The sequence below is a fragment of the Glycine max genome, chromosome 16 (assembly GCF_000004515.6).
Source record: "Glycine max cultivar Williams 82 chromosome 16, Glycine_max_v4.0, whole genome shotgun sequence".
Lineage (NCBI taxonomy): Eukaryota > Viridiplantae > Streptophyta > Magnoliopsida > Fabales > Fabaceae > Glycine > Glycine max.
The window spans coordinates 1774019-1846107 of record NC_038252.2 but is presented as its reverse complement, the minus strand read 5'-3'; the positions used below and the strand labels follow the sequence as shown (position 1 = coordinate 1846107).

The window sequence follows — 72089 nt, the reverse complement described above, 5'->3', positions numbered from 1 at the left end:
TTTGTCCTTTGGTCGACCTATTAAAGGTCATCAGATCACACTAGTCCTACCTTTAAAGAAAAACCTACTATCAACAGTCATATGTATCTCATGAAAAGCACATAAAAAAATGTCACTTTGCCTCTTCACCATCTCCACTGTTATGAGCAGCTGCAGAGCTGCCTTGGCCATCTCCACCAGCTGTTCCAGCCTCAGAAGCATCTTGCTTGCTTCCACCACGTGCGTCGTTCGGACCGGTAGCCGAGGGTGGACCACCGCTGTTGCCGCCCTCATTGTGCATTGGATGCATGCCATTATTTATTCCTCCAGGTCTCAGTCCCATTTGACCTTGGATGGCTTGCTGGTGTAGCTGCTGCTGTTGTTCCTGCATTTGATGTGGATTGCCAAATTGCAATGGCATTTTCTGGGGGAACATTCCTTGCTGCTGCTGCTGAGCCATTGCTGCTGCTGCAGCCTGAGGATGTTGCATATAGAATCCTGGTTGCATGGCAGGGTGTGGTGCCATCTGCGAGGCAGTCAAATCAATGTTAAGGGAAACAGATAAGACTTCCAAGGGACCGACCAGCAATGCTCTACTTTTACCTGTGGAGGCATGGCTGGTGTTTGAGGCTGGGCATCAGCAATTGCAGCTAAATACATCAAATTCTTTTGAAGCTGAGCTTGGTACCTAAGGCAACAAACCATCATCAACTATTACATAAAACTAGTGCCAAGTACGCGAAAATACCTCAGAGAAATTGCTAACAAATAGGTAAGGACTGGGATACATCATTATTCAGAAATAAAGACCATAAAAAATCATATAACTGTAAATTGCCAAGCAATTGAAGTTAGTGAAAAAGTGAATGAGCAATTGTTAATAGCCTCATCCATTATACACATGTAAAAATGTTAGGGATCACTGGATCAGGGGGAAAAGAGATAATCAACTAATATATTAAATCAGACCAACCATCAATACTAACAATAGCATGCATACAGAATTTAGAGGTCACTTACTGGGCACATTCTGCAAGTTTTCCAAGATTTTGATTGTCCAATATTGCCAGAATCAGCTTCTTGTTCTCATCAAGGTACTGCAACATGACAAGGTTTCATATCATTTAAATTGTGTGAAGTGATAATTATGAAGGGGACAAAAAAAATGTGTATCAATATTCTATTCTGAAAATGGCCTAATACATACAGGATAAATGAACAATTTCATTTCATGACTATAGATTTCTTCATGGATCAAGGATACTATAGAAGAAGTCCAATGTGCATCAATACCATTACTTAAGTTTGGTGCTGATACCCAACTTCTAAATCTTGAAAGAATCCTGTATCATGAAGGATTCCTGGGATCCCAGATTCTGTCGTTTAGCCATCTGATTGTTGTGACAGCTTTTTGGACTATGATAAATAAAAATTGATTCACCCAACATAAAAAAATTATGTGCATTGCTATAGACCTATAGTCCAATCAACAGCCTACTTGTTTCTGGTTGTTTAATTAAGACCCAAATCATACTATGGTAAATCAACAGGTATGTGCAAACTCAATTATTTGCTGCCACCAAACTATAAGTTAACTAGTTAAAGGATTCATGGGTTATATTGACCACTCTAGGATTGATGTTTGACTTGTAATATTTTTTAAAACATCCTGACCCTAGGATATCCAAAAAAACTGAAAGATAAAAGAGTATAAAGACTGAAAGAAAACTTTCTGCGAAATAATTAAATGGAGAAATGGGCATTACTCTATACATGACTTTTATATCCATGCAGCCAACTCACTTTAAGATGAGCTTTTCAATTTATGAACTTGAATTTCCTAGCCTTTTAAAGGCTAGAGTAAAATAAAGAGCCTATGCTGCAAACTAAAACTCCACTATTTTGTAATAACTAATGGACCTTTTCCAAAGAGGAAAAGAAAGGGGGAAAAAAGAGCCTATGCAACAAATCAAATAGGCGATCTAAGCATTACTGGCAAAGTGAAAAAAAAAGAAAGTTCTACCATCATCTCCTTTGCTAGCTGGAATCTAAACATGTTCCGTGTAGAAAAACAAAGTAGAGCGCTTTCCAAAGGTTTGCTGCTCAGGTGTCTATGGAAGATGTCTGTCTTTATTAAATTAGACACATTGCAGAGGACTCCAATTTATAGTAGGTTCTCAAGATAGGGGTCTTATCACACAATCAGCCCATCTAAATATTTGAATAAGGTTGCCACTTCTTAATACCCATACAAACTATGATGCAGCTAGTTCAATAAGTTCAGGACAAATTGTCAATGAGTGGTATAAATTTATTAAGATATGCCTTTAGGCCACTGAAAAATAATCAGCATACTCCACTAGACATCAGGAAAACCTAAATCATAACTTGAAATAAACAACACAAGATAAACAAATATGGTTCTCAGAGATACAAGATGCTAATCCAGTTATTAATGATACCAGACAATACACTTGTAGTTCTAGGTGGTACTCAAACATTGAGTAAACCAACAGCTTAAAGAACAAACGGATTAAAATCGCAATGTCAGATGCAACTTTTATGCCTACTTGGCTTGTTCTGCAGTTTTTGGTGTGCAAGGAATTATCCGAGACAATTGTCACTCCTTTGTCTTTATATTCATTAGTTGTGATTTTGAGCTTTGTATTTGAAATGACCTAAGTGCTAGAACTTGGCTCTTATCGTGGATAGTATAAGCAAAAGATAAATAATGAATTAAACCAAAAGTGATATCATTTATCGCGGATTATCATAAATCCCAATTCATTCTCACTTCATATAGAACAAGTGTCACCTCCCAACTCCCAGAACAACAACAAAATAATAATAAGAGATATGCTAATAACACACTAACAAACTTTTTGCTATTAGCAAAAACTTAATGAAAATCACAATAATAATAATGAACCCAGAACAAACCATGAAAACCTTAAACTAATTTCAGAAATCTATGAGGAAAACAGTGAATTAAAACAGCAAAAGGCATACTTTTTGAATCTGCTCGGTGGTTATGTTCGTAGGTGGGAACGAAGGCATCATAGGAATCATAGGCGGTGTCTGCTGCATCTTCTCAGCCTAGTCAATCTAACAGAAAGTAATTAAAAAAAGAAAAAGAAAAAACCCTAATTCCCCCAAAATCACCACAATCATCAACAGTTCTCAAACCCCAAACCCCAGATGAAAAAATGTTACACAAACCCTCAATAAAAAGGGGAAAAGACAAAAACTTGGTAGAAAGAGAGAGAAAGAGGACCTGGGTATGGTCTGAAAGTAGGTGAGAGGTAAAGAAACACAGTTGAGAACAGAGGTTTGTCTTCGTGGAGATCCTTGTTCGATCTTCTGGGGTACTGTGCACACGATGTTTCTGGAATTTGAAGACAAAGCAAACAACATAAAAAACAAAGGAATAGATTAAGGTTAGTTTAGTACTTGGCAGTGTCAAATAAAAAAAAAAAATACCAACCAAAGAAAACAAAACTCAATAGTTGCTAGATTTGGCGTTTGTGTTTAAGGTTCGGCTTTCGGTAGTTCCAATTCCAAACTAACAAAGACAAGGCTCAAGTGTTCGCTATTTATAGGTCTTCGCATTCCCACTGTTTTGAGTTTGACTGTTGTTGCTGCTCGTGCTGCGTTTCGAACCCGGTTCGGACCATTGTATTGTATTGTACTGTTGTGTTGCACCACAACATGAATATGGGATAAGCACAAGATGTTTATTGATTGTGTTTAGTTTTTTTTGGGGCAAAGTGGGTCCTTGATGAATTCAAGTACCACTCTATTCAAAGCCCAATTTTAATTTTGCAGGGATTTAAAGCTGGGGCTCACACACTTTAGTTTGAATTCCAATGTGTTAATTAGGGAAGAGTTGTTTTATTTTTTTGTCATGGAATATTATATAGTAGTAATACGTTATTATCCAAATGTGTAGCTTCGTACAAGTTAGTAATGTAAAAAATAGAGCTATTAATCTTTGATGGAAGGATGAATGAGTGGCACTTCATTGCCTTTGTTGCACTTTTGCAAATGGTTGTATGATTATAATAATAGAGAAGAAAGAGGGCATGGTTAATGAATTAAGTTTCGTTTTTGCTAGAGCATTCACTAGAGGAAAATTGAAATTTTATTAGGAGCTCATTTAAGAATAAGGAACACAAGAAATATAAAAAAAAATATCAAATTATATCGATATAACTTACATAAATTATTACACAATTTATTAATTGTTAATTGGATAATTTTTTTTTTCTAAATCAACTTTAGATTGAAATTTTTCTTCAATTAGATCATATAAATAAAAATATAAAAGGAGGGGGAGGGAGTAGGAGAATGGGTGGGGGTAGATATGTAAGTCTACTTAATTGGGAGTGTGAATAACAAAAGTGGAGGTGTCAATAGTAGGCTCCTAATGATTGGGTTGTTGGGCTACACAAATTGAACGGGCTGAAGAGTCGAATTAAACCCAGTCGCATGCAGGCTAGTTTGATGTTCACTTGTTTTTATGTTGAACTCGTGGTTTGATCATTGGACAAAAACTTTTATTATTTTTGACAGAAGCTGCCTCATACAATTGTTGTTTAGAATTAGTGTGTTAGGAGGTAGCAAGTAAACTTCACCCAAAAAAAAGGAGGTAGCAAGTAAACGAAGAAGTAACAACATAGGGAAATCGTGTCTCAACCGTACAAGCAAGTAATGTTAAGGCTTCATTTGGAATCATAATGAATCAATGATTGCTTACTTCCTCTTTTTTCGGCATTTAGTTAATTAATTTTATTCAACACACTGTTGGTGCCGATGAGTATTGCAATTCTTTTCGTCCAAAAATGTCATTTATGCAAAATGGAAATATTTGAGCAAAATCTCCTCTGATTCACACAAGTTAAAGTTTGGTAATGTACTAAAAAAGACTCTGACATAGTGTCAGTATTTACATAAAGAAGCCAAAGGTGTAAAAGTTTGAGAAAATACTTGAGACTACCATAGTGATCCTTATGTAATTAAACTTGAAAAACAAAAAAAAAATGTTATTCAAGAGTATTTTAAAAAAATGTTTGATACATCAGTCAATAATTATTTTATTGTTTTATAATAAATATGAGAATCATATCAATAATCCCGAAAAAAAAATCTCTGAAACAAACATCCACAAATGAATCTCATGAATTTTGCTGAGGTTGCTGATGGAGTACTATGTATTAATATATCTTATGCTTCAGATCGAGCTATAGGAGAGTTACTATAAGGTCAAAAAATTCTCAAACCCTATATCGTTTTGAGTGCTACAAACCTATAATTAAGTTTAGTTGTATTACACCAACATATTGATTTTATTCTCTATTATTTCCCACATCTTCTGGATGAGGTTCAGAATATATAGTACTTATTCATCTTATGCAACAATCTGGATTCTATTTGCAGCTCATAAGATTAACCTGGTCCTACTAATTATTATAAACATTATTATTCCAAGATGATGGTTCTGTACCTGAATATTGAATTGAAGGACTTTGTCAGATGCAACGAGAATTTAATTTATAAGCTATTACCGATTGCAAATTCAGAAAATAAGTACAGGAGGGGTAGAAAACAACAAACTTTTACGTACATAATTATATTAATTAACAAATTATACGATTACATATTTATTATAGTATGAGATCAATTACCATTACATATTGGGGGTTAAATATTATAAAACTACTCTTTCAAAAAAAAAAATACAACAAATAAATCTTTCCAATCCAATTGTTAATTTTTTTATAAAGTAAATTAATTTTAGAATCTTTTTCTATAATTTAAAAATAATCAATACTATATTACATGATTAATATGCTATTTAAAATATAAGTAAATATCTTTTATTAGCTTGAATGCTTAAATTATCTAATATTTTATATTCATAAATCATAATCATCAAGACGTTATCATATATGCTTTAAAAAAAAGATGGTATCATATAATTTAACCATTAGATTGAAGAAAAAAACTTTTGTAAACTATTACTACTAAAAGCATAATTTTTTATAGTCTCACCTAATTATCAATTGATCTTATCCCATTTTTATATAAAAACAAACTTGATGTATAATAGCCATTTTAATTCTTTAACTTTTCCATTGATTTTGAATTAGCCACTTTTAAAAAACTCTCTTTCCATCCTAAAACGATCCAAAGTTGTTTACATTATTCTCCCAAAAAAGAATAATATGACCGACCTTTTTATAGTTTAAGGACTGACTACGTGACAAATTTTTTATAGTTCAAAGACTTGAAGAGAGATTTTTTGAATACGATGGTGAAAAACTTAAAAAGAACTAAAATAATTATTTATCTGTAAATATATTTTTTTAAATGATGGGAGGCCATTGTTCCCTTTAGATCCGTCCATAGCTATTACCTGTATGATAGTTGCTGCTACTGTTGCCCTGTTTGTAAACAGGGTTGGAGTTACTTGTTAGTTGAAGAAAGCTATGGGCACCCCAATTTTTTTTTCTCTTTTCTTTACATAATTTTTTTAAAATATTATTTCATAAGTCAACCACTTAATTTGTTAACACTACTCTTCTCTTTGATTAACCCAATTAAAATGATTAACTCCATCCTTGTTTCCAAGTGATCTCAATACCTTCAAAATTGATATCCAACATCACCCTGGAGACTTTGCCATCTATTTTCTTAAAGAAAAAAGTTGTACCTACTGAAACAAAATTAAGTTTTATTTTTCTATAACTTGAGAATTTAAAAGTTCTTTTCAAATACTAAAGAAATAAGTTAAAGATTTATGACAAATTAATTAATTAATAAACTTATCTATTTAAATCTAAAAACTAGATTTAATATTTAGAGTGTCACAAACATCCAATCTGATGCTCTATGGTTTTGTGTATGTGCCATAGGTTAGTAGAATAGAACTTTCACTTCTTTATTTATCATATTTTAACTTGTACTAAGAAAAGTTCATCAAAACATTAGACCTGCCATGACATCAGATTTTAACTATGTGCTGATTAATTGATTTGGTATTCACTCCACTAAGAAAAGAAAAGTTCATCAAAACATTAGGCCTGCCATAACATTGTCATTCCTTTCACTATAGTTTCCTTTTTACTCTCTCCACCACCCAATATAACTTGACTTCATCAGTCAAAAAACTCATTCTATTGTTTAATGCTTAATTAAATTTGATAGAGACCTTAGACTCTCACGACTTTTCATAAGCTACACAAAATGAAAAGGAAGATTAATTCATTTACTTTAATTATATATATGGTGACAAGCTTTAACATTGATTCTTAAAATTGATGTTAGAAACTATTTTTTACATCTGTTTTGAATTCAACTGTTGTAAAAATTTACAACATCGATTTTCATTAGAACTGATGTTGTAAAAGTTATTTCTACGACAATTAATGCTACAATGGATGTAGTTTTTGTATTATTTAAAAAAAATATATATTTTGTTTCACAAGAACCATTTTCTTCTTTATATATTTTTAAAAAAACATAATCTTGTGATCACGAAGAACAAAACTAGTACACTATAATATTAATATAATAAATGCAACATGAAACACTAATGAATTTCAAAATAACTTAGGGTGAACCAATGATTTGATGTTCCAACAACAACTTGGACCCTTGGAATGCCTATATTGCTCAAAGCAGCCTAAAAGAATAATAGTTATTAGTTCCATTGGGTGTTTTCTAGTTAACTCTAAAAACAAATTTGCATTCTCAACATCACGGAAAGGAAATCAATGCAGAAAACCTCCATGAAACTGATTACAAATTAGTATGGGAAATTATAAAGATTAAAGAAAACATGTAAAAGGATATTTTGAATTTTAGCTTAATGAAACAACTAGAAAAAAACTATGTTTTGGTTAACTACTAACCATTTCCTATATGTCTTTGATCACATCTTTCAAATAGCCTATAACATCAATGACTACGCTATGGTAAATGAACAAGAAAAGCAATAGAATATGTGGCTCTATAGTTGAACTGCAATCAATATATATATTGAGAGCTTTCTTTGCATCAGCACACTTTTAATGTGTAATCAATTTTATGTGAATCTAAAATTCACATTTCCATCATCAGTAAAACAATGATATTAATAATTATATTGATGTCAAACAAGCAATAGAGTTTTCCCCATAACAGTTGTATGAAGTAAAGTAACACATGGGAGACATAATTATGTGAGTCCTAAACTACATGCTAAACAAATTTCCATTTGTTACAAAAAAGTTGTTCTAACACGTTGAGTTTCATTTCAACCACGTGAAGTATACTTTTCCTTCATGTCTCTTCCAACTCCACGACCGCTTTGTGAATTACTCACACAAGTGATGCATGAAAACATTGCGAGGGACAAAAAAGGAAAATACAAAACGGATTTCCATATTGTCCTCTTAAGTCTTAACTACATCTCTTTGGCACTTCTGCATGTGGGGGCAAATTATAAGACTCAAACTTAAAAGTTAAAACTGTACTTATTTAGAAGAGAAACTTGAAATCATGATAGATAATTGTGTATTTTAAATATATTAAAACTTTGATCTCAGTTTTATGAATATAAATAACATCTAGTTAACTCTTAGATAAATTTCAATACTTTAAAACATTAGCCTACTTTCAATTGGGAGATACTGGGGTCACCCAAAAAAAAAACATGCAATAAAGTTGAAGAAAAAAATTAAAAACAAATCACAACTGTCCCAATAAATTAGACTTGAGGAAACGTGTTGAAGAAAAAGTCTTATATTAGTGAGTTAGACATAAATCAAGAAATAAATAAGACGATAATAAGTACAAAGTATTGAGATATTCTTGGATAAATAGACCACCTAAAAAGTAAAGCTTGCTAACTCTCTTTCCTTCACTATTCAAGAGGTCCTATTCTAATGTAAATGGCTGCGCCTACTTCCACCGCCAACTTGAAATGGCATTGATCAATGATCACTCCCTAACCAATTTGAGTAGTTGAAAAAGACTTGAGTTAGTGGGCATAGCCACTTTGCCTCTGCAATATGCTCATCCATTTGACTTATGAAATGGGATGGCTTTGAAACACATAACGTGTTATCATGGAATGATTTGCAGAAAGTTTTAATTATTCCACGAAATTCGCCTTGGTTTTGCTTTTTATTTGGTTTACGGAAACCTTGGGTGGGGTGTGATTGGTATTTTTTTTTTTTTTTTTGCGACGGTAGCGAAGGTGCCATGGATGGAGCCATCAACCATGATCCCCCTTTTTTTAAAATTTTATTTTAAAATTTTTATTTTTTTTATCATATTATGGGTACAAACTACAAAGGATTTTCAAACACATATATTAATTAATGTATGATTGTTTTAACCTAATCAATAATCTCAAATTTTGAATATACTTAAATAATTTAAGAGAATTTTATCTTTTATAATAATTTTAAATAGTTTGAATAAAATTATTTCTCGTGAAAAATACTTATAAATTTAGACAAATATAAAATATTTATTAATTTTGTTGATAATTAATTTATACCAAAAAATTAGGTTAATAGCATTTAATGAACCCTTTTCTCAAGCTCATTTTTACTATTTACAAAACTCAAATTCAAAAGATCCGAATCTAATGTTACTCGCACGAATATAACTTTGGCATTTTAGAAATTGCATTTGGTATTAACTCCATGAAAATAAAATAAAATTGGTCCTTGTATTGGACCAGTAAAATTCTTGTTCTGCCCTTTTTTGCACATATGCTTTTTCCTGGAATATGATTGTTTGAAAGCGGCATCATCTCTTCTTGGAAATAAATAGGGAAATCAGTGGACGGTAGGATGAGTACTTCAGCAGTATCTTGAAAGCTACTACTATTTAGAAGTGGACTTAATATATAAAACGTCCCTAGTCAATTCCAATTGGATTACATATAATCCGGGGATTGTGACTTGCCTAACCTGGCTTTCTTTCTTGTGCTTTTAAGGAATTAACTTCTTTTACATGAGGGATTTTGTAAAATGATAAAAGGAGGAACTATAACAAAATCCTTTAATTTTCAAAATTTTCACTTTCTTACTTTAGAAATATATGGATATTCCCTTAAACTAAATTCCCACGTCACATGCTACCTAGATTCTCATAGTTTTTTTTCCCGTTTTCATTTTTTTAATAACAAACGACGTCACATTAATACTGAAGATATCAACTAGTCATGTTGTGACTTGGGACATGTATAGTTAATATTTTGAATTATAGTTGAATAAATAAAAGTATTTTGAATTTTGAATAATAGACAAGTAAAGGAATAAAGTGAATGAGTAGTGAAAAAATAAAGAGATGGATCTGCCTTTTCGCTTATCCAAAGAAACTTTATCGGTTTGATTAAAATCGTGCAAACCTGAACTAGAAAAGTACAAAAGAACATGAGAGTTGAAGCCTGCAGAATCAAGTATAAAGCAACCACCATGAACATTTTGAATGGTTTAAAACAAAATGCCAAAAGTGAGTGATTAATTTTGCTAGCAATGAACTATTTCCAACATTGAACAAGTCAAAATCAGAAAATATGGATGCAATTAATTTCAACGCGCACATAACAACATCTCTTGTGCATCAAAGGATCATCTCTTTGGGGGCACAAAGAGATTCATCAAGTGGATGAATGCGTTGTTGATTCGTCTTAAGAACATCCTCTTCCTCTTTTTTGGAAATACACAGGTCAGAAATGATGAGGGATAGCCAAACAAGGACAGGGGTAAGCAAAAGAATGAGGCCAAAGGGCACCATCCAAAGTTGTCTATTTGTTGGATGGTATTTGTGTAGCCACCACCCAAGCATAGAGCCTCCTATTATGCTTATCAACAAAGATGAGATGAAAATTATCAAGTAATATGACTTTGTTATCCCTTGGTTTTCCTTGTAGTACTCATAGTCTCCATTTTCAAAATCTCTAGGTGTTCCCATCAAATTGAAGACCTTGAAAGAAGAGGCTTGTCCCTGAAATTTAAAATAAAATTGTTCGGATTTCCAAACCAAGGTGAACAAAGATTGCAACTCAGGCGATTTCTTGTGGCGACGAAGCAAGATAGCAACACGACAGCAAAGAAGGTATTCGTTCTAACACCCGCAAGGACTCTGACACTAAAATTATTTGTTTAACAGAGAATGTCTGAGATCCCAACTTATCTAGAAATATGACCAAATAAATGTATATAAATGGAAAACAATCATCACCTTAGAAGCAAGTTTTGTAGGATTTAATTAGACCCATGACCCACACAATCTAAGAAAGAAATCATAACACATGAAGAGTGTCCCCAAATATTGAATATCAAAATTACCAAAAAAATTAAAAAATAGGAAAAACTTGCCTTAAAGTGCTATGGAAGAAGGAAGAACTTGGATTGGTGATCAAGGAGGTGGTGGATATGATATGTTGAGAAAGGGAGAGAGGAGAGAGAAATTGGTGGTGAGGAGCATGAGTTGTTGAAGAGATTTTGTGAGTGCAAGTTATTATACAAGTAAGTAACTACTGAGGCCTACTTATCAGGGCCAGGGGTGTCTTTTGCCTTTGAACACGGTTGCCATTGTTTATTAAATACTATAAAAACATGGGACTTATTGCATGCGTATAAGGTTTTGACGCTTATTCATGAGGTGGCGTTAACTGGGGTGGAAAGCAGTTGATATTTTTTTTATTTTTAGTTAATAGAATTATTTTTTTGGAGTTGGACAACTCTTTTGTTTGTTGGGATACTACAATGTTACAGGCCCAGTGCCAAACGTGGCTCACCATTCTATTTAATTTGGCCAATCTAATGTTGGAGAACTTTTAAGCCATTCATAAAAGAATAAATCGAGGAAAAACCTATCAATATCTCAACTACAAGAAAAGGGTTTTATTTATTGATTTGCTATGGACTTATAAAATCTTCCGAATCTAAGGACCGACACTGCTTACCTTCTTTCATTCATTAATTTTTTAGCTTAATTTTTTTTTATATTCTTTATACATAAAATTCTTTCACTTTTTAGTTATCGTTGGACTTTTATTATATATTTGGATAATATTAGAATTCTTGTCTTACCTAGAGCTTTTGGAAAGTGTAGCCTGAAGACATAGATAAAGAAAACTCATGATTTTAACATGGAGAGATTTGTGATACTTAGTAGTACATTAAACTCTGTATGGTAAGTGAAAATGTTTACTATTTAGTCACAAAATGAATGTAGCTTTAAGTTTGTGGGAGTGAACCTTAGGGTGTTCATCTTCTTTATTTATTTATTTATTTATTTCTTTTACTGACCTTGATTCAGATGTAGTAAAAAAAACTTTTCTGAAAATTGTTTACAAGAAATCTTTGAAAAGAAAAATTTATTGCATGATTACTCAAAAAGCTTGTTCAACATCTCTTTGAAAGATCTTCATTTTTCAATAAAATTTCGGTAAAGGGGAAACTCAATCCAATTAATTTTCTTATGTTTAAATTCCGCTTAACAACAAATGAATTTACTTCAAAAAAAATAATACTATATTAATTAGTGGGTAAATCTTCAATGCATGTATATGTGTATTGTGTACCATTTTTTTTCTCTCTTTCGCAGAATATCTTTGAGGAACAAAAATATTTGGAACACATACAAATCGTTGAATGCGAATTTGAACAAAAAAGGATAAACAAAATCAAGCACGTAATTTTTTAAAAGGTGAAATCTAGATAAAAGACTTTAGGAATTGGTAATTTGGTAATGACAACAGATGAAACAAGTTGCATAAACAATGAACAATTAACTAGTATCTGTTTGAAACAATTCACCAATTATTAAAGAAAATTGATATTAGGTATAGTTAATTAGAATTACGGTAATATTTTATGTTAAAGTAGCAGCGCAGCTCACCTAGAAGAATCTAGAGAGAGCATTGAAATGGTTGGATTATGGCTAATGTTCTCTCTGCCTGCGTCTGCTTTCTTTTAGGTTCCGCAGTTGCAACGAAATGCCATTGGGTTGGAAATCGGAATATACGTATAAAATATAATCAACAGGAGGAAGAACGTTTCGGATGCACTCATTGATAACATCATTTTTTATATAGAAAATATATGGAAAAAGAAGTAACCAATATACTATAGTTAGATTTTTAGTTTATTTCAGTTGATATAATTTTTTATTCAATAAAAAATTCAATTTTCTTAATATAAATCAACATGACAAGTTTACACTAATAATATGCGTGATATCAATGAGTCCAGAACGTTCTTCCTATAATAATATGATATCATGTTAATAGACAACTTTATATTAAATTAACATATATTATTAATGTATATCATGGTGACCAAAACAAAATTTATCATACTTTTATACTATAATATTATACTGTTAGTGTTGATTAATAATATTTATACTTACAATTTAATTTCTTTTAAATAAAACTATTATTACAAATAATTTTAGAGCATTAATATATATTCTTTTCATCAGTTTATGATTCTTTAGTATAAGTTCAATAACTTATGAACACTCAACAAAAAAAGAAGATAGATGACATAGGGGACATGGGAGGATGAAGTGAAGATGGTTGGGTTTGGAATTTCAAAGAGGAAAACCATTTTATCATGGGAAGATTTTTTTTTCTTCTGATTTTTATGAATATTGATTTACTTTACGACTTAAAATTCAAGACGTATGTGTGGAAATAGAAATGTGAAAATTTTGAAGTTTATACTTTTAAGTTAGCCTATATCTGCTAATGTTGTTGAGTTCATAAAAATTGCCTTAAAATTAAGATTCTGACAATAGAGAGAGTTAGGGAAAAACACATGCAAATTAGCAATAAAGGCTACCGTCATGAATAGAATACTACTCTGATGCACATGCTCTCTGTTGGTCAGCCATAACATGATATATGTATATAGCCAATCCTTAGTTTTCTGATTTTTGCTATTAAATAGAGACTGTATAAGCTTTGATTGCTTGGCATACCCAAAAGCATGCTACTAATTTGTCTTGTAAGTACCAACAACTAAATCCTCATTCCATGCTTGATCAGCTCCTACACTTTGTAGCCTAAAATGGGGGCAAGTCCTGCATTTGCTGGACGTATTAAACTTTGTGCCGTGGCTGAGATTCATTGCCACTTTTACTCAATACCATGCCAAATTGTCAATTGCAAAGAAAGCAATTCCAAGTACATACATAACTGTTTAGATTGAAGTTGATCAGGGTCAGAAAATAACATTGATGAAAATATTAAGCAATTTTAAGTACTGCCAACTGTGGTTCCAATTCACTAATTAGGGAGGTTTTCGTTCTCTCCTGCATCCTCCCCCGGTCCAATTTAGACTTTTTGCTCAACTTTTACTCCGTGAGTTCTGAACACTAAAGTCTAAAAACATTAAAAAGAAAAATAAAATGGTCAAAAGAAAACAACTAGAAGAGAGGCTATATCTGATATCAAAGGGCAACTTAATCGTTATCCCAAATTGGCTATTGTTATATCCATTCCTTCCCTTTTCTCCAAGTACATTCTCCTTCTCACTCTCTCTTTTTTTTTTCTAAAATTAAATTACTTAAATATTTTTTCCCTTCAAACCTTCTTCTCTCTCATATTCCCCTTTTCACCACAACAACAAATTCCTTTTTTCATAGCAACAACACATTCCTTTTCCCTTCCATCACACTCCCTCCTCTCCTTCTCTCCTTTCATCCTCCCTTGTTGCAATGGAGCACCTCTTAGAGTCGTCTAGATTGAAGAATCAATATCAATTATATTATACAATTTTTCCTTTAAAGTAGAGCTTTACTGGTTCTAGTATTCTACTTGAATTTTTTTTATGTTTTCTTTTAACATTATGGAAAGTATTTTCATGAATGTTAAAAATAAAATTGTGTTCTGAAAACTACTTTCCAAAAAGTTAAAAAAAAATATTTCTCCAAAAGGTACATTTCAAAATAATTTTTTTTATCAATGTTAAGTGTATAAACTATAAAGGGTATATATGATTTTAAAGAATAGAAAAATATATATGAGTGTACTTAGCTAAAAAGGAGTGGATACCGCAAAAGCCTACCAAATTACTCATTAAAGCGCAGCCTGTTCTAGCAGCCCATTCATTAGTCCAAAGGCGTAATTGGAATCTCAGACCTAAAGCCTCAACTTAATCTATATGACTTTTAGGAAATTAAATTCTGCACCTCCCTTATTGCATTCTAAACGTTCCATTTTTTCAAAAATCCCAACCTACACCTTCTATCTTCTTTTTCTTCTTTCTCCTGCCGTCAGCGCAGGTCTAGACCGTCCCTTTTCCCATTCTTTTCTTATTCTCCAACTCAATTCTTCTTCTCGACTCAACTCAACTCTTCTCCCCATAATAGGCGTTCCTATTTTGAGTTTTGGATTTGTTTCTAGAACAAACATTCCATAAGGGTATAAATACTCTTACAGAATGACCCTTCTAGAAGGAAAAGTCTTACAGAAACAACTTTTCCGTAAGAAAAAATAGTGCTTCCAGAACAACCATTTTAGAAGATACAAAATGCACTTCCGAAAAGGCTATTCTAGATTGCAATTTTTGCTTCTGGAATTGTCCTTCCATAAGCCAAAATAGTGCTTCTAGAAGACACAAAATACACTTCCGGAATGGCTACTCTGGATTGTAGTTGTTGCTTCCGAAATGGACTTTTCATAAGCACAATAATGATTTCCAGAAGCCCTTTTTTGGAATATACACAATACATTTCTAGAAGTGTTGTTTCGGATTTAGAAAAATTGCTTCCAGAATCGCTTTTCTATAAACAAAAATGCTTCCAGAAAAGTCATTCTAAAAGCATTTTTCGCTTATGGAAAGACCATTTTGGAAGCATTTTTTGCTTACGGAAAAACTATTTCAAAAGCTTTTTTATGGTTAATTAAATTTGATGAAGGGAGAAGGAGGATGAAGAAAAGAAAAGAGAAGGGAGAAGGAGACATTACCTTCACAAGAGGAGGATGGAGGATGAGGGGGCACAAGGAAGGAAGAGCTGCCACGGGAGGGAAGGGTGTTGCCAAAGGAGGGGTGTCATCGCGATGGGTGTGCTGTTGAGGAAGGTATGTTGTTGCGGGTTGAAAGAAGGGAGAAGGAAGCTGTTAGGGTTGGGAGGTGGGAGGTGGAAATTTTGTTAAGAATATTATTATATTTTCAATAAATAATGAGGGTACAAGATTTAATTTGGGGAGTGCAAGATTCAAGTCTCTAACTTTTAGAAGGACTTATAATATAAATTAGATCTAATTATGACCCTTAAGTTTTTTTTATCAATTAGAATCCCTTAAATATGATTTAAAATGGATCTTATTCTATCGTGAATCAAAGATTTCTCTATGAAAAATATGAATCAAAGTTTGAAGAAGGGTGAGAGTCCTCGACTCACAATAGATAGAAGAAATTTTTTTCAATCACATCGTTTGAGCTCCTAGATTATGACATCCTTAAGGCTTTTTATTTGATTGTATTATATTATTCGCTTTTCTGTTCTGGTGCTGTCAATTATGAGTATCCCCCGGCAAGAGATCGGTGCTTAAAAGTTATTTTGAGTTGAAAATAATATAGTGCGTCGGGTGGGTTGACATGTGGGCTTAGGGACATTTTGAAAGCTTTATGTGGTAACACAGTGATCCTAAAAAAAATGCAAAACAGAGGCCACGACATAATAGGCTATGGAAACCATCATCATGAGGATTAAAGATCTACTTAACTTTAATCGGAAGGTTGTGCTTCACTGCTTTGTCATTCTCTTCGGGAAGGTAACCAATGTGCGAATTTCATCTCCTAACTCGGGATGGAATTCAGTATCTTCTTTTGGCGGATGCTGCAAGAGTTCATTTTTTGAGATTGTAGTTCTTTTTTCTTCTGATCTTCATGTACCAAAAATATATATTTTAAGAAACAATAAATTTGTGCTAACAAATAGAAATTTGTAAACTATTAATTTTAGGAGGCACATATATATGCTATGTCCCTAGTTTTGATTTATGCTTGTTTGTTTCTTTCTTGTTATTTGTTTGACTCTCTAATTTTTGTCATAAATGTGATATCACATGTCTGTTTTCTCCTAATACGGTCTTAGCCGTAGACACTCTAGTGGTCTCATCAATCTTTGGTCCTATTTAGAATGATAGTCATTTCAGTCAGTTTTTTTTTGTGGAGCTCATATTGTAGTTGAAGTGTTTAGTTATGTCATGTTTAAAACTTGATAAAATATTTCATTATATTTTAGTGTACCATTATTTTATAGGATGAGTTCCATTATTTCCTCTGTGTCGTTGTTTTTTTTAATTATCTCATCATTTCTTCCCTTATTTAATGATGATTATGTCATGTTATTAGTATAAATAATGGTTAATATTTTGTCTTATTTTTAAATTAAAACAACTTAAGGAATTTTTATATATAAAAAAAGTTATATTAAGTTTCACTACAAATTAATTAACTATTTGTAGAATAAACAAATTATTTCATTTTTAAAATAAATTTTAATTAATATTTTATATAATCAATTTCATTCATTTTTTATTTATAAAAGTACACAAAGAAACAAAGACACTGTCTCTATAGTCAATGGGCAATGAAACATATGGTTGGTACAATGAAGGATAACCACAAGGGTGGGACCATGATCTAAAGAAATATCTGGTCCGCTATATACGTGGACCATTTCCATTGTGACTTTTGTGCTGTCCATGTTCCATCCATAAGCCAATAATGTCTATTTTTGGACCTTTTTATTTTATTTTTTGATAACTGAAGGAAAGACATTCTTATTTGTTGATTAAATATTTTTGAACTTTCTTAATTATTAATGAGAGACCCATCTTAAATACGAAACATCTGGATATATATTTACACATTAGGGTATATACTTTCGAATTAAAATCCTATCTTTGATCTTCTCACATTTCATTTTTTAATTTTATTTTTAAAGCTACAATCAGATTTGTATTGTAAGGTATTTTACCTCTTCAAGATAATCATTTACGGTACAAGTTTTTTGGTACAAAAAAAAAAAAACAGAAAAACGTTTATGGTACAAGTTGGTACATATTTCTGGTACAAGTATGTTGTATCGTAAGATATTTTACCTCCTCAAAATAATGAAATTAGGATAAGGAAATTTATAACGAAGTTGTGGAATGCTTCAATAAATATAGAGTTATTTTAGAATAATTCAAGATGGCATTTCCAATTTCGTTAAGGAAATTACTTAGGAGTATGTACTTTCATGACCTATATTTATATGTGAGGGTGGCAATATGCTCTCTATTTATGAAAAATCATAATTAAATATCGCAATGAATAATTATTCGTATTTTACTTCCTAGCTATTTCTATAATTTGAAATCAATTAAGTCAAAACTCAATTATATTTTAAGGAAAAATTATGCTAACTTCACTAGACTTAATTTGTGATTACACTAATGTTCTTCTTATTTTTAAAAATTACATCACTATTCTTTACGAAATGTTAGTGCAATTTCAATCATTTGATGAAAAAATGCAAGTAAAATGATAAATGAATTTCGAAAGAGGCGAGTGTAACTTTTGAAATAACAAAAATGCTAAGTGAAATCAAGTTAAACTTTGAGGGAGGTCAATATAATTTATCTTAAGTAAAAAAAAAGCCTTTTAATGCTTTAGAATTTATAAATACATAAACTTAGAATCTTGAACCCACTAACTAAATTTTAATAATTATATTAAACTTTTTTTTACTTCTTTGTTTAATTATATATAACTTATATCATTTTAGCATTTATATTTTTATCCTTTTATAATAATAATTGTTGTCAATTCAATTTTTTTATTAAATTAACTCCACTCACTCAAAATCTAAAAATTTGGTTATTTATTTATTTATTATTATTATACATGTTTACTCTATGGGTGGTAATTTTATTCGAATGAGATAAGACTATTATAAATATCAAAATTTCCTCTCAAAATTTAATATCTGCATATCCAAGACTTAATTTGAGATTACCGAATAACCTTTCTCAATTTGTTCCACACTTTTTTTAGTTTTTATTTGATTAGATTGCCATTGCATCTAACAAACAGATTCTAAGAAATTGGTTTAATAGTAATAGAGAAGTAATCCACTATTATATTATAAACCTAAGCTCTCACTTTTAAATAAGAGTGTCCTTAACTCTTTTTTTTCTTCTTTTTTTTAAGGCACGTAATTTCTCCTGTATTAAGTATCTAGATTTATTTTTTCATTTGTAATTTTTATTTCTTCAAAGTAATATTACTTAAATTTAATTAATTTTAATTTCAATTTCATTTAAAACTTTGATCTGAATACAGTATATGAAATTAAAAATATTTTAGATAAACAAAAATTAAAGATTATTATTTTATTAATTAATATTGATTCAAAATTAATTTTTAAATTTTAAGTTTTTAACACATCAATATAAAAAATATTTAACACATCAATATAGAGACCTGTATCTTGACTAAGTAGTTTCTTTTTACACAACTAAGTAGTTTATTATCATAAATTATGACAATTTTTATTTAAGTTTAAAGTTTTATTCTCTCTTCAACATATTCGTATTTAATAAAATAGAACAACAGAATTATTTACTATTTTTAATTTATTTTTATAAATATTATCTAAATTAAAATAATAATAATATAGTACTATACAAAAACAAAACTTACTACACTATAATTGAGTATATAATTATGTATTTAAATATTAAGTGTGTATGTCACTAAAAATCATAAAAAATAGTTTTATGAGCCTTTCTGTCTCAATCTAAAACCGACATTCAACTTAAAAAATAATTTGTGCATATTTGTGAATTCAAATGTAGACCACATTGACCACAACAAAAAAGAAAGTATCCAATAACAATATACCAAAAAAAAAAGAGATATATACTGCAGTTTTAATTTCATATGAAGGCAATTCTACTAAGTTTCTTACGTCACAAGAGCAATAATGCAACAAGATAAATAATAATGCAAAAGCAATTTTGTTCCGGATGATCATTGTTAGCTGCTCAAAAGGCCTTCTCCCATAGTCTGTTTGTGTGCATATCATCATGAGAAAAAAAGTTATACCTAAAAAAGTTTAGATGATTATTTAATCACAAATGTAATAAATTTATTAATTTTTAAAATAATTATTTTAAAATAATTTAAACAATAATTTATGATTAAGTAATTGATATAAAACTATTTTACATCATAGACATTAAATTTTTTTATAATAACTGCAGTTACAAAACTATCTTCAAAACTTTTGATATCTAACTCCTAACAATAATTATATTTTATGTATATTTAATTAAGTTTATTATTATAGAAAATGCATTTTTTTACATCACAAAAATTTGTACAACCTCATTGGTGAAGCATATTATGGTGGATATTTACCAATTTAATTATAATTGAGGCTTTAATAGTTACATACGGAGTTAGGCAAGTGAAATTAAAATTAAGCATGTTTGTGAAAGATTATTTCCCCTAATTTTAGTTATTTTCATGAAGAAGAAAAAATAATTTCAGAATGTGAGACATAAACTAAATTTAGTAAAAAAAATAATTCCAAAACAAGTTGTTTTTATGAATATGAAAATGAGTAGCTTATGATTGTTTTTCAATAATTCATTTTTCATTTTAGTTATTTTTATAATTTTTTATTATATAAAAACTATTTTTTATCCAAACAAAACTAATTATCTTTACGTCGTTTTCATTAATGTTATCCAAACAAAGATTAATTTTAAATTATAATCAATTATTGGAATAATCTAATTTTCTAAGTTGTTCCAAACACATGCACCTCCTTTAGGGAAGTTTCTTTCCAAATTCTACATTATTTGTTTATTCACAAGATTCCATATCTTATTAAGACATACAAGTTCAATTCACTACTTGAACAATAACAATGATATTTAAGTATTTAAATGTCTTAATAAATATGTTTGACACACACAGTAATTAATATATATATATATATATATATATATATATATATATATATATATATATATATAAATAAATAAATAAAGAAAGAGAGGGAGAGGTCAACATATTTTAAAAATTACTTTTTATTCTATTTTTATTTTCTTAAAATTTAATAGTTAAGATTAATTATTTATTAAAATCATTAAATTTTAATTAAAAAAATGATGGAGATGAAAATTAATACTATAAAAATCACTTTTCTAAGGATGACTTACTATGTCGGTCGTTAGTCAATTTTTAACACTCCACAAAGAGCATTATATCTTAACATGTCAAAGGAGACATTGTTCCTTGACATGCCAAGGGACACATAAACTCTAACACAAAGATAATTACTACACCAATGTGTGATTGTCACCTGACATCCTAAGGAGAGGGTGGAATCATTCTCAACCGCCAAGGAATGCCCACTATAAATAGAGGAAAGGGCATCACCGTTGTTACAGATTGACATTAGTAATAACTTAAGAGAAATTTCTCTTAAGATTCACTAACTCATGAGCTTCGAAGACGATTACATTCTATGACATAAATAATTTGTAAGATGACAGAACATAAATATTTGTTTAATATTATTTAACGTGGTTTTCGATTATTCCGCCAGATGTCAAACATGCAAGTAAATGAAACACGGTAATTTAAATTGCATACTGTAAATGGAGATGGAGGGGGCTACTTATGGTAAGGTTAAAACATAGAAAAAAAGGAGTATATAGGGAAAGCAAAAAATGAGGCAATTTCCAGGAAGGTGCCTGAGGAAAGCAAGCAAAACCATCGAAGTTATGGAACGTTAAGACATGGTTGGTTTAGCATTTTTATGTTTTTGTCTTCCTTTGATCCTCAAACAACCACAACAACTGAGGGACCATATCCCCACCCAATTCAAACACTCTCTATCTATTCATATCTCTCTCCCTCCTTCCCTACTTTCGTGATTCGTCATCATCATCCAGCTCAAGCATACACACACACACACACAATATTTGAACCAAGTAGTAATTAAGAGGCTCATTTGAACATCTATCGTAACACACAACACAAGTTTGGAAAACGTTATTTGTGGGAAACAAAAGGAACAGAACAATGAGCGGGAAGCAGGCCGCGAGACCTCGTACCCGCGTGGGAAAGTACGAGCTGGGAAAAACCATTGGCGAGGGAAGCTTTGCTAAGGTCAAGTTCGCTAAGAACGTTGAGAATGGTAACCATGTTGCCATCAAAATCCTTGATCGTAATCATGTCCTCCGCCACAAGATGATGGAACAGGCACGTATTATATGAATTTCGTTTTCTTTTAGATATATATTTCATATAAGACAGTTTTATTTGAGTTAAATAAGATTATTATCCACCTCAACCTTCGGTTTAGTTAAGCTGAATCAATCTCAAACAAGTTAATTTACACGGTGTTTGTTTGTTGTTGTTTTGTTTTTTTAATTTTAATCAACTTTAATTTTTAATTTGTTTAAGGTTGCTCATTAATAATGTAGCTTTAATTTGTAGTTTGTGCTTCTTGTGCACATAATTAATTGAATTTTTACGTTTTTTCTCTCTTGTCTTTGATGTTGCCAGCTGAAGAAAGAAATTTCTGCGATGAAGATGATCAATCATCCAAACGTTGTCAAAATTTACGAGGTATGACGCAGTTTTCTGATTTCTCTTTATCTGAAAAACGGCTAGAAATATTCTTATAAAATTATTATTGCTAATAATGTTATTACAAACTTATAATTAGTCATCCGAAAATAATGATGCTTTTTTTTATTTTACAATAAAATAAAATAAAATCCTGCATTATATGGCATTTTTATTGGGTGATGATGGTCTTACTTGTATCTTGAAACAACCAATGAAACTCAAGCATCTGATATGTGGTGATGTAGCAGAGTTCAGAATGCCTAAAGAAATAAAATTAAATAAGGTTATCTGAGCTGCTTGGTACTGACGGGATGAGGCCGCGGGCCCAATATTAATTTAATTTTATAATCCTGATTTTCTTACATTTAATTTTTTACTCACTTTATATAAATATTTTTTTTTCTTTTACGTTATACTATTTATTATATTTATAAGTTTTGTTATCATGCAATGTTAATATAAAATATTTTTTATTATTAATTATTCATAAATCATTACTAAAATATCTTTTAAGGTATTTATTATAAAAATTATAAATTTACTATACTTAAAGTTTTCAAAATTTACAAATTCTGTATTTAAGTGAAAGAATGTTAAAGAAAATATTTTTTTAATTATAGTTCGCATCACCCATTATTTTTAATTTGAGTAAAATATTTTTTTTTTTCAATATTCAAATGTTTAAAATTTGTCCATAGAAATTTTGAATATATTTTTATCCTTTTAAGACGTAGATATATGATATTTCGGTTGAGGATTTGATTTGAAAAATTCAATCTTATGTGTCAATATCTGATCCTTCTGATATGTAAACTAAAATTTGATGTGTTGATTTTTTAATATTGACACGCGTAACATCATATCTGTCGAATTCCATTCAAACCTAAAATATCACATGTTTATATTTGATGATAACAAAAAAATATACTCAGAATTTCTATAAATAAATTTCAAATATTTTAATATTATAGTGATAAAAAATATATTTTAATATGTAATTTTAAACGCCCAGTCCGTGGTCCTTTATTGAAAGCGACCTGTTATTATTTTTCCAAGGTTCACCGACATGCTTTTTTTTGGGTACATACTGATAAAGTGAATCTTAAAAAATTTACTGATAAAGAAACAAGAAGAAATAAAAAATAAAAAATATCCATTGATTCCTATTTATATGAAGTAAGTTTGAGACGTGATTTCTTTTCAACCTAATTTATAATATTTGTTGTATTAATTATTTTTAAACAAAATATATTTCTTATTACAAAAAGAGAAAAAATATATTGATAAATAATTAGTAGAGAAAAAAATATTAATAATAAAGATAATTTTAAAAAAAAATTATAAATTTAAGATAAATTTATTACTATAAACTAAATTAATTACTTTTTTCAATTTTGATAAATTAGTTAATTAAAAATTATATATAAAAATGGATCAGAGTAATGTATTTCTCTTTTTATTCATAATTATAAGACTCTTTTAACTTATTCAGATTTCGTAAGAAAAATAATTATCGCATTAAATTTATCAATTATTTGTATTATTATTTTAAATTATTTTTTTATTTTCTCTCTGTCCACTTACTTATTTGAAGAAAGAATAATTAAGTAATAAGAAAAAAATAATTAATGTATATAAAATTTAGAAAAAATTTATAATTTTTTTTAAATAATCTTATAATTAAAAATGAAAGAGTGAAATTTACTCGTGTATTAGGTAAGAGAAAAAATCATGTGAATCTTTATTTTCTACCGTCTACTTTAATTAAAAAATCTCTCTTCTATTTTCATTTCCCCTACCAAATGGACCATACGGGAGTTGACTTGCTTTAGTGGACTTTATTTCGATGGTAATTAATGCATCCTTTGATTATAAATCCGTCACGAGGTAACATAAGTAATTACGATAGTTAAAAAAAATAATAACTAATACTCTATCTATCCTTAATTATAAGATATTATTAACTAATTTGTGTATATTAAAAAGATTGATTAATTTAATTATTAGTATTATATGTATCTGTAAGTGTAATATTTTTCTAAAACCACTCTTAAATAATTAATACTACTCATGACTCCAAAGTCTAAAGGAGATTAATTGATCAGTTTACAATTAATGGAACTTGAGCTCTCTCACCATTTGTGTATATGTATATTATGTTATGCATGTACTCAGTCATTAACAGTTCTCTCTTCAAGTATAGGTGATGGCAAGCAAAACAAAGATCTATATTGTCCTAGAGTTGGTTAATGGAGGAGAACTATTTAACAAAATAGTAAGTTGCTCATTTATTATATATATATATATATATATATATATATATATATATATATATATATATATATATTCCTTTATTTCTTTTCTCTTATTGGAATAGTTGTAAGTACATTAATTAATATTTTCCTTGGATCTTGCATCTAAATGACTTTGCCTCTTAATTTGATTTCTAGGCTAAAAATGGGAAACTTAAAGAGGATGAAGCAAGAAGATATTTCCATCAATTAATCAATGCCGTTGATTATTGCCACAGCAGAGGCGTGTACCACAGAGATTTGAAGGTCTATCATCTACCATGATCCTCTCCTGTAATTTAATTAACCGGTTGATTGATAAGTCAATTGTGTGAGCAGGAATCAATTATTTTTCTTTTTGAGTTAAATTAAGGATCAGACTCATTAAATGATCAATGTACTTTGCAGCCAGAGAATCTTCTTCTGGACTCAAATGGTGTTCTGAAAGTTACAGATTTTGGATTGAGTACATATGCACAACAGGTAAGATTATATATGTATATACGCTCATATCTGCCATACAATTAGCTTATGCATGTGCATGTTATGAATTTCTTCTGATTTGGCCATGAGAAACTATAAGTATTGAAACTTGAAAGCATCCCCTATTTGTTGCTAGTTGTTTCTGACATAATGGAATTCCTTCTAATGTCTCAGCTGTCTAATCTTTGCTTTCATTTGCATGAAATTAGGACCTTGTTTAATTCTTCAATTATTAATTATTTATTACAGGAGGATGAACTTCTCCGAACTGCTTGTGGAACTCCAAATTATGTTGCTCCTGAGGTACCTACTTTATATTTTTTTTGGATCAGATTAAGGACTAGATTTGACCCTAAAATTGCAGGAAATGTAATGTGGTGTGCAATTTGTGTTAGGTGCTTAATGATAGAGGTTATGTTGGTTCTACATCTGATATCTGGTCATGTGGAGTCATCCTCTTTGTGCTTATGGCCGGGTATTTGCCCTTTGATGAGCCAAATCATGCGGCACTGTACAAAAAAGTAAGTAATTTCAGAATATCATCCATGAGAAGAATGAAAGAAAAGTTGCTATATGTCTAAATCTGAACATATTTTCCAGATTGGCAGGGCCCAATTTACATGTCCATCATGGTTTTCTCCTGAGGCAAAGAAACTATTGAAGCTTATTCTTGATCCAAACCCTTTAACAGTGAGTTCTGAACTAAATGCTTTCTTCTCAGTCTTGTATATAAGACTTTTTTAATTAATTCACTAAATTAAAAAAGTTAGTTAATTTAATTAGTAAATTTAAATTTATTAATAATTTGTATTTTTTTCAAAATTACCTTAATTTATTAGGACTTATCTCATTCTTTTCATCTAATTATTTTCTACCTGATTAATTAATGTGCTAGTAATTATCTTTTCCAATTCTTACAACAGAGAATGAACTTATCTTATTAAATTATAACATTTATTGTTTATTTACTATAAAAATTGTAACGTAATTAGAAGTATTTGGGTCAAAAAATAATGCACGAAACAATTTGAATGAAGTGTTATAGAAAGGGACAAGAAATTTTTTCAAAAATGATCTTACATACTGGGATGGACGTAGTATTTTTTTTGTCCCTTTTGTGTTGATTCTGTTCTTTGTAATTCTAATCCTGTAATTATCCTTCAAGAGTATACTCTTTTAGGTGGTTAAAGAGTATCTTGCAGTTGGAATATAGTTTTATTAACATTAACATTGGGTTGGTTTTTGCAGAGGATAAAAGTTCCTGAACTCTTAGAAGATGAATGGTTCAAAAAAGGATACAAACAAGCAACTTTTATAATGGAAGAGGATATCAATGTAGATGATGTTGCTGCTGCTTTCAATGATTCTAAGGTGTTGTGTTCTTGACAATATTTCTATCCTTTTTTTATTTACTTTGCAAAGATTTGCTTATTATACTTTGGAAATACAAGAAAGATTCTATAGAAGCTGTTTTCTATGTGTAATTTATTTGTTCTCTTTGATATGTAGGAAAATCTTGTGACAGAGAGAAAAGAGAAACCCGTGTCAATGAATGCTTTTGAGCTCATATCTAGGTCACAAAGCTTCAACCTTGAAAATTTGTTTGAGAAGCAGGTAAAGATTAGAATTCTTTCATCATGCTAAAATGTTATGCATTATAAAGATTTTAATCAAATTACAAGGTCACTTTGAAAATTGTGAACTACTTAGTTTCTGAATCAAATTTTGGTTGATTTATGTTTAACTAAGAGCTTGATCCGAATTCAGTTGATTTCCCTAGGTAATTGGCTAACAAAATACTATTGATAATTAGATATAATAATTCTTTCAAGCTAATAATGCTTTGTTCTCCATTTTGTTTAAACTCAATACAGCAAGGGTCTGTTAAGAGAGAAACACATTTTACCTCACAGCGCCCTGCAAATGAAATCATGTCAAAAATTGAGGAAGCTGCCAAGCCTCTGGGATTTAATGTTCACAAGCGAAATTATAAGGTTATAATATTTCTCAGCACAATTATTACCTACATTAGTCTGCATTATCTCTTTTCCAAGATCTATCTTTCATGTGATCGATTTTTGTAAAGGAGGAACAGTAATACACAAAATTAGTCTCTAAAATGATAAGTATTGGTTAGTTTAATTCTTTATATTACAAAAACAGCAAAATAAAATGAATCCTTGCCTTTGACAAGTATTCATTAGTTTAACCCTTAGAATGGGCACTACTAGTCAGTTTTGTCCCTAACATTATAAAATCAGACAATTTAGTTCTTGAATATGACAAGCATCATAGGTTTAGTCTATATTTGACAATCATTTGCCAGTAGGGATCAAATCGATTGATGCACAACAATGTCAGGGACTAAATTGATTGATCACGTATACCAAAGGGACTGAAATCACCGTATTGTCCGATAATTGCTAAAGTCAGGATTAAATCAGTAACTAAAATGATTGATAGTTATTAATTTCAAGAACTAAAATTTCTTTTTCTAATTTCAAGGACTAAAATATTCAGTCATTATAACTTACGGGGTTAATTAATAGTTTACTCAAGAAGAAAACAAAGTTCTAGACTATTCAAACTTAATTAGATTTAAATTTTTCAGATGAAGCTGCAAGGTGATAAGAGTGGAAGGAAGGGTCACCTTTCAGTTGCTACAGAGGTACTGAGCCATTCCTTTATGATTGTAGGCCTTCTCTGTGGTACTCATTTGGTAGCAAAATGTGTGTGGCTAAGAATAGTAATAATTCCAGTTTCTTCTTCTGTTTCCTTATTCATCTAATTGCTGAGATAGTGATATGAATTCTGTTTTTGATCTATTGAATATGATTACAGGTTTTTGAAGTGGCTCCCTCCTTGCACATGGTGGAGCTGCGAAAGACCGGGGGTGACACACTAGAGTTTCACAAGGCATGTGTAACATTTTAATTGTGACTGGTTTTGGGGAACAAGAAAAAAAATCTCTTTCATTCTGCTCTTCTTTTCTGTTATTTTCTCTGTTAGAACCTATGTTTCTAGTTCTTTTACAAGTGATGCCTTCCACCTTTTTTATGAACTATGTAGTCTATGTTTAATTTCCTATGTATTTTAATTTTTAAGGAGGGAACAATTAATGAAATGCATCATGTCAGATTGTCAATGTCTTAGTTTTGTTGCTGATTGATCCTAACCTTATTTGTTGACTAAATTGCAGTTCTACAAAAACTTTTCATCATCATCAGGGTTGCAAGACGTTGTGTGGCATTCTGAAGAAAAACAATGAAGAATCAAGGTACTCGCTTCCTCTACCTCCCCATGTTATGTGCTCTTATGTCATTGAAAAGCACATAGTTTAAGCTATATATACGTAGACCTATCATGCATGTTAGCCTTGTCAAATTCATTTACTGATTTTTTTTGTCTAATTGATTCGTTTATTATGCTGCAGGTGTGGATGCATGGAAGATATCGTGCACTTATTTTTGTTCATGGAAGATATCAGGCACTTTTTCTTTTGTTCATGGAAGATATCATGCTTAGCTAAAACTGGAGCATGTTGAGTTGGGAGAGTCTGCTCTAATGTTAGATAGGGTAAAAACAAAACCTAGATCGTACAAAACTTAGAGTGTATATTTCCTTGAACTTTTATTCATAATATTTCATGACCTTAATTAATTCAATGGCTCATAATTAACTTTGAAAAAATGGTAGTTGCCTAAACAGAAATCGTACAATCTAGTTTTTTTTTTTTTTTTTTTCATAAAAGAAATCAAATCATAACGAGCCTCCGTATATATAATTGAACAGTAAGTCAATAACAACAACAAAAATCTTATCCAATTGAGGTTGGCCAAATAATCAAACATAAATAAATAATATATTGGATTTGCTCATGTTTTGAATTGAAGAGTTAGGCCATGTTTGATCATTGTGTTTAAAAACAGTTTTGTTTTTTAAAATTTAAAAAACTTAAAAACTTGTTTGATGAAAGAAAACAGAGATGGATTCATAGATTACGCTTATAAGGTCGTAAGAAAAATGAGCTTGCTTGTATTACTTTTATTTTAAACTGTCACAAACGGCCATGCTTCATAAACTTCACCTTTTCTTTGCCATCTATATATATTGTTGTAGGATTAGTAGCAGCAACAGTGCTGGCATTTTCTTCTGCGAGCATTTCTCACTTCCTCTGTATCCATCTTCTCACTTTCATTTTTTTTTTCTTTGAACAAATTAAATACTTGAAGAGAATAAAATTAAGAGAAGATGAAATATTTTATAAATCTAGCTTGTTTAAAAAACTCAAGGTCTAGATTTAACAATTTTTTAAAGCTTGACTTTGGGACAAAGCAGAAATTTTGAAATGAGCACACCACTAAATGTCAATAATGTAGGGGATGTTTGATTTGATTGTTTTTTGTTTTCATTTTTACTGAAAATAAAAAATAGTGATGAAAATATGTTTGATTGAATTTGTTTTCATTCTCAATGAAAATATTTTTCCAAACGAACCAAAAACTAGAAATAATAAAATCTCTTGAAACCAGAAACTTCATTTTGGGTAAGATGAAAACGCTGTGATAAAGAATATAATTTGAAATAAATCTAAAAAGAAGTCAAATGAAACATATTTTCAAAATTTTAATTTTTTGAAAATAAAAATAATTTTTAAGAAATGAAACCAGAAAATAAAAATACAAATTAAACACACCCTTCTAAATTCTTTCATTTATCATTATTTCCGGATCTTCAAATTGATAGTAAGTTCTTTCAATTTCTTATTCCATTTATGTATTCTTTTTTCTAAATTAAATAAGACAAAAACTAACTCCCAAACTATAAGTTAAAAAAAATGAGGATAGAATATAGATGTATTTATAAGCTCTATGACTTATAATAGAGCTTATGCTTGATAAAAATATTATTATCATATATAGAGTTGATAACCGGAAGTGGGAACCAGTAAGATGGTTGCCCCCTCTCAAACAACAAAAGAGAACGCAGAATGAAGAGCAACCATTCGAGGTCACCGAAGTAGGGAACCGCAGCTAGCAAAGTGAACGGTTAGAAACAGGAGTATAAATAACAAGCCAGTCATGAAAGCCGACCTGTTAATCTACTTCAAAATTTATTTTATATTACTTTTTGGTCTTATTTATAAGAAATAAATTATGTTTATCTTTAATCATAATTAGAAGAAATATTTACAAAGATTATTTTCCAAACTTACTCAGTGTTCAATTTTTTTGTATATTCTTAATTTATTATTAATTCTATATTATTAAGTATTTACTCATTCAATTAAGAGTACTAACATTAAATGTGATCATTACTTATAATTTTTAAACTTTAAAGGTTTTTTTAAAATAAAATTTGAATTTATAGTAGTATTAATTGAAAACAACTCATTTAATCATTTTTCTTGATCTTGGTAATTTGTCTGATGTTTCTTACGGTATATAGGATCAAAGGTATTATTAAAGTTTTTATATAGGTATAGCATATATATTTCTAAACAGACTAATCGACCAAAACGCCAATGAAGAAAAACTATAAACTATTACATTTGTTGTTGTATATAAGAAATAAATATTTAATTTAACAAAATCAATAAAAATAGTTAAATTGTTTAATTTTAATTAATAATATTATCATAAATTTAAGTTTTATTTCAAAAATACCTATAGATTAAAGGTTTAAGTGGGTGGTTACATTTAAAAACACTACTCATTTTTTAAGAGATAAACTTTTCCACCAATAAATTTGACTTATCTCATTAACAGACTTTACAGTAAATAATTAAAAATAGTTCACGCTTGTTTGTTATAAATTAATGTATTTGAAAGTGATAATATATTTCTTATATTTTAGACCAAAAAATGTTCACGCTTGTTTGTTATATATAGGAATAAAAGTAATATTAAACTATCAAAATTAAAATAATTGCTAGTCAAAACGAGATAAAGGTGAAAATAAATAGGTTAGAGTTTATAAAAGATAATTCTAATTAACTTGTTTATATGACATAAGCATTTATCGAGGTCTAATCTCTCCTCATAATCAATTATTGAATACATATTTTACCTGTTAGCATAAAAAGCTATTCAAGGCATCAAGGTATTAAATTAATATCTCATGATATATATAGGCCTATTGCGTTGCAACATGTAGGATAATATATGGTCATGCTAGATAGCCTTATATCAATTCAAATAATTGTATTGGCACATAATCCGTGAGCCATTATTGGCATGGTCTAATGGTTATGACCATGTACAATTCTTAACCACTTCGCAAATTACGCAAATATATTACATAGAATAGGCATTCCCCAAATTAAGAAGAGTTGATGCCATGTTTGCGGTGCATGCCGCAGGCATATATAAGTGGTATATAGCATGTGTGGTATAGAATATGCATACCAAATATGGTAAATGATGTATATAACGTTCTAATTCGCATAGGAATAAAGTAGAGAAAATAATGAGGGGGTTGAAGAGATAGAACCGTGATGGCGGAGACTAAGTAGTCAAACGGTTAAAAGAATAGAGCCTCTAATTAGTGTGGCGGGGCACAGTTTTGTTGGGCTTCACATGGAGTGCCAAATGTTCTTATTGATTTTGATAAAATTTTATTACAGTTATATTCTCCGGATATGATGGTGGGTTACACCTACAAAGACACTTCAATACTCAAGTTAGAGGTGGATGAACAAAGAGCAGACATCAGAATTTAAGATTGAAATTAATTAGTTTACTTGAACCCTGATAACCTTTTTTATAGAGATAAATTCAGAGGACATGATCTCAATTTTTTACGTAAAATAATGTAAATAAGAAAATTATATGATTTTGTCTTATTTTTTCTCTAATAATAGAGAATATTCAATTTTAGTGGAAATTTTTATCTTTAAGGTAGAAGATAGAGTTTTTCTTTTACATTAATTATATCTACTAGATTTTTTGGATTTCAAGTAGGTGATGAAAATTCTAAAACTGCCTAAATACAGGGACTTATAACCAAGGATAAGACTAAACAGGTAGAGAATACCCTCCAACAAATGGTAGCAGTCATATTTGACAAAGTCCAAGTGGAGAAGGACAAAGACCTAGAGACACTTCCAAGAATCTTGATTGCTGAAGGCCTACAGTGTATGTATTCAACTATTTTTGAAGGAAGGGACTTTTGAATTTTTTTCTTCTTCAGAAAATACTTGTGTATTTCGTGAGAGTTTTTCTCTGGGTTTCTTGTCGAACCAATTCCGGACTTATCAAGGTTGAACTTTTGTGGCGTCTACCCCTGACTTATCTTCCATATCTGGAAGTGGTGTCATCCGATTCCGTGACTTGTACCAAGCGATTCGCTCCTAATAAGGATCACATCAATAAACTACTCGGTTAGCAACTGAGTAGGAAGGCTTGTTAAGTCTGAGTAATACAATAACAAATTTTTATTTAAGAAGAAATTTAGTAAAAATAATCAAATATAGGCAAACTAATTAACTATAGTTAAAAAAATGTATCAAAAACAAATTAAAAAGTGCATGCCTAGATGATGATTTTCATTAGTGAAGATTTCCTTAGAAATAAGCATGTACCCCTAACTATAAATTTAGATTATGCTTTTATCTTCTTTCATGGGTTTGGTCTATGTTCACATGTCTTTTTGTAGATCTTTTTTTCTTTTCTCAATGATTTGCAGGTTGCATGTGTTGCATATGATGATTAGTGGTTGGAATGGCAACGGAGCAGGGATGAGTATTGTCTCCCCAGTCTTCGACTCCGACTCCCCAACATATACCCATACCTGTCCCCAATACCCGACATATTAAAAATTTGTTATCCCATCCCCGTACTAATTGGGTATTGGGTATCCCCGTCCCCGATTCAGATTTATAAAAAAAATTATAAAAAATTTATATTGAAAATATGATTTTAAAAAAAAATAAATTGATTGTTACATATTTATTTTTAATTACTTATATATCAATAAATTCATCACAACACATTTGTCTACAAAAATCATCAAGAAAAGAATCTTAAATTATGTAAAATTTATAATAAAATTTTAATAACTTCATCATTGGACCGGGTACGGGAATGAGTATGGGACAAGTAGTGATATTCCCGTCCTTGACCCTAACCCCGATTAAAAAAGTCGAGTAATCATCAAACCCGAACCCGTACCCGGTCAACTCAAGTATTTCTTGTCAAAGTCGTGACGAGTTTAGACGGATACTCACGGGTGCGGGTTTCATTGCCATGTCCAAGTACCAACCTTTGGGATGCCTTCCACGATGATTTTGAATGTATCTTTTAGTTTTTTTTTAACTAAAGGGAATGGACAGTTGCTTCTTGCATATTCACTTTTGTTTCATGCACATTTTTAAGCTTTCAGAACACCTAATATGTAATGCAAAATTACATTTCAAAAAAGGTAATTTGAAATTTAATTTTATATTCTGGATTAGGTGCATGAAGCAATGAGGGAGGAGGTGCATGAAGTAATTGTCAAGTGAAAGACTTAAATAAGTTTAACCCGCTTGATTCGATATGGTGATCCAATCCTGAAAATATAATTGAGAATTTTTTAAAAACCAATTGTTATCTTATTTATATTATAATATGTTAACTAAGAACTTTGGCTACATGATTGATATATAATAAGGTTAAACTATCAATCTAAACAATAAGAATGACAAATAATTCAGATTCATTCCCTCCAATATTTTCATTATATTGTAAAAATATTCTGTTTTAATATTCAATTTATTCTATTATGCTATTGTTAAACATTTGACATAAAAATATTCTTATTTCTATTTTTGAAGATATAAACTATCAATAATAATAAGAATGACAAATAGTTCAGAATAATAAATGCGATTCTAAACAATAATATTAGTTAGTTCAAAATTCAAAAAAATTTCAGAATAAAAAATAATAATTATTATATTTTTCATTAACTATTCATTATATAATTTGATGATAAATTTATTAAGTTTATGGAATCTATTCAGATTTTTTATTCGTTAAAAATACTCATATTAAAACTTTATTATTTTTGATTAGTTTTTTTTAAATACTGAGTTACATTTTTTTCTGAATGTATTCTGAATTATATTAATTAAAATAATTATAATGAATATAATTTTCATTATTTAAATATTCAAATTGATTATACAAAGAATTCTGATTCCATTAATTGGTAATACAAATATATATTCTGATTTAAATGCATAGTGGAATCAAAGCAAATCAAATTTAAATTTAAATTAAAAAATACTGCATAATTTGATTTCAATTCTATGGAACAAAAAAAATGAGTACTTCATCTATAAATACTTATGTATGTATCATAGTTTTTTCATTTTCTTTGTTTTTTTTTGTTGAATAAACAATTACTAACATTTTTTATTCTTTATATTTGTTTCAATTCAGTTTGAAGATACGTGGGTAAATTCATGTCTCTCTTTTCTTTCTATTATTTTTCATTTATTTTGTCCATTCTCTTATTGAATATTTCTTTCTCTTTTTCATTTGTTCCTTCGACCATATATCGTATGTTTCATTATATAACATTTTCATATTTGTTCTCATTAAGTTATAGTTATATGATCATTCGTTATTATAAAATTCTAATTAACAATATAACTATATATTATAATTAAAATTCATTAATAATAACAACGTATATTTTATTCTAATTAACGTAATTATTCTAATTAGAGTAACCAAACATGATTAGAATATTCTAACTAATAAATAATTTTGTTTTCTAATTCAAATTAATTAATAACGCAAATATATTTTGATTCTAATTTAAATTTAATTAATACTAATATATATTTTTAAATAATTATAATAACTTTTTTTAAAAAGATAACTAATGTAAAAGGGTAGTTGCTTCCTGCACCTTCAATTTTTCTTCATGCACATTTTTATGCTTTTGGAACACCTAATCTGTAATGCAAAATTACATTTAAGAAAAGCTAATGCGAAATGTAATTTTATACTCTGGATTAGGTGCAGGAATAGGAAACAAAGTGGGAGGTACACGAAGTAATTGCCAAGTGAAAAACTTAAAAAATTTAACCAGCATGACTTAATACAGTGATACATATATCCATTTGATCCAGTCCTAAAAATTTAACTCGGAAATTTTAAAAAACCAAGTGCATCTTATTTATATAATTTAACTGACAATTTTGTGTACAAGACTAATATAATTATAGGTTAACAACGATAGAAACAAGTACATTGGTTAGTTCCCCTTGGACCATGAATATTCTTAATAATGCATTCGGCGGAGACCAATGTGTCTTTGAATAACTCTTTGCAAAGCAGTTTACATACGTCAAAGCCGCAGTTGCTCGGTTGCGCCACATTTATACATATTTTTTGTGCAACCATTTCACTTGTGACTGAAACAACTTAAATAACAAGAATAACAAAGTTAGCAAAGACCAAATACTGAAAAGTTAGGCAAAACATGCATGCATAGAGAATAAAAAACAATTTAATTGAAATACACTCATAATATAATTTTTTTTTACAATGTTATTTATTATTTAATAGAGATTCCATGTACGGTATTTTTTTTATAATAACTACTTTTAAAATCATTTTAAAGATAATTTTAATTAATTTGATAACACTAATATTATATATATATATATATATATATATATATAGAGAGAGAGAGAGAGAGAGAGAGAGAGAGAGAGAGAGAGAGAGAGAGAGAGAGAGAGAGAGAGAGAGAGAGAGAGAGAGAGAGAGAGAGAGATAATTTGCAAACCTGAAATGATAAGTAACAAAACAAAATATTGCATGAAAGCCATCTTAGTTATCTCCAATAACTAAAACCTTCAAAGATACTTGAATACTCGAATAGGATTGTCAAACATTACCCACCCCCCCCCCCCCCCCCCTCTCTCTCTATATATATATATATAAGATATGACATTCGTCATTTAAGATTATTTTTTAAAAATTTGTTTATACAAGACTCTTTTTAAGTTTTTTTTTATTGATTATTTTTTTACTCAAATGTATTAAAGATAAATACATATTATGTGAGAAAATAATTATGTGAAAATAGAGAAATTATAAGTCTGAATAATTTTAAGGATAATTTTGATAAAATAATACATATTGTTAATAAATTTAATGTTTTTTTTAAAGGGTTAACAAATTTAATATTATTAAGTGTATTAACTAACTTTCTTAAGGCATAAGTTAATTAAAAAAAAATCTTATCTTTAGGGAAGGAGATACTATTTTTAAAGCATTAAATATAATTTAAAGCTATTTAATGATATTCATTTAATACTTGTTGTAAATACTATAATTAATATTGAATAAAGATCTTTAAATAGCATTAAATTATATTTAATGCGTTAAATACCATAGATGTATTAAATGATATTAAATAAATGTAATGAAAATATCATAATAAATTTTCTTGATTCTAATAAAATAGTTGTGGAATTTTCAATTTTATTCTTTTTCTTTTCTTCTCCACAATAAATACACGTGTAAATTAATTAAAGATTAACAGACAAATAAAAATAAAAATATAATTGATAGTATGTTAATTAATATTATTTATTATTTTATTTTTAAATATTACTTTAAAATTATCCAAATATCCATAATTTCCTTATTTATTATTTCAATTTTTCATAAGTATATTTTAATAATTAAATTGAAAAAATATATTTGTATATATACATAATAATTTATTTCTTCACCCATATCCTTAGTTATTAATTAAAATAAATTATTATGAATTATTTTAAATTTAAATCTTTTAAAATCATTGCATTTAATTATTGTTTTTCATAAACTATGTTTTAATGTAACTAATTTTAAAAATTTAGCCAAGATGAGAATAAGTATCAATACAATGTTATAATATTTATATGTCTATAAAATATTCAGTATGCTGTAAAAAAATTCAGGATTTTAATAAAATAAAATAAAAACATTTAATATATTTTCATTTAAAAAAATATTAATGGTAAGAACAAAAATTATTATTATTATTAATAATTATTATAACATCTATAATAGTATTTACGATTTGAGTAAAGTTGAATTAAAAAATATAGTATAGTCATATATATGCATAGTAAATTATTATTTGATTTCTATCCTTAATTATTAATTTAAACGAAAATTGTATTATACATAAGTTATTAATTGAGATGCATGGATGCAAATGGATTTATGAGAGGAGGCATTTGTGGAATTTAATAATTATTGACCTAGAAATTCATTTCAAAAAGTAGAAAATAAACCATAAAAAAAGAGTATGAACACTTAATTATGAATTGACTTTAATAATGTAGTTCCTTGGAGATGACACATGAACTTAGAAATTATTCTAGTACCTATACAAGGACTTGCAGAACCATGACATTATTAAGCATATAACATTGATAGTTGTGAGAAATGTCATGAAACATAATAAGATAGTGTTGTCACAAATGTGGGTTAGTGATGGGATGTGTGCTTGAATGCATGTGTGTGTGATGTATGTTTTCATTGTGTTATTCGATTGTGAGGATTGGGGAAATAAAAACCTTTCATTTTAAGGTCAAGCGTGACTGAGAATGACGAAGTGACGTCAAAGCGAGATGCGCTTTGATCGAGGAGCGAGGCACATGTGACGCGTGGGATGTCCGACCGTATCATTTCTTTGATGAGAGGCATGAATGTGTGAGATAACTGTGCCCGTGTAGGAAAAGATATCACCATGAAAGGATCTGTAATGTTATAAAATGTTGTCTTGTGCCATGGCAACGAAAATCACATTGATCTATGAAATAATCCTAATGGGGAGTGTTGTTGAGGAGTCAGTCCTCAGAGCAAGGAATGATCATATAGTGGTAAGTCAACTCGACAACTTGGACATAATATGTGAGCCATCATTAGTTGGTGAGAGTCAGCCATTAAACTTGGGTGAGGGTACACTCCCAATAGCCATCCAACTTAAAAGGAGAGTTCCCGTGGTAGCGGGCACGTGTGAACTAAGATTTGAGAGTTGACCTATGGGGTAATGAGTGAGCTGAGAGTGTGTCTTGAGTATGTATATATTTTGTCTTTGGTATGTTTTGTTTGTGACTTAAGGATCTTCTATTTGATGGTTTATGTGGAGACTGAAAGCTCATCCATACGACAAACATATTTTTAGATTGTCATGGTGCAATCGCAGTACCAGGTCTCAACCTGGATGATTAAGAGCCACTGGTCCCACGCTGAGGAGTATCATTGCAATGATTTTGTCAGACTCCTCAAAGCTTATGTGAGGAGGTTAGACGAGCCAGAAGCAACCCCACAGACTTTTGATTTTCTTTTTTGGTGGACTCAGATGACGCCACCGTATTACTGCCACGCTAGGCCTGTCGAGATTATTAAGTTGTTGTTCGATTCTGACGTGGGAGATGAGCGAGGATGCCGAGTCAGAGGATTCAAAGGAGACCTTACCTGCCGCTGAGTCACCAAGGACTATGTTGAGGGCAACTCACAGTTTCCCTCTAGGGACTGGATGTCCTCTAGTGTCAGCCATTGGTGTGGGAGAGGCAATGTCATATGAAGCAGTGCTTAGGGCTTATGAGTAGGAGAAGGATTCAGAGGAGACTCCCAATGATGATCTTCCAGGGGCTTCAATCTAGTTCGATTGTTTAGATAGGCCAGGGGATGGGGGTACAATAGGCGTACATATAGGTCTGACTGTAATTAGGACTGCTCTGAGTACTAGGTTTTTCCTTTTTATGTATTTATTTTGGGTTGATCTAGGCTCAACTTGAGTCCTATTACTCTATCTTTGATACTATTTTGTTTTATTTGCGGGTTATAATTATGTTACTCTTTGTCTAACCAAACATTATCTTTAAGCACATTTATTGCTACACATACTTATTTATATATTTTGGTGGTCACAGAGGCTTGCCTAATCTTTACTTCTTTTGCCAAAGGTGCATGATTTATTTTGTGTACAAGATTTGAATTGTTTATAATGTATGCGGCGATATAGTGTAAATGTTTTGTCGATAAAGTTTAGTTATGTGAAATTTTTTTATCTATTCGATTTTTTTAATTACTGTGGATTTAAGAGATGCAAGTTACCTTTCGGATTTCAAAGTTCCTTCTTGAGAATGTTTAGGTTCATTTACAAGTTTTTGAGGAAAAGCATGTGCACCGGTTTAGGGTGTCACACTTAGCATCTCTTCAAAGTATAATTTTGATCCTATACGGACCCAGCTACCTCCAAATTCCCTTGAACACTTGGTTTTGAGTCTTTTGACTTTTGGTGGCATTAGTATTCAAGCATTGGCATACTGATTTCATGTTTAAAAGACCATCCATTTCTCCCATCCAGACCATTCTATCCTCTCGGTTTTGATGAGGTGCAATAGCTATTATTTTATCAATTGTTTGATTCATTGGACAACAAATATAAATTTTCTTGCCAGTTCCATCCACCATGCATGTGAGAAGTAGCTGCAACTGCAAGCTTTTTTATAAACTTCTTGGACAGTTACACAGGCATTGAAGTTATATTGATCATGAAGAGCTGATTACCAGTGTATTGAGTATATACTATAAAAAAGTTACATTTATTGACATAGGACTATTGTTGATTGGTTCGTACACAAGTATAACTTTATAATCTGGAGTATACAGTATCTGTGATACTGTTATCCTCACAAGTTTACATCATACATACTAGTTGAGTATCATATACTGTCATACTCATGTCTAGAAAAATAAGTTTTCTTATGTAATTTATTGTTGACAGAAGATACATCCTAGCACGAAGGTATTGTTAGGATAAGTTGGTAAAGTCAGCAGAGATTAGTATTAGTAACTTATTAGTACTCATACAGGAAAGGCCTTATATAATCATCAGTACTCATATACAGAAGTTATGTAATTGATCCACATCTGTAATTGATCCTTTCTCATACCCCATCCATAACCATTCAGAGCCTATTGACTTGATCTAGGTGAATGTTAGAACCTGGATCAAAGCAGCTAGGAATTTCAATTATGCATTAACTATGCATAGAATAAGAAAAGCTCACTAATAAATGACCTAGATAGCACACTATTTCATGCATTGTTACTTTCCAATTTTGCAGCAATAATATAATACATATGTATCTAACATGCTACAGTCCAATGCCAGCAAGTATCCAAAAATCTTACTGCTGTAAGATTCAGTTCAATAATATTATATGCTAACACAGTTGTGGGGTGTCTAATATTGCATTGGTTGCACCTTGTTAACAGCAAACATGGCTCAAATTAACGAGTTTAAATAGAAAAGGAAATAGATGAACTTGCAATGCATTTCATCTCCAAACTAAATAAATGAATGAAGGGCTGAAAAATTAACCGTCATGGGCTTGGCCACTATGTACAGCACTGAATGGATATCAAATGGACATCTCCAAACTGAACTTCCCATGGACAAACCTTGTTGAAAACACCAAAATTCATTTTACTTTTGATAATTGAGATATGATGAAGTTAAAGATGAATGAATACTAAAAAATTCGAGAACCAAAAGCATGGAAACTGGACGCTGAAAGGAATGATTAAATTAAACATTAGTTAGAGTTGTTGTTAATGGTTAGTAAGTGTGGTTGTTACTTCTTAAAATATTATGTTTTGTTATCTCTGCTATATAAATATCTCTCGTAATTGTTTTAATTCAATACAGTCATTATTCATTCACCTTCTCTCTTTGATTACTCTCTTTCTCTCACACTGCGCAGATACCTATCAGAGCTTCATTACAGCAATGGGTGAAGCTTCAGGGTCACGCTTTGTTGCGCAAACTTTTCCTAATCCTGTAGCAATCAGGCTGAATGAAGAAAAACTTTTACCATGGAAACAACAAGCAGTGTTCTCTATCAGAGGCCACAAACTCCTGAAGCATATTCAAGAATCCGGAGGAAAACCGACTCTGTACCTAAACGAAGAGGATCAAGACAACGGAAAAGTCAACGAAGAATACACAAATTGAGAACAAGAAGATCAGCTTCTTGCTTCTTGGCTTCAATCCTCCACGTCAGAGAGCCCTCATACAAGAATTGTTGGATGTGAGTCTTCTTTTGAAATTTGGAAGAAGCTCGAAATCTTTCTTGCTTCGCAAGCTAGTGGCAAAGACAGTCAATTGAAGATGCAATTAAAAAGTGCCAAGAAAACAGGTTCGGTGAATGAGTTCTTGCTGTCTCTATTAAGAAGATTGTAGACACCCTTGCTGTAGAAGGTTCTCCCATCTGACGATCACGTTGAGTCAAAGAACTTGCATCTGCCATCAATGGATAAAACTTGCATAGAAAAACTTGCTAAAGAAACTATTTAAATTTCTTTAAATTACTTTTGTAACTGCATATTTTGTTTTTATATGTTTCAGTTATAAATTAACCTAGTCAATAAGTGATTTGTATATTTTAGGAGTAAATCATTTTTAATTTTCAATTTTTCTGAAATTAATAAATGATTAATTTTTGTTTTGTTATATACTGTATTACTGTCCAGAACAATTTGATTAAGAAAAATCATTATATTTTCTTCATATTGTATTGTTTCTCTTCTTCTTTGTTTATTATATTTTTTTGCTACAAAACTAATAATTGGTATTAAGAGTCTCTTCTTAAGGAGCCTGTATGTTTTGATTTCTAATGAATTCTGAAATAAGTTTTTTTCCAGCCATTCTTCCCATCTTTATTGGGGAAAGTTATGATCTCTGGGTAGTCAGAATGAAGACTTACCTAGAGGCATTAGATCTTTGAGAAGTTGTTGAAGAGGATTATGACAAACTTCCGCTGTCAGATGATCCTACTACGAACCAGATCAGAATTCACAAGGAGAAAAAAATAAAAAAGGCAAAGGCAAAGTCGTGTCTATTTGCCGATGTCTCTCAAACCATCTTCACAAGAATCATGGCTCTCAAATCAGCAAAAGCAATTTGGGATTACCTAGAGAAGAAATATGCTGGAGATGAAAGAATACGTAACATGCAGGTGCTTAATCTAATGAGGGAATTTGAGTTGCAAAAGATGAAAGAGTCTGAGACAGTCAAGGATTACACAGACAAATTGTTGGGTATTGCCAACAAGATAAGGTTGTTGGGTGGTGATTTTGTAGAATTGTTGAAATTTTTTTGGTAATGGTGTTGAAGAGGTATGAAGCATCTAAAGTCTCATTGAAGAACACAAAGGATCTATCTAAGATCACATTGACAGAAGTGATACATGCCTTGCAAGCCCAAAAACAGTGAAGGTTGACGAGAGAAGATTGTGTGGTTGAAGGTGCACTTCAAGCCAAGCATCATGACTCTGAAAAGTTTATGAATATTACTGACTGATCCTTATACTGTTGATTTTAACTCGGCAAGTATCATCAACACTAATTCTTAATGTTTATTTGCTTATTAATTACTTCAATTATTGAATTGATTGTAGTACCTTTTTTTAAGTTCAAAAGTTTTAGGCTAATAAATTACAATTTTGGTTTTCCTAAAAAATTATAATTTTTATTCTCCTTTAACTCTTAATCCTCGATTTCTGTTCTCTTATATTTTTTTCCTAGATTTTAGTTTCCAAATTTTTAAATTTTTGTCTAATATTTAATTTTGCATATATATATATATATATATATATATTATTTTTTACATTTTAATTATAGAAAATATTTTTTATAATACTTTAAATGAACATATTAGGTCTAAGGTTCAATTGGATCTAAATAATAATAAAAAGACCTATGCAAAGTTGGAAATTTGATTAAAATTGTAAAAAAATAAAAATAAAAATTACATATAAAAAATTAAAAAAAATCAAAATTATAATTTAACTAAAATTTTAGCCAAACTTTAGTAAGAAATTAAATCAAGCTCCGTCTTATTTATATCATGTTAACTTAGAATTTTGGGTACATAATTATTATAATTATAGCTAAACAACGGTAGAAACAAACACATTGTGCATTTGAACCTAAATCAATAATGCATTCTGAGGAGATCAGAGAGAAATTGTATAACTCGTGGCAAATTAGTCCGCACTCGATCTTTTGGTTGCACCATTTCCTTACATATAGTTTCTGCAACCACTGTGACTTCTGATTGAAACAACTAAAATAACGAGAATAACAAAGTTAAGAAAGACCAAATACTGTTAAGTTCTGCAAAACATGCATAAACAATAAAAAAAAAACCAACACTTTAATTAATATACTCACAATACAATTTTTTTACAATGTCATATAATAGAGATTTCATAATAATTACTTTAAAAATTATTTAAAAAATAGTATGTAATTGATTGATAATTAAAAAATTACACTAGTATAAAACAAATAAATTCATAAAAAGGTTGATACTGAGGATTTGTAAACCTGAAACAATAAGGAACGTGGCAAAATATTGTGCGAAAGACATCTTAGCCATCTTCAATAACTAAAACTTTAATACAAAGATATACTTGAATTGAATCCTATAATTTGTCAAGTAATATATATATTTGAATTGAATCCTATAATTTGTCAAGTAATATATATATATATATATATATATATATATATATATATGTAAACATGGCCTTTCACATAATATATTAGCCTTTCAACTTTGTAATCAGCACAATCTTTTATTAACTATTCGTAAGATGTAAACTATATCTATATATATTGTCACTTATATCATATATATAGTAGTAAAAATGTCCTTTAATTTCTGTAAAATTTGGTCTCATTTGGATTTCAAATGAGTACAAACCCTTGCTTCCTTGTAAACTTTGCCTGGTTTACAATAGTAATCTTTGCTTGGATTGCAATGACTATCCTGTGAGCAAATGCATAAACCTTCTAATGCACACCCATCCTTCAATATTGTCACTCCATCCTTTAGCCCAAGCATTTGGTCTGTCCATGTACTTGAGAAAAGCCCTTGTAAATCATACTTCTCTTTAACCCTTAAAAATCTCCCTGCATTTTTGTACTTCTTGATGGCTCCTTCAAATGCCAAGTTCCTATTCTTACCCCAATGAGGTAGCCCTCCATATTTGAAAATCCCAAGTTGTTCAACCTCTTCAAGAATGTCTTCATAAAGCCTAGGAGTCATTGGATCCTTGCTACGGTAGTAAGTGATATCAATGTCTAAAGCATCCTCTTGCTTCCCCAAATAGGCACTCGAAGCCTTGACATAACGCATGAGAATTCCATTGTAAAGCTCTATGCCACAAAATCCCTTCGGCTCCAATTGAACTAGCTTTTGCACATCTTCAATAAATTTTTTTGCAACAGACAAACTGATGCTAAATGTGGTTTGGTGAAAGAACTCTCCCTTCACCCTAGAATCCCAGGCACATGCTGTGATCTTTGCATCTTGAAGACTATCTAAGCATGACCCAGATGCTTGAAGACGATTCTGAAATCCAATTACAGGATATACAGTGAAGATTATACCTGCAAGTATTATACATAAAACAAATACTTTAGCTTACTAAATTGATTTTTTTTGTTTGTTTAGGTATAAAATATTACTATCATATTTAGATAGTACCATTGTTAGTAAGTCCATAAGCTGCAGTGATGAGGGTATTCGTTGTGGTCTTAGAACCTATGCACTTTCCATCGGCATCACCAGTTGATTCTTGAAGATCCTCTGCGACCCCATTAAACCGTTAAAAAAAAAAAGTTTAAAAAAATGAAAAATTGATGTTTGCTTTTAGCTGCATGCATACTTCCATCAGCAAAAAAAAAAAAAAAAAAAACTGCATGCATGCTTTCATCAAAACTTTAAATAAAATATCGAAGGGTTAAATATGATTTTAATTTCTTGAATATGATAACATTTTTCTTTTGTCTTTTAAAATAAAAATTCTCTTCTTAATTTTTTTAAATTTCTTTTTGTTATTCCATTTATGAAAATGTTTAAAACACTTTTAAAAATAAGTGAGACAAAAAAATATGGTTTATTTTTTAAAGATAAAAACAAACAGGGAGAATTTTAGTCTCGTATTTTTATTTTGGTCTTTTAAATTTTTTAAAAAAATTCACTTTTATTCCATAAAATGTACTTGTTAAACTAAATTAATCATGTTGTCAATTTTAGCCGACCTAACAAATGTTTATCTAATGTAACATCTATAATAGTTATAATAGTTATCATCTGTGACTAAGTTGGTTAAGATAAAACGACAAAAAGATGAATTTAGTCCAACAAAACATTTTAAAAGATTAAAGAAAAAATTTTAAACTTAAAAGACCAAACAAATTTTATCACCCTAGCTAATATATAAACCAATAAAAAATATAATACACTATAAAGTTTGTGAACTTTAATTCAATAAAGCTATGCAGACCTGTGGTTCTTAAGATAGCCAATTCAAGAGAAGGAGTGGGACGGAAAGGGATAAAGTCATAAAGACCATTGCCAGAAGTATTAAATGGGACACGATCGTCAACACGGTAAACAGCCTTGCGTTGACTAGGGTACCACGTTATATCTGCAAACTCATGTGCATGTCCGAAAGCAGCCACTTGGTCTCCCAAATCTGAATCATTTTTTGCCACATATGTGATGGATCGCTTGAAGAGGGGTTCTAGTTTTAGAGTAACCTAAATAAAAGAGATGAGCAATCATCACATTGTGCCTCATACATAGATATGAAAAACATCACTTCATAGCTTTCTTTCTCAACCAAATGCAATGACTTATCCAAGTGGCGATGTGCGAAATTGGGTCACGTTACAAATTAAAAAAAAATATATATAGTAGGGGAATATTAGAAGAATTTATAGTAAACTTACAAATATACTTTTTCTTCGTAAAATAGGTATTTGATGTATAGTTTTTAAACTTTTCATGCAACGCTTGCCACGCTAGCTACCCAATTCTTAAAAAACGAATGCGCTTAATTTTCAGTCTCTTTCAACCAAAGTGTAATTATAAATATAGAGTTTGCTTGATTAACATTTTGAATTTTTTTGCTTTATCGGGTTAAAATTTTAAATTATTAGCTAGAGTCCAGGACAACACATGTATCCCTTAATCATCGTAAACACAGCTACGTGTTTTTTGCTGACAACTATTCCCTGTCTACCCTTCTCACATTTTACATATAAGTCTTTTGTATGCTTTTGAGAATAACATATTAATTAACATCTTACTATAAGCATATGAAACTAATAAAGCGACGAAGTTATCAAATTGAATTTCAACAAGATAGAGTTCACGAAAAAGACAAACTTAGTATAGTATCTAAATTATATTAGGATACTAACTTTCAAAAAATTCCAGCGTAAAGCAATACCAAATTTTTTTAAGAAATGTAGAAAAAAATAATTTTGTCAATTTAAATTAACAAGCATAATGTATCACATCCAAAGAAAAAAAATATTATTGCTATCAAACAATACCTTGATATGACCTTTTCGTGTGGGATCCAAATACGAAGATATTTTACATTTTTTATATACATATTACAACTGCCTAAAGTAATTTTGTTTGTTTTGTTGTTGGTGTACCTGCCTAAAGTTATTTTAATAATTAGGACAACGGCAGGTTCCCACCAAACTAACGTAAAAAATTTGAATTTAAATTTGAAGATTTTTTTAAAAGAAATTGCTTCAGTTCATAATTTATCTTTCTAATTCAGTCATGGGTAATTGTATTGTTCTTTTTATCTTTTAGTTGTGCTCCTGGAATTTGGTGATAGCTGACTACACCAGGACATAAAGATATGGGTAGCCAATTTAAAAAAAGGATGATCTCAGACATTTGTCCAGTACATGTAAGACTAAAATACTTGAAAGTTTTATTTGTTTTCTACCTAATATGGAACAAATGGATCAGAGGCATAAAAGTGATTCAGAATACTTTATTAGCCAGTATGTGGATCACCAATTTGCCAAAGCAGATTCTCAATTGTCTTCTAGTGGTTGGTACAACACGTTATTGATGAAAGAAGAAATTAACAACTTATTTGTGTTATAAATGATGGGTTCAGCTTATGTTGTTTTTAGGCCAGTACGTTACTAAAAATCTAATGCAGATTCTGGGTGAGCTGGATAGTTTGGTTCATATTTTTTTTAAAAAATATTTTATTTAAAAATCTATGAAGATTTTTTTATAAAAATAAACTAATTCAAATACCTATCAATCAAGCAGTAATTAATAGCTTTTCGATTATAAAAAGAGTATTTTTTTAATTTTTTTATTATGAAATTACTATTTTTTTACAAAATAAATTAACCCAAATGCATAATGTTTTCAAATTTTTTTCTAAACATTGGTTATACGTATTAGTTAATTTTCAAAATTATAAAACTCGTATTAAGTTAGTTATTTTAGCAAATATTAAAATAATATATTTAATGATTAAATTATATATAATTTTGCATTAAACAAGTGAAAAATCATTTCATACGCTTTTCTTTTTTAGATACTACATTACTTTTTCTTTATTTGGTGAAGACTCTTCCCACATACTAGTTTGCTATTTCATTTATCTGCTGTTGCATTTATTTATCTACTAATATGATGGTATGGTAATCAATTATTTGTCGTTCCATTTTTTTAAGTGATGGTATATTATCAGTCAATGCCATAATAATTGTCACTAGGATTTCCTCGATTATGACTTTGAAAAATGACAGAAAATTTCTACATTTTACAGTGATGACTTGATTTCTCTTCTCTGTTTCACACTTGAACTTAAAGTTTTGGGACTTGAGTGAAAATCTAGCTAATATAGCCTTTTTTTTCACCCTTGTGTTCTATCATCTATGGCAACATTTACAAGAATGTTACGCACATCCTTCATGAGAAAAGTTGGGTAACGATCGAGTTTGTAATAATTTAGATCAAGGACATATTTGCTTAAACCTTTTTTTTTTCTTTTTGAGTCAGATATTTGCTTAAATCTAATTACATTTCACACAGTTTGTGCATATAAAAGGAGAAATTAAACAGCAACAACAACATAACAGATCAAATCATCAAAGAAAGAGCATAAATTACCATGTTCAAAAGGTAGGTAACAAATTACGAAAAGATCATACCTGTGAAATAACTCCAAGCACACCAAGTGACACTTTGGCAGCATTGAGATCTTCATGTTGTTCATTGAGGCTCTCAGCCTTAGCATAACCCTCTTCAGGACCAGCAGCCCTAACAATCCTAAGCTCCACCACATAATCATGGACAGAACTACCCTTCCCCCACAAAGTGCTTCCATGAGCACCAGTTCCCATAAGCCCTCCAATGGTCAAACCCCACCAATATGGTGCATATGGCAAGGCCAACCCTACCTTTGCAGCCTCATTTATAAGCTGCTTCATTGTCACACCACTCTCCACAGTCATTGTCCTTGCTTCCACATCAACCTTCGCTATTTTGTTGAGATATTTGGTGCTTATTAGCAACCCATTTTCTCCTTCTGGGCACACCAATTTAGGGATACTATGGGAATAACGGGTAGCTACTTTCATCTTGGTTTTGTTTCTTGTTGCTGATGCAACCACTGACACAAGCTCTTGCTCAGAGGTTGGGTACAACACTTGAGAGGCCTTGCAGATGCTTCTATCAGGGAACATGCCATAGGAGTTGGTGATGGTGCAACTTGTGTTCTTTGAATTAGAACACTTGATTGGATCCTCTGGAGGAGTAGAGAGCACCACGGAGAAGAAAAGAAAAACAAGAGTTGAAGTTAAGGCTTTGTTTGACATCATTTTCAAGCAGAATAATATTAACAATAATAATGGCATGGTTCAAGGTTTTGAACTTAAGTGTTTTTTTTTATCTTGCACACCATATATATAGTTTGAACCCTTAAACGTACACCCCAAAATACTAAAAAGAGGTGCAATAATAAAAGAACAAAAGAGAAACAGTAATGTATCAATTAAGAGAGATCATGGTGGTAAGAGAAATCATGAGGGTTTTAATTACAGGAGACTCTTGCAAATTATTTGAGGAAAGTCTTTTGTATAAATTCGTGACTTCCGGAAACAATAAGATATATTAGAAAACTCAGAACAAATTTTATTAGAGTAGTTTATAATAATGAAACGCGTTTATATATTATTAATTACCAAAAATAAAAAGTGAAAAATTTAATAAATTATGTGTGACCACTGAGCAGAAAGAGAGAAAAAGACAGGAAGAAAATGAATAAAAAGTGACAAAATTAATGAATAATGTGTGACCAAAATGACAAGAAATTAAATAAAAATGAATAGAAGAATTGGAAAAGAACGCGGTGAATGTTAACATTTTCCTTACAGTTTTGGGTATATCAAGTATATGAGAAGCTGTTTGGCATACTAAGGAGTGCAGAACAAGGAAACTAGGAGAGAGCTTTAATTGAGTATTTCTTTGTACAGACTCAAGGTCAAGCTTAACATTAATCATTGCAATTCCGCGTTTTGGTATCACGGAAGGGAATGAATCTGTTAAAATATAAATATAATTATTAGTGTGAGAGTTGAACTTTGACACAAGCTGAAGTTCATTATTTGTTTTTACTTATTTTAATAAATGGGGGACCGATCGAGGAGAATAATAAATAATTAAATAAAATTAAAAAATTATATTATTTAAGAGTTTAAACATTTTATTATATTATTTTCTCAACTAAAGAATATTTATTTATTTTTTTATGTTATGCTACAAAAAAATTATTTAATTTTTACGTAAAAAATTAACTTCCCTCTTCTGTTATCCCTTTATTGAGGGAGAACTTTTCTTAGTGTGAATCCATAAAAAAATCTTTCCTATCTTTTTTTCCAAATAAATTTAAAAAATGTAATACTTTTATCGTACGTATTTTCTTTTCTTATATTTCCTTCTCTTTATTTAAATTAAACTAAACGACGAGTTAGTGTCTTGTGAACTGAAGGTTCCGGAAAAATAAGAGTGTCACACCTATTATTTTTTGGAACCAATTAGGTGGGATTAATATTCACGTTCTAAATTTCCTCACATAAAGTGATTAGTGTCGGTTTTTAATTAATAAAGGTTGCATTCTTTGTTCATTACACGTGACAACAAGTAAGTCTCGGGACTATTTTAACTTGGGAAGATGAATTATATTTTTTGTTGTTTTGGTTGAGTCTATCCTAGCAGTATTAATACACCTGTCCTAAACTTGAGACTTAAAATAAGAAAAAATAAAAATAGAATAAGTGTTGCTATGCCTTCAATCTTGCTCTATGCTGTCTTTGAATTGAAGAGTTAAAATACACAATAATGATATTATTTAATATACGCACTCATAAATTTTATTTTGTTTTCTATATTTCATTTTTCTTTTGATTTTTATATCACCAATTGCATCTATTTTTTGTTTTTGTTCTTTTTCATATTTTCTCTTCACGCAAGATGATCAATACAGCTCTAGAAGTCTCCAATAATCATTTTTCATGAAATAAATGCAGCTAGGAAGTGATCTAGCACTTTGGCCACTTACTCATAGTTGAAGCCAACACACCTTCACACATATCTCAACATATTCTATTTCTTGCCACATCTATGACAATTGTCAGTGGAGACTATGACATTTGCATATTTCTATGTGCTAGGAATTTTAATTGATTTTTTTTTTCTTATGCATCAGGTGCATGACATTCGTCCGTCTTCGCTTTGGTGACATTCTTAATCTCTTTCATTGTTATTTTTAATTATATATGTCAGACTTTGGAATACTTACAGCTAGTAATTAATTGAAGAAAACTCTCAGGTGTAAGGACAGTGTCAAATATTTTCTTCAAATTCAAATGAGTGAAAAAATAATTTTAATTTTTAAATATTTTTCTCTAATTTTTGGCTCATTCAATTTGAAAATACATGCCTTTTGGCCTTCAAAATAGTTTAGATAATGTTATTTCGATTGTTATTAAATGTTATCTAAATTATTATTTTGAGGACTAAAAATGATAATTTTAGAATGCATTAGAGAGACCAAAGAGAATTTCTTTTTAGTTTTTTGGTAGTAAAACCAACTTTATAATATTTCAGAGGAAAAAACATATTTTTTTAAAAAAGAATAATTTCATGTGTAAATATAAAATAGTTAAAATAAATTAATTGTCTTCAGTAGAATTTGATATAAAAATTACTAAAAAAATTAATTCAAAAAAGTATTTTTAAATAATAACATTAAATAAAGTGAAGAAAGTTCACTACAAAAACACATGTAATCTTTAGTAATTTTTTTTAACACTTAATAAAAATATTGTTAAAAACTTTTGACAACATTTAAAAAATATTATCAAATATAAATAAATATTACTTTTACGATATTTTATCAAATTTTGTATTTAACCTATGTTGTTAAAGTTTTTTTTATTTAATATTGACAATAATTGCATGAAGTAATAATAATGTTCTATAAACATTACATTCAAAAATAATAAAAAAGTAACATAGTTTAATATTAATTCATTTTGTTAATAATTATGTTACTAACTATAATTTTAAAAAAAAAATTTACACTACTAATATCAAATTAACATTACTAAAAATTATACATTTAACAAAATTAGGTTAATATTGATTTTTGACAAAATCAATATTAATATAAAGACGGTGATATACTTGTAATTAAAACTAATTTATTAATATTGATTTTAAAAAAAATCAATGTTTTGTGATTATTGGAGAATACGTCCAGCATAACACGCTAACAGACATATTCCCCCCGAGTTACATCATATCATATGCATACCCCCCTCCCCCGATTCTTGAAATAGTGTTTTCTGCCAAGTGCCCAAACAGAGGAAATAAAACTAAAAGGTAACTACATGACCTTTCACATAATGAGTCCTAATTAATACAATAGAAACTTAACCTTTCAACTTTGTAATCAATACAATTTATTTTTATTATTTTTAAAAGTTATTCACTTATCATACAGCATTATCGCCCTTTCTGATAAATTTGGTCTCATTTCAAATTAGTACAAACCCTTGCTTCCTTATAAACTTTGCCTGGCCTGCAATAGTAACCTTTACTTGGATTGCAATGACTATCTTGCAAGCAAATACATAAACCTTCTAATGCACACCCATCCTTCAATATTGTCACTCCATCTTTTAGCCCCAACACTTGGTCTGTCCACGTACTTGAGAAAAGCCCATCCAAATCATACTTCTCTTTAACCTTCAAAAAATACTCGGCACTTTTGTACTTCTTGATGGCTCCTTCAAATGCCAAGTTCCTATTCTTACCCCAATGAGGTAGTCCTCCATATTTGAAAATCCCAAGTTGTTCAACCTCTTCAAGAATGTCTTCGTAAAGTCTAGGAGTCATTGGATCCTTGCTACGGTAGTAGGTGATATCAATGTCTAAAGCATTTTCTTGGTGCCCCAAATAGGCACTTGAAGCCGTGACATAGCGCATGAGCATTCCATTGTAAAGCCCTAAGACACATAATCCCTTTGGCTCCAATTCAACTAGCTTTTGCACATCTTCAATAAAGCTTTTTACAAAGGACAACCTAATGCTAAATGTGGTTTGGTGAAAGAACAAGCCCTTCATCCTAGGATCCCAGGCACATGTTGTGATCAATGCATCTTGAAGACTATCCAAGCATGACCCAGATGATTGAAGGCGATTCTGAAATCCAATTATAGGGTATCCAGCGAAGATTATACCTGCAAATATTAAATATAAAACAAATACTTTAGCTTATTATATTGATTTCTTTTGTTAAGCGTAAACATTTATATTATATATGAGATATAAATTTGACTTAATGGTCAGAAAGGAAATACTTAAAGGTGAATAAGAAGAAAAAGGAAGAAATCATGGATTTGAATTTCTTTTACTAACATTTTTAATGAAAATTAATAAAATAACATTTACTGATAAAAGAAATTATATTATATTTTGACTTAAAGTGTACCATTGTTAGTAAGTCCATAAGCTGCGGTGATAAGGGTATTTGATGCGGTACTAGCAACTATGCACTTTCCATTGGCATCATTAGTGGATTCTTGAATTTCCTCTGTGACCCCGTCAAACCAAAATAAATGTTAGCAACAAAGAAATTGTTGTTTGATCTTCACTTCATGTGCATGCTTGCTCCAAAGTAAATGCTTGCACCAAAGTGTTAAATAAAATATTCTGATGAGAAAACTATAAAGTTTGTGCATTCCAATTCAATTAAGCTAGGCAAACCTGTGGTTCTTATGAAAACCGATGCAAGTGAAGGAGTGGGACGAAAAGGGATAAAGTCGTAAAGACCATTGCCTGATGTATTAATTGGGACACGATCATCAACACGATAGATAGCCTTGTGTTGACTTGGGTACCATGTTATATCTGCAAACTCGTGTGCATCTCCAAAAGCAACCACTTGGCCTCCCAAATCTGAATCATCTTTTGCCACATACGTGATGGATCGCTTGAAGAGGGGTTCTAGTTTTAGAGTAATCTGGAAAAGATATGACCAATCATTATATGGTGCCTCTTGCAAGCATGAAAAACTTAATCTCCATAGTTTTCGTTCAAAACCAAAATGGAATTATTAATTCAACGAGCGATGTGTGAAATCGGATCATATTACTTATTAAAAAAAATATAGTAAGCTAACTTTACGATAATTTATTTGTTATAAATATAAACAAAAATATATTATTATAGATAAAAACTGCGACCTACAACCTCATTTTCAAAGCTTGGTTTGGACCAAGGATATTTTTGCTTAAAACTGATTACATTTCACCCTTTGTGCACATAAAAAGAGAAACACCATATCAAACAGATATATTCAGGTAGGTAGCAAATTAAGAATAGATGGTACCTGTGAAATAACCCCCAGCACACCGAGTGATACTTTGGCTGCATTGAGATCTTCATGTTGTTCATTGAGGTTCTCAACCATAGCATAGCCATCTTCAGGACCAGCAGGCCGAACAATCCTAAGCTCCACCACATAATCATGGACAGCACTTCCCTTCCCCCGCAAAGTACTTCCATGAGCACCAGTTCCCATAAGCCCTCCAATGGTCAAACCCCACCAATATGGTGCATATGGCAAGGCCAACCCTACCTTTGCAGCCTCATTTATAAGTTGCTGCAGAGTCACACCACTCTCCACAGTCATTGTTCTTGTTTCCACATCAACCTTCAATATTTTGTTGAGATATTTGGTGCTTATTAACAACCCATTTTCGCCTTCTGGGCACACCAGCTTGGGGATGCTGTGGGAAAAACGGGTAGCTACTTTCATCTTGGTTTTGTTTCTGGTTGCTGATGCAACCACTGACACAAGCTCTTGCTCGGTGGTGGGGTACAACACTTGAGCAGCTTTGCAAATGCTTCGATCAGGGAAGGCACCATAGGAGTTTGTGATAGTGCAGGTTGTGTTCTCTGAAGTGGCGCACTTGATTGGATCCTCTGGAGGAGTAGAGAGCACCGCAGAAAATAAAAGAAAGACAATAGTTGATCTGAAGGCTATGTTTGACATCATTTTCAAGCTTAAAAATGAGGTTTTGAACTATATATATATATATATATATATATATATATATATATATATATATATATATATGGGTACCGTTTTATTTATGAGTATAAAGCAAAGATAGTGGGACGAGCTTTAATTGAGTATTTATGGGTATATATGAACTCAAGCTCAAGGTCAAAGGTTGACATTGGGGGGTTGTTACGAAACATGAGCAAGAGAAGGGTAGAAAGAAAAAACAAAAGGAGACAAAAAAATTTGATAAGTAATGTAATAAAAAAAATAGAATATAAAAATAAGGAAAAAATAGAAATGGATATATATATATATATATATATATATATATATATATATATATAATTATTTGCTTAATAGAAATATAGTTAAAATTGAATGACTTAAATATATTTTTAGTCCTCGATAACTTAATGAATTTTATTTTGGGTCTCTAATAATTTTTTTACATTGAATTTCTAATAAAACAACCAATTTTTTTATTTTTATTATTTTATTGTAGTCATTTTAATATATATATTTTTTTTCATTTTGCTCTCTAAAATATACAAATAATTTCTTATTAATCCTTATCAAATATTTTTTTAAAGTGTTGTTAGCCTCCATCCTAATAGACTCCACCAATATATCTTTGTCATCACTAACATTGTCATCATCCAAAACCCATAACAAATAAGTAGAGAGTGAGATTAAAGATTGTGGAGAGGACGAGACTAATATAAGATATTGGGGAGAAGAAGAAAGGTTTTTAAAAAAATGACATGGGTAGATATGACAACGAGGCGGAGACGTGTATGTGATTTTCTGTTCCATTTTTATTTTCGCAAAACCATCACCATCCTTATCCTTGGTGGACATGAAATTTTTTATTGATTCATGTCCCAGTTGGTGATGGTATAACAATCCCCTTCCTATAATTTAACTTTTTTTTTGCAAAAGATACTTAAAAAATAATCTTAATAATATTAAACCTATCCTAGTAAAAAAAAAATTCCTATGAAAATCACATTCTTATCACCCAAAAACTATCTTGAGACTTTAGACTTGAGTGGTGAGAGTGAGTGAGAGAGTAATCCTTTATGGCATATGTTTATCTTTAAAGTTTTAGCTTTAGTCTTCAAAAGAATAGTAAGTATAAAGTATGGGGACGACACGGGTAGGAAAATACTTGTACCGGTTTCTATTTAAAGTATTATCCATACTTGTGCCCTATCAAAGTGTAGATTCCCCGATGATACCTATAGATACACGTTTGCTTGTGATGTAGAGGTGGGGTAAATTTGGTTTTTGTTGTGAAATTAAGGAGTGTATTGGATTGAGATTTTTACATCAAAACTGAAATCAAAATTAAGCCAACAAAAATTACAAAATTACAAAGTTGAAACAAAAAAGGGCATAATTTTGTATAGAGGTAAAATCCTAATTCTAGTTTCTGTAAAAAAAATAAAAATAAAAACTTAATTCTTCTTCATACAAGCAAAGAAGAAGAGGGGTAGATTAGAGAGAGAGAGTTGAGGAACCCTAAAAATTTGATGTAGTGTCGGGTTCGAATTCGATAGGCGAGAGATGAAAGAAGAAGAACAGTTGAAGAGTAAAGCTGGTTGTTCAGACAAAGACTTGTGATTTTTTTTCATGTTTCGTAGGAGGAGGCTCTGTTATATATAGGTGGGTTTTCATTATCAAATTATGTTGTCTATACTCTATAGTTTTCCTATAGGTTCTGCTGTTTTTATTTTTTTGCTTTTTCACGTTTGATGATGCGACACTTATGAATAGGTGTAGACGTGTATGAGACTATCTTCCAAATATGGTAAGAATTAGTAAGGTATCCTTGCTTCCGCACGGCTCACTCAACTCATTACACATTTAAAAAAACATTTTTTAAGTTGAGAGTATAACAGTAAACAAATAAGTTTTGAATATGAGTAAATACGATGCAAATTTAAACATTAGAAAACATAATATCATATGAAAGCACATTAGTCATAGAGTTCAAATTTACTTTATACCTATAATTTAAAAATTCTAAATTCTTAGTTATAGTTGGTTATCCTGATGGTTATCCTAACTGTAGTTAGTTATTGTTACTGCACTTAGTTAACTAGCTTAGTTAATTAGTCTTTCTCTTTGTTTGTAGCATGTATGTAATACAGTTTTGGACTCTATTTGTAATTTATTATTTTATTGATCAATAATATCTATCATTTTGTGCTTCTTTCTTTTTCTCTTCTCGAATTCTCTCTTTCTTTTGTTCATCAAATATGTTGAGAATGAATTTCATGATGGTATTAGACCACTTCAATTGAAGAGTTTTGTTGCGCATCGATACTCTGATTCTTCTCTCCACCTTTAATCGGTGATTTTTCTGTCGCAATGAATGAAACTTTTAATCAAACACTAGATGTGCATAATCCTTACTATTTGCATCCGAGTGAGAATCCAACAACTGCTTTGGTTTCTCCTGTTCTGGATCCAACAAATTACAATTCATGGAACCGTTCTATGCTCATTGCTTTAAGTGCGAAGAACAAACTGGAGTTCGTTGATGGAACCATTTTCGAGCCACAACAAAACAATTCATTGCATTCTGCTTGGCACAGGTGCAACAATATGGTTGTCTCCTGGATTGTTCATTCCGTTTCAACCTCGATTCGTCAAAGCATTTTATGGATGGATAGAGCTGTTGATGGTTGGAAAGATCTGAAATCACAATATTCCAAGGAGATTTGATGTGAATCTCAGATCTGCTACACGAAGCTGCTTTGCATATATGTGAAATCTTATTTTCCAATAATAATAATAATAAACTTCTAACATCACCGTTGTTGATTAATGTTTATGATCTTGATTCTCCATTGTTGATAACTTGGTCTTGATTCTTCTTATACTCAAATCTTCCTTTCGATCACTGCCCTATATCAAATGTAATACGGGAATCATATGCTTGTCAAGTGTGAAGATGTCAATTTGATCAAGATACAAAGCGTTTCCACCCACTGGGAATTCATGACCTGAATTGAACCTGAAATTCTGACACTTCCTGGGTCTGTTTTCCCTTCGATGAGCAGTGCTTTTTTCCCCAGGATACCTTGTCAATTTATCATCAAGTGTAAGAGAATTGAAATAAGACACAAATCATCATCGATTATTATTATAAAATTAAAACAAAAGGTTGTTCAACGCAAAACACTTAATTAGGGGAATATTAATTTGATACAAAGCTCAAGTATAAGAGTATATTTAATGAATGTGCATCACAAAAAACTTACTTTTTTATGGAACTGTCTTAGGATGTGCATAATAAAAAAATCACTTTTTTAGTAGTATGGATTTAATGAATGGAAATCAGTTTGAATCATTAAGAGATAATAAAAACCATAATAAGTTTAAAATCTAAAGCACGATTATGATTTCCAACATTCCATATCAAGAAATAGTTTTTCCTCTCCTCGTTTAAAGAAAAAATGACAATAACATAAGCAATAAGTAAATTTGATTGAGGAAAGTCATTAAACTAATTGTTCGTAACTATTTTTCAGCTGTTGTATTTGTTTGATTAATTATTATGAATTCAGGTATTCTTCATAACCCCTCTTAATAATTTAACAAAATGTGTTCTTGGTAGTTATTGGTATTTTATAAGGATCTCTTAAAATTCAACAAAAGATGTCATGCAACTCATAATTTTTTTAATTTTATTTTTATTGCAATTTAATTAGTTTCTGAAATTTTTTATTTTTTTGTGATTTATTTTCAAAGTTGTTGGTTTTGATTTTTGCCTCTTCTGCTTTCCTTGATCTTCTTCATTGTTGCCTTAGTATACCCCTCCTTTTTTTGTTAGATTTCTAGGGTCTGAATTTTTTTTTAAAATTAAGCTTCAAAACAACAATTCTTTTATACTAACCCAACCTTCTTTGCTCAAATAGGATAGTGGAGATATTCTTGGAGTAATTCCAATGCAGTTCCTTATGTTGGTTTTTAAACTAAGCAACTTGAGATTAATAACATTGGAGCTTATAAGTTCTTATAGATTTTATTTATATATAAGCAACTACAAGAAGGTATTGTTAGAGCACTTGTGTTTTCGGAATTATGTTTTTTAGCGGCTATTTGGTATTGGATTTATTGGAATTTAGAAATTTTTTGTGATGAAGATATGGAAATCCTTCTTTGGATTTGTCCAAAAAAAAATTTAAATTCATTTATTTTTTGTACGTAGGAGTGGCTTGTTTTTCAAGCATCTAACACTACTTACAACTAGTGGCCAGACCCTATGTTAGGAGAGACAATTTATTTAAATAATAAAAATTAATAATTAATATTATGAAAGGGGTAAAAAATATAGAATAGGAGGGTCTAATACACAAAATTAGGAGGGACAAAATCTACACGCTCAACATAATATGTAATTTTTTTTAAAATGACGGGGATGCATCATTATAATTAATGTAGATCCCCACTGCTCACAACACACCTTATCACCTGCAGTACCACCTTTGATTCCTAGAACCAATCCTTGAGCCTCCGTCTACTAACCCTTGTAAGAAATAATGTGGTATCATGCATGCACTCTAGCCTCATGCAGTTTCCTCTTTTCTTTGCGGTCATTTTTTTGGTTTTATCATTGTTATTTATTGTGTGTATATGAGTTGTTGAATTTTGGTCGAATTTGCCGCACGTCACTCTTTATTTTGTTTTTTATATTGACTTTTATGTGCTTCTTTGGTATTTTAATTTAGTCTGTGTCTTTTTCTTCTAACTTCATTTTCTTTTGTATATAATGAATACCACAATAGCCTTTGTTTCCGTTGGATTTTGCTACCTACGTACTCACGTGCTACGCTAGCTATTTGGTTTCAACTTACATTAATTAACCCATATATAGTTGATAAAATGAAAGAAAAAAAAAAGGATTTCGAACTTGTTTTCATGAAGCATCGCGGATTGAAATTATTAATGTTTGCTTTTACTTGGAATGACATGCGACTGCAATAAAAAGAATAATAATAACAACAACAATAATCTTTCTTCCCAATAGCATAAGAACATTAATAAAAATGAAAGGCACACACACATTTCACTTAATCTCAACACAATACAATCCAACACAATACACTGCAAACATTATGCTCATGCATGAGATGTCCCTAAATCTTTACTCAATGATCATGTGGTACCATATCTCACTCAAAAGAATAGCGTAGGAGCAGTGGTTTACCTATAAGAAGTGTCATTGACAGTCTTCAATATAAACTGCATTATACCTAGAATGGTGTTTGCAGAATCTTAATTTATTACTTTACTATCTACAAAATTCTAGAGTAAGGTGCTTTTTAGAATATCAAACATAATTACTATTCAATGGCAACTAATGCCACACTTAAACTTTGTAATCATGCAGTACATTTTACTTTTCATCATTTGTAAGATATAAGTTACATATATAAATAGTATCACTTAGCATATAGCATCGATGTCTTTTCTGATAAATTTGGTCTCATTTCAAATGAGTACAAACCCTTGCTTTCTTGTAAACTTTGCCTGGCCTGCAATAGTAACCTTTGCTTGGATTGCAATGACTATCCTGGGAGCAAATACACAAACCTTCTAATGCACACCCATCCTTCAGTATTGTCACTCCATCTTTTAGCCCCAACACTTGGTCTGTCCACGTATTTGAGAAAAGCCCATGCGAATCATACTTCTCTTTAACCTTCAAAAATTTCTTTGCATCTTTGTACTTCTTGATGACTCCTTTAAACGCCAAGTTTCTATTCTTACCCCAATGAGGTAGCCCTCCATATTTGAAAATCCCAACTTGTTCAATCTCTTCAAGAATGTCTTCATAAAGCCTGGGAGCCATTGGGTCTTTGCTACGGTAGTAGGTGATATCAATGTCTAAAGCATCCTCTTGGTGCCCCAAGTAGGCACTTGAAGCCGTGACATAGCGCATTAACATTCCATTGTAAAGCCCTAAGACACATAATCCCTTTGGCTCCAATTCAACTAGCTTTTGCACATCTTCAATAAAGCTTTTTACAAAGGACAACTTAATGCTAAATGCGGTTTGGTAAAAGAACAAGCCTTTCACCCTCGGATCCCAGGCACATGTTGTGTTCAATGCGTCTTGAGGACTATCCAAGCATGACCCAGATGATTGAAGGCGGTTTTGAAATCCAATTACTGGGTATCCAGTGAAGATTATACCTACAATTATATAAACAAATACTTTATATTATTCTTGTAATTTGGTAACTTTGGTATCCTTTATCGTTTATATTATAAGGTTAAATTAATCATTTGATCTCTATAATTTTATGATTCTTATCTTTTTGGTTTCTATAGTTTGAAAGTAATATTTTTAGTTTCTATAGTTTACATTTTAATTTTCTTTTAGTTCCTGTAATTTAAAAGTGTTCTTTTTAGTCCTTATAATTTGTATTTCAATTCTTTTTTAGTTCTTATAATTTGAAAATTATAAGGACTAAAAAGTAAGAATCATGAAACTATAAGAACTAAAAAGATCACTTTTAAAATTAAAGGGACTAAAAGAGAATTAAAATGTAAACTATAGAGATTAAAAAGACTACTTTCAAACTATAAAAACTAAAAAGGTAAGAATCATGAAACTATAGGAATTAAATGAGTAATTTAACCTAATCTTTTGCTGATTTGAAAAAAAAATATGTTAATATACTAAATTGAATTTTTTTTTTAAGTATACGAAATTACTATCATATTTTGACTTAGCTAGCTAGTACCATTGTTAGTAAGACCATAAGCTTCGGTGATGAAGGTGTCCGTTGTGGTAGTTGCATCTATGCACTTTCCATTGGCATCTTTAGTGGATTCTTGAATATCCTCTGTGACCCCCATCATATACCAAAACAAATGTTAGCAACATGAAATTTGTTGTTTGCTTTTTATTACATGTGTATGCTTGCACCAAAATGTAAATTAAAATAATTGAATGTATATTTAATTACTATAAAGGTTGAGAATTTCAATTCAATAAAGCTAGGCAGACCTCTGGTTCTTATGAAAGCCGACGTATTTGAAGGAGTGGGACGGAAAGAAATAATGTCGTAAAGACCATTTCCCGATGTATTAGTTGGGACACGATCATCAACACGATAGAGAACCTTGCGTTGACTTGGGTACCACAGTATATCTCCAAACTCATGTGCATCTCCAAAAGCAGCAGCTTGGTCTCCCAAATCTGAATCATCTTTTTCCACATAAGTGATGGATCGCTTGAAGAGGGGTTCTAGTTTTAGAGTAATCTGGAAAAAGAGATGACCAATAATCATATATAGCCTATAGGGTGCCTCTTACATAATGGTGTACATACATAAAAGCTTTACTTGCATAGTCTTCTTTCAAAACCAAAATCAAATAATATTAATCCATCGAGTGATGTGTGAATTTAAAGAAAGTATATATATATATATATATATATATATATAGGGACTCTGAGATTAGATGGCGTGAGATTTAGAAGGATGGATGAACAGGATAATGCCATGCTTATTTCTAGGTTCTCAAAGGAGGAGGTAAGACAGACTTGTTGGGAGTGTGATGGTAATAAATGTTCTGGGCCACATGGTTTCAACTTTCACTTCATAAAAAAAAATGTTGCAATTTGATTAAGGAGGATATTTTAAAGGTTATGGAGGAGTTTTGTTCCCATGGAGTGTTACCTAAGGGTACCAATGCAACATTCTTGTCCCTGACTCTGAAAAATGACAACCCACAATCTCTTAGGGAGTACAGGCCGATTTCTCTTGTGAGTAGCCTATATAAAATCATTGCAAAAGTTTATCTATCAGGTTGGGGGGGGTGGGGTGTTCTTCATAAGTTGATAACTAAGTCTCATTCAGCTTTCCTAAGGGGAAGAAATATGCATGGTGGTGGCTAATAAAGTGATAAGTGATGCCAAAGCCAGAAAAAAAACCATACATTGTCTTCAAGGCTGACTTTGAGAAGGCCTATGACTCTGTCAGATGGTCATTCTTATATTACATGCTCCATAGGTGTGGTTTTTCTCCTCTTTGGATCTATTAATCATCTACCATATCAATCATGTTTAATGGTAGTCCAACAGAGGAATTTAAGAACCAGAAGGCATTCAGGCAAGGTGATCCCTTAGCCCCCTTCCTCTTCCTGTTGGTGGTTGAAGAATTGGGAGGCCTCATGAGGGAAGCCACTTCCAAAGGTCTGTTTCAAGGATATCATGTGGGCAATAGTGATCTCCATGTCTCTTCTTTACACTTCATTGATGATGCATTGTTCTTTGGTGTACCAAATCGTCAACATTTGCTAACACTTAAGGCAATTTTGAGGTTCTTTGAGATGGTGTCAGGCCTAAAAGTCAACTTCCATGGGAGCAAAGTGGCGAGAGTCGCCACTACTGGTATGTGGATCTAAAGATTTGCCGTTGTTCTTAATTGCCAAGTTAAGTCCATCCCCTTTATTTAGTTGGGTATGCTAATGGGTGGAAATTACAAGAGGAGTGAGACATGGAGACCAGTGATAAACAAACTTAAGAGGAAGTTAGCATCCTGGAGACACAAACACTTATCATTTAAGAGGAGAGTAGTGTATCTTGTAAATTTCGTCCTTTCATCTTTACCATTAATTTTTCTCTCTTTTTTCATATTACCAACGAAGGTTGCTAAGGAAATCACTAGTCTACAACTCAACTTCCTTTAGGGAGCCAAGAGGAAGGAGAAAAAACTATGTTGGGTGAACTAGGATAATGTATGCAGACATAAGGGGGTGGGTAGATTAGGCATCAAGGAAGTGGGCAAGTTCAATAAAGCCTTGCTTGCAAAATGGATGTAATAGTTTTTAAGGGAGAAGGAGTCACTATGGGTAAGAATCAACAAGCAAAGAGCTGCTTCAAATGACAATCTTCTACAAAATCACCCTCCTCCAAATCGTGGTCAGACATTTGCAAGGTATGTGAACAAGGTGAGACATGTGGTTGGTTTTGGAGGAATGTGAGAAGAGAGGTAGGGAGAGGTGATGATACTGTATTTTGGAAGGATGTATGGGTGGGCAGTCAATCTTTGCATGTTAAGTATCCTAGATTATTTGTGAATTTTATGCAACAGGATATGTCGATTACTGAAGTAGGATGTTAGACAAAGGTGGTGTGGAATTGGCATTTATCTTGGCATATGGAGTTTTTTGTTTAGGATAAGGAAATTTTGGATTCACTTCTGAGGGATATTGTAGGCATAACTCCAAAACAACAACTTGATAATAATTGGAAATGGTTGGGTAAGGACTTCATTCTGTAAGGGGTGCTTACAGATTAATGATGGATGCTCTTGACCTTGATTTTTTAGATTTAATTTTTTAAAACAATTGTGGTCCATCTCCATTCCGTCCAAAAATGGAAGCTCTAACTTGGAGATTGGCACCGGAATATTTTCTTCATTTCTCTCGGGCTGTGGTTTGTTGTAAGGAATGGTTATATTTTTTGTTCAGCTAATTATATATCTTGTAACAGATTCATTGGCCATTCTAATATGTTTGGTGGCCTTTATGTTTTTGTCTTTATGTTTCTGTCCCTTCTATTTGGGGCGGGCACCCCTTGTGCCATCTTAATATATGAGGTTTTATTTGGCTGATAAAAAAACATAGGGAGTATAGTAAAAACATTTCTTATCACAAGAAATAAAAATTATAACTCATACATATATCATCAAGATTAAAATTTAAATAATTATTACTCGACCGCTTAAAAGTTAAAAGAGTTTTTTACTTTTTTAATCTTAGTCATTCAAATAAGATCTAATTACTTATATTTATTGTTTTCATTTCTCATAAACAATTAATTCTATGGTATAAATTAATGCAAAGTACACTTATTATTTCAAATTTCACTTATTACTCATTTCTCACTAGTGTTAAACTTTTTTACCTTAGCAACTTGATAAATTTATGTAAATTATGAAATAAAACTATTTATCCGTTGGATTGGAAGTACTTTTAAAGTATATTATAATTAAAAAAATGCAAATCCGAAACTAATTGATATTTCATCATGCTACTTTATTTTGTCAGATAATATATTACTGCCTCTAAGCTCAATATTATAAGTAAAAAGAAAAATGAACTTAGATATAAATAAATTTTAACTATTGTAATCTTATTTAATTATATTATTTCTTTATTTTTATGATAAATATAATGACATCATTTTAAAAATATCCTTTAATTAATTTCGTATTCTGTAAAATGTTATTAAGCCGTACACATATACAAGTATAGAAGTTTAATTTGACAAGTAGTGTTAGATATGTTCTGTCGTGCAAGTATAGAAGTTTGACAAGTAGTGTTGGATGATTTTACCCGATAACGAGTGTTCGTTGATTCTACCCTCCGGGCCCCCACCCACACGTAGAGAAACACATATATTGAAAACTAGAAAAATCATTTCATAAATTTTTTCTTTCATTTATTTATTTTTTCACTGATGGTACAGTACAATTTAGTAGCTTCATATCAGTTTATGTCATAGTTATAAGTGCTTGGTTTCAATTAAGTTGTCTCATTTAAAATCAGATTGAAATCACAACTATAATATAATTTTAAGTAAATATTAATTGAGATACATAAAAAAAAATTAGCCAGGTCGTAAATGAATTTTGAGTTGAAAAAACTTTTAGATTAAAAAATTTATATGAAGTTTTATTACTAACATATTATTAATTAAAATAAAAATACTCAAACATAGATTATTTACATCAAAATCAATTTTAACAAATCAAATATAATTCAAAATCAATTTTGTAAGCATTCATCCGATCATCGTAAGTTGTAACAAGGATATCTACTATTCACATTGATGATGACTTAACTTCTCTATTCTATACACTTCATCATATGCTATAATTTGGATAGATGGTACCTGTGAAATAACTCCCAGCACACCGAGTGATACTTTGGCTGCACTTAAATCTTGATGCTGTTCATTTAGGATCTCAACCTTAGCATATCCATCTTCAGAACCTGCAGGCCTTACAATCCTAATCCCCACCACATAATCATGGACAGCACTTCCCTTCCCCCGCAAAGTGCTTCCATGAGCACCAGTTCCCATAAGCCCTCCAATGGTCAAACCCCACCAATATGGTGCATATGGCAAGGCCAACCCTACCTTTGCAGCCTCATTTATAAGTTGCTGCAGAGTCACACCACTCTCCACAGTCATTGTTCTTGTTTCCACATCAACCTTCAATATTTTGTTGAGATATTTGGTGCTTATTAACAACCCATTTTCGCCTTCTGGGCACACCAGCTTGGGGATGCTGTGGGAAAAACGGGTAGCTACTTTCATCTTGGTTTTGTTTCTGGTTGCTGATGCAACCACTGACACAAGCTCTTGCTCGGTGGTGGGGTACAACACTTGAGCAGCTTTGCAAATGCTTCGATCAGGGAAGGCGCCATAGGAGTTTGTGATAGTGCAGGTTGTGTTCTCTGAAGTGGCGCACTTGATTGGATCCTCTGGAGGAGTAGAGAGCACCGCAGAAAATAAAAGAAAGACAAGAGTTAATCTGAAGGCTATGTTTGACATCATTGTCAAGCTTAAAAATGGCATGGTTCAAGGTTTTGAACTTGTGTCTTTTTATAATCTTTGGGTATCTATCAACTATCAAGTATTTGAAGCCGTTTTTTCTTAATTAAGGATAAGGAGTATAGAGCAAAGATATTGGGACGAGCTTTACTTAAGCATTTTTATATATATATATAGAGAGAGAGAGAGAGAGAGAGAGAGAGAGAGAGAGAGAGAGAGAGAGAGAGAGTCAAACTCGGGGTCACCATCAATTTCATTTTTCTTATAGTATATCACCAATCACCAATTTCATCATTTTTTTTTTCTCTTCACACGTGTACGGTATACCCAAGATACATCTCCTAATTAAGAAGTGCCGATCAATGATAATCATTTTTCTAAAATTAATTATGCTGCAAGTGTCCAATAATAATGATCATTTCTCTTCACGTACGCAAGATACACCTTTAAGAAGTGTCCGATAACAATCATTTGACTTAAACTATACTAGTATGCTGCAAGTAGATCTAGCACTTTGGCCACCTACTCATGGTTGAAGCCAACATATTCAACATATACAATTAGTTGAAGCCATCAGTTTTGAAATTTCTTGCCACATCAACTTATTCAATTTCTCGCCACATCTATGGCTTCTTCTTTTTTGTCAGCGGAGACCTTATGAAATTTGATTTTGTTTTTCTTGGTGTACGAAATTTGAGTATTTATGTGAGCTAGGAATCTCTTTAATTAATTGAATATTTTCTTATATTTTATTTTTATCGATTTTTCCGTAAGGTTCATGTGATCCTTGGTTGGTCTTCGGTTTAGTTACATTTTCTTTTCCTTTCATTATTATTGTTAATGATGCATGCATGCTGAAATTTGAAGTAGCGACATCTTATTAATTGAAGAAAACTGCCAGTCGTATGTGGAATGTTTAACACACCAAGGATCCGTAATCAAAACTAGCATCCTACGGATACATATGTTGACAGAATACTCTTATTATATGCTGTCATATTAAGACTTATAGTTTGCGTTTTGAAAACAATTACATAAAAGTCATCTTTGCTAACAGGGTCGACCCAACATATTTCAACATATTTAAAGGCCTAAACTGAATTTTAAAATGAGACCCTTTTTAATGCAATAAGTTTTTTTAATAAAAATTAATATTTCCATTAAATATTCATATTTTTATTTAAAATTTATTTTTCAAGTTTTAAGGATGTAAAGTTATTTATTAATTTATTATAATCAATTTTTTTAACATTTTTTTCAATTGATATTAAAGCTAATTCATTCAATTTTTTCTGAAACATTGTTGATCTTAAATAAAATTTAATTAATTTTAGTTTTAAAAAATTTCTTTTTGTCGAAGCAACACTTATCGGAATTGTTAACATTATTCTATAAACAATTAAAACATTTGAAAAAGAATCAATTCTTTTTATATAATTAAGTATGTTAATCGGTATCATTTTCTACTTGTATAATTTCTCTTACAATTTTTAGTTATGTAAATAAATTTAATCCATCAATATCCGAGTAATTATTATATTTTAATGAACGTTCAAGATTAAGATAATATTCTTTTAAATTATTAATATCCAAAGACTTCAATTTCCTAATGCTAAATAGAAAATAAAAAATATCTTTATATATTTTAAATTATTCAAATCTACTTCTTAATAAGGTAATTGCTTGATCTATTATATACAATAAATAATCAATTTTAAATAATTCTTTAGGCTATTTTACACCTTCATTATCAATATTCTCATCAAATTGTTTTTTCTACAAATAACATGTTTTTCATGAAACTTAGGTTCTATATCTATTTCCGTAGCAATTTCTTTAGCAAAAATTATAGTATTTTCAAATCCATCTTCTCTATATTTTTCAAAAAAAAAAAAGAAGAAAAAATAAGACCTTTCAATTGTTCTATAGTAACATCCATACCCATATCTTTTGATTGTAACTTTTTACTAATGGAGTTTTCAACACATAATGTCATACCAAATAGTCATACTTAACAAAAATTCAACATTTTCAAGCTCATAAGTTGTTAAACAATCAGCTCCGCCTTTTATTTTAAGATCTTCATTAATTTCAGCTAATTTTAATAAAACATTTCTTATTTGTGGAGTTTGAAATACTAAAGCCTTTATACTTTCAATACGACTTTCTCATCGTGTTTGTGACAATAGTTTAAGAGTTAGGCTATCAATATGATCTAGTAGAATTTTTCATCTTTTTATTGAATAAAAAAATACAGTATATATGTGTTGTAGTACTCCAAAAAAGATATAATTGTAGGACAAGAGTTACCCATATCACAAAGTACCAAATTTAGACTATGACAATTACATGAAGTACAAACTGATCGAGGATTAAAGTCTAAATTTTTTTTGCACCCCTTGATGTTTTTCTTTCATATTTGATCCATTATCATAACCTTGTCCTCTTAAGTTACTAATATCAAGTTCAACATTATTTATTTCATTCATAATAGCATCAAAAAGGTATTTTTTAGTTGTATCATCTACTTTTAAAATTTCTAAAAAACATTGAAAAACTTGTATTTGAGTTGAAGAAACATCTACTAACCGTACTACAAAATACATTTGTTCTTTATGACTTACATCAGGAATACAATCAAGTATGATTGAAAAATATTTTGCATTCTTAATATTTTTGATAATATTTGTTTTAATTTCACTTGCTAACAAATTTATCAATTCATCTTGTATCCTATGTCCAAGGTAATGATTATGAATTATATTATCTTTAATTTGATTAATATGTTCTTGCATTATATGATTAAATTCTGCAATCATTTCAATTATACTTAAAAAGTTGTCATTACTTTCTTTGTAAATTCTTTCATCTGTTTCATGAAATGCTAGGTTATTTTTTTTGCAAGAGTTTTAACAACCACAATAATTCTAAATAAAACACTTCTCCAATGTTTCCTATCTCTATTTATTTGTTCTTGAACATGTTTGTCAATTGTTTTATTTTTAGTAACCTTTTCTAAGTCAATCCATAAACTCATATTAGCAATGTGCTCATTACTTATCTCATGATTCCTCAACTTATGACTAATATTTCTCCAATCCATACAACCTTCATTAGCTAATTTAGTTGTATTAGGAACAAGATTAAACAATTTGCAACCAAAACAAATGACTTTAATTATCTAAATCTTGAGAATAAATTAACCATTTTCTTTCATGTTGTTTACCATTAGACAACTTTTGAATGTAAAATAATGAAGAAAAATGTCTTGAGAATTCATCCTAAAAAAAATCTATATTAATAATTTTAATAGGATATTTTTCTACTAATAAATCTCTTAAACTTATACTAATATTTGTTCATTGACTTCAATCATATATATTTTTAATAGTTGTTTCTTCTAATTTATTAATTTCTTCTTCTTTTTCATTTTGAGTTTGAGAATCAATATAATCTTGTTCCTTAACTAATAATATTTTTTTGCTATATTCATTTTCATCAATTAGTACATTGTTAACTTGTTCATTAACTATACTTCTTCTCTTTTTTCATTTTGATCAATTTCTGCATTGTTAACTTATTCATTCAACGTACAATTACCTATATTTTCATATTTATTTTTATCTATTTTGATAAATCTATCTAGAGTTCCTTTTTGTGATTTAATTAAAGCATAATTTTTTTTCTTTTTTTTTTAAGTTTTGAATAACCAGATTCAAATTTTTGAGTTGATATTTTAAAATAAAACAATTAATGTATAAAAAATAAATAAAAATTATAAATCAAGATTATGAAAAAAATGTTAGAACAATAAAACCTGATGGTCAACTTGTAAATGGATTGTTTTATATATTTCTTTGAGTTGAGATACTTCACCGCAAAAATATAAAACAATGAATATTGAATTAAGATAACATGTATAATACCTTACATGTGAATTGGAATAAGAGCAACAAAGTCAAGCCACAAATTAAAAGCAAAACAATGAATATTGAGAGAAAAAATCAATAAGTGAAATTAATAAGAATAAAAGAAGGGATAATCTGCAGAGAGTCACAAAGAATATAAATGAGAATAAGAATGATATTTCAATTAATTTGTGAGAGAATAAAGAGTGACTTTTGAATTATTTTCAGTAACTAAGAAAATAAGAAAAGAAATTTCAAATTAATTTTAATGAAAATTTATATATTCAGATTAAGAGGCTTTTGATATAGCGAATCAAGAGACGAACTAATTAATGGAAATTAATAAATAATTAATTTTAAATGAAAATTAAACAATAAAATTATGGGTCTTATTGGAAATTAAAATTATATTTCTTCTGTAGATATTATAAAAAAATGAATCTTATAATTATTAATATATTTTTTTAGACTTAATTTTTTGAGTCCTAAAACAACAACTTTAGTCAAAGATCTTTAGGCCGATCTTATTTACTAATTGACATTAGTTTAATATTATCAGTCTCACTAGAATATTGGTGTCCTGCACAAATGTAAAGTCCGGCTCACTTGAATATTGATATACTATAAATGATATTTTAAAGATAATAACATGAGATAAAATCAAGAAATTTTTTTCATTATATTTAAAATCAAAAGGAAATATATGTCTCCGAATGTCCGATGATAATCATTAATGACTTAAATTATATGCTGCAAGGCGATCTATCACTTTAGTGTAAACTATCATTTTTAAAATTTCTCGCCACATATCAACGTATTCAATTTCTCGCCACATCTATGGTGTTATATATATATATATATATATATATATATGTTGACAGAATACTGGCATGCATATTAATTAAGACTTACAGTTGTCGCATTGAAAACAATTTAATATCATGAAGAAACTAGCTGGAAATATGGCGAGGGAATTAGTCATATAAGTAGTAAAGTAGTTTTTATTTATAAGCAATAATGATTTCATTGGAAACACAAGTAGTGCTGGAAAATAAAATATACTAACAAGTTCCTGCTCTGCACCACCAGAGACATTAATTACAGACCATAAAGTGAAACACTTAACCGATATGTGAGGCAGGAATAAGTCTACCAAATAGAAAAATGAATCTTACTCTATACAATCAAACAACTGCATAAAATAAGTCTAGCTACCAAATATAAGTAGTAAAGTAGTGAGTAACTCAGTTAAATAATTACCGTTTGGAACGAAGATAAAATAAAGATTCAAGCAATAAATGATAAATATTTTTTGTTTACTATTTTTTTGAGATTAAGAGAGATCAATTAGAAAAATGGATAGGCAAGGAATGCTTTCAATCATCATCTAATGTAATTTATTCAATAATGAATTTTTTCTATGTAATTCACTTTTACACTTTATGCACGTCTTCTCTCTTATATGCGCACTATAGTTCTCACTTTATGCACGCGTTCTCTCTTATATGCGCACGCACTATAGTACTCTAGGTTAGTAACCAACCATAGTTTTAAATTATGGTTGTAGTGACAGTTATGATAAATCAGAAAATCTTGGTGTTACAAAAATATGATTGATACAACTATAATTAGGTCGTGATACAATTGTTAAGTATCAAAATACCTTAATTTTACGATCACAATTATAACTGT

The 72089-nt window shown here is 30.3% G+C and overlaps 5 protein-coding genes across 9 annotated transcripts in view; 1 reads left to right on the top strand and 4 right to left on the bottom strand.

Moving 5' to 3' along the window:
* LOC100804074 (GRF1-interacting factor 3) overlaps positions 1-3619 on the bottom strand; it is a 3761-nt gene extending 142 nt beyond the window's left edge. Inside the window, exons 1-6 of one of the 5 annotated variants that reach the window (XM_003548146.5) lie at positions 3464-3619; positions 3254-3364; positions 2989-3084; positions 1000-1076; positions 583-667; positions 1-505 (exon numbers count right to left, since the gene is read on the bottom strand). The exon at positions 1-505 is cut by the window's left edge and continues 142 nt beyond it. In XM_003548146.5, coding sequence (XP_003548194.1) covers positions 113-505; positions 583-667; positions 1000-1076; positions 2989-3066 — 633 coding nt within the window. In that variant the 5' untranslated portion in view covers positions 3067-3084; positions 3254-3364; positions 3464-3619 and the 3' untranslated portion in view covers positions 1-112. Of the gene's footprint in view, positions 506-582; positions 668-999; positions 1077-2988; positions 3427-3463 lie in introns of those variants that run through there. The other 4 variants (XM_006598821.3, XM_006598822.3, XM_041010725.1 and 1 more) reach the window with 4 other exon arrangements.
* Positions 3620-21735: 18116 nt separating this feature from the next.
* LOC100791002 (CBL-interacting serine/threonine-protein kinase 9) lies at positions 21736-29074 on the top strand. Its single transcript, XM_006598820.4, has 15 exons — positions 21736-22268; positions 22575-22637; positions 24844-24915; positions 25091-25198; positions 25340-25414; positions 25664-25717; positions 25810-25935; positions 26015-26104; positions 26663-26785; positions 26924-27028; positions 27289-27408; positions 28026-28082; positions 28256-28330; positions 28614-28691; positions 28848-29074. Exons 1-14 carry the CDS (start codon positions 22089-22091, stop codon positions 28680-28682), a joined length of 1317 nt encoding a protein of 438 aa, XP_006598883.1. The 5' UTR covers positions 21736-22088; the 3' UTR covers positions 28683-28691; positions 28848-29074.
* A 15049-nt stretch (positions 29075-44123) lies between these two features.
* LOC100790483 (probable L-gulonolactone oxidase 6) lies at positions 44124-49447 on the bottom strand. Its single transcript, XM_003548358.5, has 4 exons — positions 48481-49447; positions 45780-46035; positions 44978-45079; positions 44124-44880 (listed from the first exon to the last, which is right to left on the bottom strand). Exons 1-4 carry the CDS (start codon positions 49183-49185, stop codon positions 44165-44167), a joined length of 1779 nt encoding a protein of 592 aa, XP_003548406.2. The 5' UTR covers positions 49186-49447; the 3' UTR covers positions 44124-44164.
* Positions 49448-52104: 2657 nt separating this feature from the next.
* LOC100789425 (probable L-gulonolactone oxidase 6) lies at positions 52105-54882 on the bottom strand. Its single transcript, XM_003548356.5, has 4 exons — positions 54225-54882; positions 53600-53855; positions 53325-53426; positions 52105-53073 (listed from the first exon to the last, which is right to left on the bottom strand). Exons 1-4 carry the CDS (start codon positions 54651-54653, stop codon positions 52364-52366), a joined length of 1497 nt encoding a protein of 498 aa, XP_003548404.3. The 5' UTR covers positions 54654-54882; the 3' UTR covers positions 52105-52363.
* Positions 54883-59956: 5074 nt separating this feature from the next.
* LOC100799814 (probable L-gulonolactone oxidase 6) lies at positions 59957-66628 on the bottom strand. The gene is made up of 4 exons (XM_003548136.5): positions 65824-66628; positions 61930-62185; positions 61664-61765; positions 59957-61109 (listed from the first exon to the last, which is right to left on the bottom strand). Exons 1-4 carry the CDS (start codon positions 66511-66513, stop codon positions 60400-60402), a joined length of 1758 nt encoding a protein of 585 aa, XP_003548184.1. The 5' UTR covers positions 66514-66628; the 3' UTR covers positions 59957-60399.
* Between the last annotated feature and the right edge of the window lie 5461 nt (positions 66629-72089).

Bases quoted from the DNA above. Each gene is read 5' to 3' on its own strand.
- LOC100791002 (XM_006598820.4), top strand. From the start codon at position 22,089: ATGAGCGGGAAGCAGGCCGCGAGACCTCGTACCCGCGTGGGAAAGTAC. The intron at 22,638-24,843 runs GTATGACGCAGT...CTTCAAGTATAG, and splicing joins ACGTTGTCAAAATTTACGAG to GTGATGGCAAGCAAAACAAA. The intron at 26,105-26,662 runs GTGAGTTCTGAA...TGGTTTTTGCAG, and splicing joins TTGATCCAAACCCTTTAACA to AGGATAAAAGTTCCTGAACT.
- LOC100790483 (XM_003548358.5), bottom strand. From the start codon at position 49,185: ATGCCATTATTATTGTTAATATTATTCTGCTTGAAAATGATGTCAAAC. The intron at 45,080-45,779 runs GTCTGCATAGCT...ATGGGGTCGCAG, and splicing joins GGCTATCTTAAGAACCACAG to AGGATCTTCAAGAATCAACT. The intron at 44,881-44,977 runs GTACTATCTAAA...TAATACTTGCAG, and splicing joins TTATGGACTTACTAACAATG to GTATAATCTTCACTGTATAT.
- LOC100789425 (XM_003548356.5), bottom strand. From the start codon at position 54,653: ATGAAAGTAGCTACCCGTTTTTCCCACAGCATCCCCAAGCTGGTGTGC. The intron at 53,427-53,599 runs GTTTGCCTAGCT...ACGGGGTCACAG, and splicing joins GGTTTTCATAAGAACCACAG to AGGAAATTCAAGAATCCACT. The intron at 53,074-53,324 runs GTACACTTTAAG...TAATATTTGCAG, and splicing joins TTATGGACTTACTAACAATG to GTATAATCTTCGCTGGATAC.
- LOC100799814 (XM_003548136.5), bottom strand. From the start codon at position 66,513: ATGCCATTTTTAAGCTTGACAATGATGTCAAACATAGCCTTCAGATTA. The intron at 62,186-65,823 runs GTACCATCTATC...CTCTTTTTCCAG, and splicing joins TGCTGGGAGTTATTTCACAG to ATTACTCTAAAACTAGAACC. The intron at 61,110-61,663 runs GTACTAGCTAGC...ATATAATTGTAG, and splicing joins TTATGGTCTTACTAACAATG to GTATAATCTTCACTGGATAC.